The 71,543-nt window shown below is 43.5% G+C and overlaps 2 protein-coding genes and 1 long non-coding RNA gene across 11 annotated transcripts; 2 read left to right on the plus strand and 1 right to left on the minus strand.

Moving 5' to 3' along the window:
* The first annotated feature begins 1,934 nt into the window (after positions 1–1,934).
* Positions 1,935–4,339, plus strand: LOC134486807 (uncharacterized). The gene is made up of 2 exons (XR_010066200.1): positions 1,935–2,171; positions 3,601–4,339. It is a non-coding gene; the product is annotated as an uncharacterized LOC134486807 (long non-coding RNA).
* Positions 4,340–14,459: 10,120 nt separating this feature from the next.
* Gcfc2 (GC-rich sequence DNA-binding factor 2) lies at positions 14,460–51,358 on the plus strand. Of its 9 annotated transcripts, none has more exons than XR_005503212.2 (18): positions 14,462–14,766; positions 16,772–16,900; positions 21,407–21,631; positions 23,346–23,443; positions 27,880–27,995; positions 31,420–31,606; positions 33,486–33,609; positions 34,755–34,836; positions 35,225–35,337; positions 37,225–37,424; positions 39,370–39,520; positions 41,268–41,386; positions 42,918–42,994; positions 45,200–45,266; positions 47,046–47,192; positions 49,763–49,887; positions 50,882–50,954; positions 51,142–51,358. XR_005503212.2 is itself a non-coding variant. In XM_006236703.5 (18 exons), the coding sequence occupies exons 1-18, from the start codon at positions 14,526–14,528 to the stop codon at positions 51,144–51,146; spliced, it is 2,316 nt and encodes a 771-aa protein (XP_006236765.1). In that variant the 5' UTR covers positions 14,462–14,525; the 3' UTR covers positions 51,147–51,358. The 9 variants fall into 9 exon arrangements, 6 of the variants coding, with proteins under 6 accessions (XP_063142122.1, XP_006236765.1, XP_006236764.1 ...); XM_006236703.5 differs by having other exon boundaries at positions 50,845–50,954; XM_006236702.5 differs by having other exon boundaries at positions 50,845–51,358.
* Positions 51,359–54,681: 3,323 nt separating this feature from the next.
* Positions 54,682–58,911, minus strand: Mrpl19 (mitochondrial ribosomal protein L19). Its single transcript, NM_001029898.1, has 5 exons — positions 58,689–58,911; positions 57,140–57,258; positions 56,830–56,964; positions 55,314–55,495; positions 54,682–55,191 (listed from the first exon to the last, which is right to left on the minus strand). The coding sequence occupies exons 1-5, from the start codon at positions 58,907–58,909 to the stop codon at positions 54,970–54,972; spliced, it is 879 nt and encodes a 292-aa protein (NP_001025069.1). The 5' UTR covers positions 58,910–58,911; the 3' UTR covers positions 54,682–54,969.
* Between the last annotated feature and the right edge of the window lie 12,632 nt (positions 58,912–71,543).

Here is a 71,543-nt window from a genome sequence, read left to right on the forward strand (position 1 = left end):
CACAGCTGTAAGGATTATAGGGTTTACCTTTCAGCTTGTAATTCCTGAAAGTAGTTTACATATAATGTTACTACTTTTCACAATTTTAACTCTGGATACTGACAGAAAAGTCAGATATTGAATGAATGAGTGAATGAGTAGGAAAGATACAATAACTATAACAATTTGGGGACAATCATATCCTAATACAGTTTAAAACCATTTGCATTTACAATTCTGAAAATTCTCCCAGTGCCAGGGATGATGGCACAAACTTTTCATTCCAGCACTTGGGAGTTAGAAGAAGGTAGATCTCTATGAATTCAAGGCTAGCCTGGTGTACATAGTAAGTCCCATGCTGTCAGGACCACACAGTCAGTCTCTCTCTCTCTCTCTCTCTCTCTCTCTCTCTCTCTCTCTCTCTCTTCTCATTTTTGCTGTTGAGTTCCTGTAAAGATGTTTTCATTTTGGTTATAATCTTCATCTAAAGGATTTTTTTATTTGGTCTGTATTTATGATTTAGAGATTAATCATTCTTTATGATCCATGCACCAGAGAAGAGAGCTGACAGCTAGCATCCTATGAAAGCTGTCTCAAAATTACCTCTGCTCCACTGAATCAATGTATAAGAGAGGAGAGAGGCAAAAGGAGATGTGGGAGTGCAGGAGCACCTTAAGCCAGCTTTTTCTCATTTCAGAATTAGACTTTTTAAAGTAGCCGCTTGTGGCTTGAAGAAAATATTGTTCTGTCCATGTAGAGGGCTCAATCCACATACACAAGACACAGCTCTTTCTGAGTACATATCTATGTAGAAGAACTCTAGGCCATATTTATAACCAGGACATAGAGCTGATGTGGATTATGGTCCTTTCTTACTCACCTGGAAGATCAACTTTGTCACTCACCTTCCCAGAATTCAACACTCATAGATGCAGGAAGAAGTAGGCATGGGAAGCAGGCTTGGCTCTCAGCTGTCACCTGGTGACTTCATGTTTGTGAGGCTGCGGACCCTTCCTGGGTCTTTCATCTGATCTGTGCGATAAGAACACTTACTTTACAGGATTGTTGAGAGGATGAAATTAGTGGCACGCTGGTGACAGAATGCACACTCAGCATGCCTAAGGCCCTGGGTTCAATCCCCAACACCACAGGAAAAGGAAGTAATAACAAAGGACCCAATGCATTGTCCCTTATCAAATATTACTTTGTTCTCCATCGGTCACTAGGTCTCTGTCAACCCTGGGTTCAATCCCCAGCATCACTGGAAAACGAAGTAATAACAAAGTACCCGATGCATTGTTCCTTATCAAATGTTACTTTGTTCTCCATCGGTCACTAAGTCTCCGTCAACAGTCTGAATGCAAAGAGAAAAGCCATGTCAGATAGGTGAACTAAGAACAAAACAATTCTAGGATTTTGCCTAGAAAGTAGGGCTCTCCCCTCCCCAGGAAATGGTTTCTTCTCCCGGGTTGTGTCTGTGATAGTGTGTTTAGCTGATCAGATGTCAGTGGTCAGATGAGCCTCAGAACAAAGAGATTCTGAGACTTTCCTCCACACCACACCATTTCTTTTGGGTCCAGAGAAAAGGGAGCAACATAGAGAAAGGAAGCTCCATAAAATATGAAAGATCTAGGGATAGGAAGAAGTGAGACCCATGGGAGAGTAAGATCATGGGATCTGGGAGCTGATTTCGTGTGGTAGAACAGTAATGTACATACTTTTATATCTACGAGGGTTTTGCTGTGCTCCCAGCACTAAAATTAAGGCCACATGAAATGACAGCTCTTTCAACAAGATGTATATGTATGCGCATGTGTATATGTAATGTATGCATATGTGTATTTGACTTCTCCTTTTAATGTTTACCTAATCACTGAATTTCATTTGTTCAGTCTTGTGAACTACACCTAGATAACATTTTTTCAACTGAACATAAGAAAGAACTTTCTGGCAGATTTATCCCAAACCCATCAATCTATATTGGATACAAAAATCCATAGGCAGCAGGGTGTTGAGATAGAGACTACACCATTAAAACTTGTGTTTTCCACAGTGTCCAGGTGCCCCATTACATAGACTGGCCAAGGCTGCATCTATAATGCCAAAACACAAAAGGCTGCTGCAGGAGGATCACTAGTTTGAAGCCAACATGTGCTACGTAACCAGACTTTTTCAGATTGACAAATCAGAAGGTAAGTGACCTTTATTATTGAATGTTATCATTAAACTGCAGTAAACCTGCTGGTTTTGGTTTTTTTTTTTTAAGATGGAGGAATATTTCGCAAGTGACTATAAACTAATACGTAATAGATGGAAAGACTGATTCAGAGCAGGAAGACAGTGCAGTGGAGGAGTGGAGGTCCCCAGGCCCATTGCCATAGCTGCCAAGGACATCACAGTGTCACCTCTAGGCTGAGAATCTTTGGTCTTTAAGTGAACTTCTTAACTAAGAAGCCTGGGGCTGGGGTTGTGGCTCAGTTGGGAGACTGCCTTTCAACTACAAGGCCTTGGGTTCAATCCTCCGTGCTTTCTAAATCTGTTTTGGTGGTGTTGGCATATAACCCATTACTTTGAAGGTGGAATCAGGGGATAAGGAGTATGGGATCATCTTGGGGTACCTAGAAAGTGTAGCTCAATATGGGTCACGTGAGCCTCTCTTTTGGTATAATATAAAAACAATAAATGTATGCAGAAAAAGACATTTTCATTCCTTAACCATACCTACATTTCCCCTATTTCTGGACTACAACCATGTCACTATTCTGAGCTGCATAGTGACTGTCCCAGATTTAAAGTGAGTTGTAGGGGTTGGGGATTTAGCTCAGTGGTAGAGCGCTTGCCTAGGAAGCGCAAGGCCCTGGGTTCGGTCCCCAGCTCCGGCAAAAAAAAGAACAAAAATAAATAAATAAATAAATAAATAAATAAATAAATAAATAAATAAAGTGAGTTGTAACCTGTACACGTAAATCACTGTGTGTGTGTGTGTGTGTGTGTGTGTGTGTGTGTGTGTGCGCGCGTGATGTATCTCTGTGTGTGTGATGTATCTGTGTGTGTGTGTGTGTGTGTGTGTGTGTGATGTATCTGTGCGTATGTTAGATCTCTGTCCTGGATGTACATATGTGTGCGTGTATAGCACACTGAGAATGTTCCCAGAGGTCAGAAGAGTACCACTAATGGAGCTTATATTCAGACAGGAAAAAAAAAAAAAGCAGGGATCTCACAACCCCCATATGCTGATTTTGTTACATAGCATGTCATTTAATAAGCTAGGACGTGGAGCAGGGGTGAAAAAAAATAAGCTAGGATGTTATTTTCTTCTACAATAAAAGTTAACATTTGTGTTGCATTCTAGAATAGTCAGTCTGCTCAGGAATCACATAAACATGGTTGAAGTGGAAACTTTAAGGGCTCTTTGGAGAGTCAGTTGTGTTGGATGGCGTTTTGCTTGGTCAAACACATGAAGGAAGTGGACACAGGTGAAAGATTAAGGCAGACTTGTGTAAGGCACTGAAGCAGACACAAAACAGAGGATGTTCTGCTAAAGCAAGCATGTGAAAGGACCCGTGATGAAGGATTCTTGGCTAACAACACACATGTATTGGTCCGCCTTACGTTTTGTAGTTGAGCTCCATTTGTTGGGACTCCACGGACTCAGGCTGATTGAATGCGTGTGCTGAGGTGAGACCTGTGCTGAGGCGAGACCTGTGCTGAGGTGAGACCTGTGCTGAGGCGAGGCCTGTGCTGAGGCGAGACCTGTGCTGAGGTGAGACCTGTACTGAGGTGAGACCTGTGCTGAGGTGAGACCTGTGCTGAGGCGAGGCCTGTGCTGAGGCAAGGCACATGGAGGACACATAATGCTTGGAGCATATAAATAGGACTCCACAGAGTGATGGAGACAGAGTCTGGCTTGCTGGTACAGCTAGCTGTGCATTCTTGTGAGTCTTGAGTCTTCCCTGATCCTCACTTTCCTGAGAGAGGCATAGCCAAGAACTTCTCCTGGTGTTCCCGCTGGTCCCTCCTGCTGACTTGAACAGAGTCTAAGGCCTGACTGTCTCTGTTAAGTTGTGTCACCACTGTTGCTAACCCGGCTCTACCAAACTGGACTCCTGGTGTATCCATGAAGTGTTTTCACGTGGATCAAGCTGCTGCTGCCTGCTGACCTGTGAACTGAACTGCCGATTTCCAGACAACACAGATGGGAGGTGCTCCAAAGAACCTTTCTAAAAAGGTCCATCTCCCCCTGTATCCTTTCTTTTCAACTACCTCTGGTGGGTGGTGGGCTACAAGGGAGGGTAAAGCTTCTAAGAACAATCATTAAAAGTAAGGTTTGAAAAAAATTAAAGTGCACATATAAATGAAAGGTCTGACTGCAAGCAGTTCCTGCGGCCGCAGCCTCTTCGTCTCTGAGGTGCCCTGCTTCCTGAGTGCTTGAGGTGCCTTCACACAGACTCAGCTTCTGTGAGATTGGTCAAGCTCAGGCTTCAAGGCTCTAAGTGGCAGTGGTGCCTTGAAGCATTGACTGTCTGATCAGGGAGCATCCTGGGGACAGTAGTTTGGTGCAACTGCAGTGTGGCACCTGCAATATTTATGTGTCAAGCTCTTCTCACCATGGCTCAGTACAATAGGGGGCTGTTTTAGGGGAGATTGTAGAAAAGCACATTCTTCTTGGGTATTTGGGTCATAGCCAATGGTGGCCCTGGTATCCATGAGCTACCTGTTTCAGGAATAGGAAAGAACCTTTCTCAGCTGGCCTCGGTTGGTCTCTCTGTCCTCTGACTTGATCTTTTCTGAGATGAATGGAGAATTTTCACAGTATCAGAAGGCTCGTGGTCATCATGGGGATAGAATATTCAAGGGTTCTGGAGGAACAAATGTCCCATGGCTTCATGATATTTTAGGGCCAAAAGGAAGCAAATTTGTTCTCCTCTGATGTTGCTGAAGCTCAGGAGGTTGAACAATTTGCCCCAAAAGACATAAGCTTGCTGCATATGCTGGCTCACACCTGTGGTCCTGGCACTTGGGAATCTGAGGTAGGGACATTACCATGACTTACAGGCAAGCCAGTGCTACATTATCAGACCCTATCTAAAAGAAAAGGCATCCCAGCTGGTGGTGATTCATCTCCTGAGGGATTGTTGCTTCTCTATCAGCTAGTGCCAAGACATGCTCAGATGCTGTCCTTACCTCGACACAGACAGGAAGAAGTTGGGTGTGATGGCATAGGACTGTAATCCAAACATTCAGGAGTTCAACGTCAGCCTTGGTCACATAGCAAGTTCAAGAACAGCCTGGGCTACTTGATACACCCTACAAACAATTGTCTAGATAGCCAATAATAACAATGAAACTTCATTCTTCATAAAGTTTGTAACAGTAACCGAAGTCTGACTCACATACTCTTGAATGCCCAAGTTTAATGTGGAAAATCCCCAAAGAGCAAAACCTCTTAAGTCTAAGATTCCCAAAGGACCAAAATCCTGACAATCTAATTTTTTTGTATAAAAATTTTAGTTTTTTAAAAGATTTTCATTTTAAAGGAGACTTGTTGAAGAGATATATACAAATATGACAGAATGTATATTTCCTAATTAAAATAGGCATGCATATTATACTTGCCATAATTGTAAGCAAATGACATAGGTTCATAAGTAGGTTAAAAATAAAAATAGAAGGGGTTGGGGATTTGTCTCAGTGGTAAAAGCACTTGCCTAGCAAGCGCAAGGCCCTGGGTTCGATCCCCAGCTCCGAAAAAAAGAATAGAAAAAAATAAATAAAAAATAAAAATAGAGGGGCTCCAGAAACCACCTGGACCTGAAGGGACGGATCAACAGTTCTCTCCACCCAAATCCCATGGGAGGGAGAGCTAAACCTTCAGAGAGGCAGACACGCCTGGGAAACCAGAAGAGACTGCACTCTGCCCACATTTCTGACTCCAGAGGAAAACACCTAACACCACCTGGGACCCTGGTATACGGGGGCTCCCGGAAAAGGCGGCGCAGGCCCTCCTGGTTGCCGCCCTCACGGAGAGCTCAAAAGCAGCACCCTCACGAGCAACTTGAGCCGCCGGACCACAGGTAAAACCAACTTTTCTGCTCCAAGCGACCTGCCTGGTGGACTCAGGACACAGGCCCACAGAAACAGCTGAAGACCGGTAGACAGGAACGACTACATGCCTGAGAGAAGAACACTCTGTTCCCATAACTGGTTGAAGGAAAACAGGAAAACAGGTCTACAGCATTCCTGACACATAGGCCTATAGGACCATCTAGCCACTGTCAGAAATAGCAGAACAAGGTAATACCAGAGACAACCCAATGGTGAGAGGCAAGCGCAGGAACCCAAGCAGCAGTAACAAAGACTACATGGCATCATTGGAGCCCATTTTTCCCACCAAAGCAAACACTGAATATCCACACACACCAGAAAAGCAAGATCTAGATTTAAAATCATATTTGATCATGATGCTGGAGGACTTCAAGAAAGACATGAAAAACTCCCTTAGAGAAACGCAGTAAAACATAAACAAACAAGTAGAAGCCCTTAGAGAGGAAACACAAAAATCCCTGAAAGAATTCCAGGAAAACACAATCAAACAGTTGAAGGAATTAAAAGTGGAAATAGAAGCAATGAAGAAAGAACACATGGAAACAACCCTGGATATAGAAAACCAAAGGAAGAGGCAAGGAGCCATAGATACAAGCATCACCAACAGAATACAAGAGATGGAAGAGAGAATCTCAGGAGTAGAGATTCCATAGAAATCATCGACACAACTGTCAAAGATAATGTTAAACAGAAAAAGCTACTGGTCCAAAACATACAGGAAATCCAGGACTCAATGAGAAGATCAAACCTAAGGATATTAGGTATAGAAGAGAGTGAAGAATCCCAGCTCAAAGGACCAGTAAATATCTTCAACAAAATCATAGAAGAAAATTTCCCTAACCTAAAGAAAGAGATGCCCATAAGCATACAAGAAGACTACAGAACTCCAAATAGATTGGACCAGAAAAGAAACTCCTCCCGTCACATAGTAGTCAAAACAGCAAATGCACAAAATAAAGAAAGAATATTAAAAGCAGTAAGGGAAAAAGGTCAAGTAACATATAAAGGCAGACCTATCAGAATCACACCAGACTTTTCACCAGAGACTATGAAAGCCAGAAGATCCTGGACAGATGTCATACAGACCCTAAGAGAATACAAATGCCAGCCCAGGTTACTGTATCCTGCAAAACTCTCAATTAACATAGATGGAGAAACCAAGATATTCCATGACAAAACCAAATTTACACAATATCTTTCTACAAATCCAGTATAAAGGATAATAAATGGTAAAGCCCAACATAAGGAGGCAAGCTACACCCTAGAAAAAGCAAGAAACTAATCGTCTTGGCAACAAAAGAAAGAGAAGAAAAGCACACAAACATAATCTCACATCCAAATATGAATATAACAGGAAGCAATAATCACTATTCTGCAATACCTCTCAACATCAATGGTCTCAACTCCCCAATAAAAAGACATAGATTAACGAGGACCCTGCATTCTGCTGCCTACAGGAAACACACCTCACAGACAAAGACAGGCATTACCTCAGAGCGAAAGGCTGGAAAACAACTTTCCAAGAAAATGGTTGGAAGAAGCAAGCAGGAGTAGCCATTCTAATATCGAATAAAATCGATTTTCAATTAAAAGTCATAAAAAAGATAAGGAAGGACACTTCATATTCATCAAAGGAAATATCCACCAAGATGAACTCTCAATCCTAAATATCTATGCTCCAAATACAAGGGCACCTACATACGTAAAAGAAACCTTACTAAAGCTCAAAGCACACTTTGCACCTCACACAATAAGAGTAGGAGATTTCAACACCCCACTCTCATCAATGGACAGATCATGGAAACAGAAATTAAACAGAGACATAGACAGACTAAGATCAGTCATGAACCAAATGGACTTAACAGATATTTATAGAACATTCTATCCTAAAACAAAAGGATATACATTCTTCTCAGCACCTCATGGTACTTTCTCCAAAATTGACCATATAATCAGTCATAGAACAGGCCTCAAAAGATACAGAAAGATAGAAATAATCCCATGCGTCCTATCAGACCACCATGGGCTAAAGCTGGTCTTCAATAACAATAAGGGAAGAATGCCCACATATACATGGAAGTTGAACAATGCTCTACTCAACGATAACCTGGTCAAGGATGAAATTAAGAAGGAAATTAAAGACTTTTTAGAATTTAATGAAAATGAAGGTACAACATACCCAAACTTATGGGACACAATGAAAGCTGTGCTAAGAGGAAAACTCATAGCTCTGAGTGCCTGCAGAAAGAAACAGGAGAGAGCATATGTCAGCAGCTTGACAGCACACCTAAAAGCTCTAGAACAAAAAGAAGCAAATATACCCAGGAGGAGTAGAAGGCAGGAAATAATCAAACTCAGAGCTGAAATCAACCAAGTAGAAACAAAAAGGACCATAGAAAGAATCAACAGAACTAAAAGTTGGTTCTTTGAGAAAATCAACAAGATAGATAAACACTTAGCCAGACTAACGAGAGGACACAGAGAGTGTGTACAAATTGACAAAATCAGAAATGAAAAGGGAGACATAACTACAGATTCAGAGGAAATTCAAAAAATCATCAGATCCTACTACAAAAGCCTATATTCAACAAAACTTGAAAATCTTCAGGAAATGGACAATTTCCTAGACAGATACCAGGTACCGAAGTTAAATCAGGAACAGATAAACCATTTAAACAACCCCATAACTCCTAAGGAAATAGAAGCAGTCATTAAAGGTCTCCCAACCAAAAAGAGCCCAGGTCCAGACAGGTTTAGTGCAGAATTCTATCAGACCTTCATAGAAGACCTCATACCAATATTATCCAAACTATTACACAAAATTGAAACAGATTGAGCACTACCGTCCTTCTATGAAGCCACAATTACTCTTATACCTAAACCACACAAAGACCCAACAAAGAAAGAGAACTTCAGACCAATTTCCTTTATGAATATCGACGCAAAAATACTCAATAAAATTCTGGCAAACCGAATCCAAGAGCACATCAAAACAATCATCCACCATGATCAAGTAGGCTTCATCCCAGGCATGCAGGGATGGTTTAATATATGGAAAACCATCAACGTGATCCATTATATAAACAAACTGAAAGAACAAAACCACATGATCTCATTAGATGCTGAGAAAGCATTTGACAAAGTTCAACACCCATTCATGATAAAAGTCCTGGAAAGAATAGAAATTCAAGGCCCATACCTAAACATAGTAAAAGCCATATACAGCAAACCAGTCGCTAACATTAAATTAAATGGGGAGAAACTTGAAACAATCCCACTAAAATCAGGGACTAGACAAGGTTGCCCACTCTCCCCCTACTTATTCAATATAGTTTTTGAAGTTCTAGCCAGAGCAAACAGACAACAAAAGGAGATCAAGGGGATACAGATCGGAAAAGAAGAAGTCAAAATATCACTATTTTCAGATGATATGATAGTATATTTAAGTGATCCCAAAAGTTCCACCAGAGAACTACAAAAGCTGATAAACAACTTCAGCAAAGTGGCTGGGTATAAAATTAACTCAAATAAATCAGTAGCCTTCCTCTACACAAAAGAGAAACAAGCTGAGAAAGAAATTAGGGAAACGACACCCTTCATAATAGTCCCAAATAATATAAAATACCTTGGAGTGACTTTAACCAAGCAAGTAAAAGATCTGTACAATAAGAACTTCAAGCCTCTAAAGAAAGGAATTGAAGAAGACCTCAGAAGATAGAAAGATCTCCCATGCTCATGGATTGGCAGGATTAATATAGTAAAAATGACCATTTTACCAAAAGCGATCTACAGATTCAAGGCAATCCCCATCAAAATACCAATCCAATTCTTCAAACAATTTGCAAATTCATCTGGAATAACAAAAAAACCCAGGATAGCTAAAACTATACTCAACAATAAAAGGACTTCAGGGGGAATCACTATCCCTGAACTCAAGCAGTATTACAGAGCAATAATGATAAAAACTGCATGGTATTGGTACAGAGACAGACAGATAGACCAGTGGAATAGAATTGAAGACCCAGAAATGAACCCACACACTTATGGTCACTTGGTTTTTGACAAAGGAGCCAAAACCATCCAATGGAAAAAAGATAGCATTTTCAGCAAATGGTGCTGGTTTAACTGGAGGTCAACATGTAGAAGAATGCAAATCGATCCATGCTTATCACCCTGTACAAAGCTTAAGTCCAAGTGGATCAAGGACCTCCACATCAAACCAGATACACTCAAACTAATAGAAGAAAAAGTGGGGAAGCATTGAAAGGTCCCATGCAGAGAGATCCTTACTCAAGTCTTGGGAAATCACGGACCCCAGACACAGAGAGACCATTTTGGATGTAATAAGCAAAGGCGAGGTTTATTACGGAGACCTATTACAGAGATCTCCAGGCCGACACATATCCCACGCAGGAGACAGAGGTGTTGACCCCGAGAGGCTGGGAGAAAGAGCATTTAAAGGCAGAGGCTGTGAGCCCAGGGGATGGGGGATGTCAAAGGGGAAGGCACCACAAGTTACAGGATTGTTTTATGGCTCCAGGAGATAAGGGGACGCCAGAAGGTTTTATGGCCCCCTGGTTCCTGGAACAGAGCTACTAAATCAGGAGAAGGGTAGGGTCTTAGGTCCTCATTATTTTTAAAAGTTTGTCAAAATTGATGAAGCATCTGTATTTGAAACACCTCTGGTTAGGCTTGGGCAGCCGGTTTCCAGGAGTGCTCTCTGTAGGATGCAATGGCTGGAAAGCACAAGTAGGGGCTTAAATAAACATCACAGGGGCAGAACAAAGAACAGTTACTCACACCGGGTGAGAAGCAAAGTAGTTCTCTTGTATTTCTTTTCTTTATCTTTATGGCCTGCTACTCCTGAGTTTGTGGCTTTTGGGGCTTACTCTTTTAATTTTATATTTTTAAACCTTAAATTCGTATAATTTTCTTTTCAGCATCTCGAACACATGGGCACTGGAGAAAATTTCCTGAACAAAACACCAATGGCTTATGCTCTAAGATCAAGAATCGACAAATGGGATCTCATAAAACTGCAAAGCTTCTGTAAGGCAAAGGACACTGTGGTTAGGACAAAACGGCAACCAACAGATTGGGAAAAGATCTTTCCCAATCCTACAACAGATAGAGGCCTTATATCCAAAATATACAAAGAACTCAAGAAGTTAGACCGCAGGGAGACAAATAACCCTATTAAAAAATGGAGTTCAGAGCTAAACAAAGAATTCACAGCTAAGGAATGCAGAATGGCTGAGAAACACCTAAAGAAATGTTCAACATCTTTAGTCATAAGGGAAATGCAAATCAAAACAACCCTGAGATTCCACCTCACACCAGTGAGAATGGCTAAGACCAAACACTCAGGTGACAGCAAATGCTGGCAAGGATGTGGAGAAAGAGGAACACTCCTCCATTGTTGGTGGGATTGCAGACTGATAAAACCATTCTGGAAATCAGTCTGGAGGTTCCTCAGAAAATTGGACATTGAACTACCTGAGGACCCAGCTATACCTCTCTTGGGCATATTCTCAAAAGATGCCCCAACATATAACAAAGACATGTACTCCACTATGTTCATAGCAGCCTTATTTATAATAGCCAGAAGCTGGAAAGAACCCAGATGCCCTTCAACAGAGGAATGGATACAGAAAATGTGGTACATCTACACAATGGAATATTACTCAGCTATCAAAAACAATGACTTTATGAAATTCATAGGCAAATGGATGGAACTGGAAAATATCATCCTGAGTGAGGTAACCCAATCACAGAAAAACACACATGGTATGCACTCATTGATAAGTGGCTATTAGCCCAAATGCTTGAATTGCCTTAGATGCACAGAACACATGAAACTCAAGAGGGATGACCAAAGTGTGAATGCTTCACTCCTTCTTTAAAAGGGAAACAAGAATACCCTTGGCAGGGAATAGGGAGGCAAAGTTTAAAACAGAGGCAGAAGGAACACCCATTCAGAGCCTGACCCACATGTGGCCCATACATATACAGCCACTCAATTAGATAAGATGGATGAAGCAAAGAAGTGCAGGCCGACAGGAACCAGATGTAGATCTCTCCTGAGAGACACAGCCAGAATACAGCAAATACAGAGGCGAATGCCAGCAGCAAACCACTGAACTGAGAACGGGACCCCCGTTGAAGGATTCAGAGAAAGGACTGGAAGAGCTTGAAGGGTCTCGAGACCCCATATGAACAACAATGCCAACCAACCAGAGCTTCCAGGGAATAAGCCACTACCCAAAGACTATACATGGACTGACCCTGGGCTCCAGCTGCATAGGTAGCAATGAATATCCTAGTAAGATCACCAGTGGAAAGGGAAGCCCTTGGTCCTGCCAATACTGAACCCCCAGTGAACGTGATTGTTGGGGGGAGGGTGGTAATGGGGGTAATGGAGAGGGGAACACCCATATAGAGAGGGAAGGGGAGGGGTTAGGGGGATGTTGGCCCCGAAACCAGGAAAGGGAATGACAATCGAAATGTAAATAAGAAATACTGAAGTTAATAAAGATAAAAAAATAGAATTAAATAATTAAATAAATAAATAAGGTTGGTAAGATAGCTTGGCTCATAGGGGTATTTGTTTGGGAGCCTGATGACCAGCTTATACAGTGAAAGGAAAGAGTTGATATCATCTTTCCTTAGCCATACCTGATCTCTCTCTCTCTCTCTCTCTCTCTCTCTCTCTCTCTCTCTCTCTCTCTCTCTCTCTCTGACACACACACAGAAATAAATGTAAAAAATGAAACTAAATAGGGTGAAAAGAAAACTATAAATACATGTCATTATTCATTATTATCTTGGTTATTTTTCTCAAGACACCTTATAAAGAACCTGGCAGAAGCATCTTAAGTGAGGAGGGTTTACTTGACTCATAGTTCTGAGGGTACCCTACCCCCATCATGACAGGATAGGCAAGGCCAATGCCTCGGTCAGCAGTGGCAGAGACATTGTCAATCAGTAACTCCACATCTTGACCAATCAGGAAGGCTGAGAGCTCTGGCCGGAGGGAGATGTATACATCACCTGCAAGGCCTGCCTCCAGAAAGCCACCTTTGCTAACTGACCCATAGTCCCAACGGTTTCACATCTGTCCCACAGTGCCACAACCTAGGGACCACGTTTTCAACGACATGAGGCCATGGAGAATGCTTCTGATTCTGGCCCCAACAACAGTGTTTGGTGTCTGAATGCACCCAACTTTACGAATGGAGTCATATGAAATATTTTGATGGCAACCGAAGTCTTCTGGAAAACCAACCAAGAAATAAGCAAACAATAAAAGAATAGTAAGCTGGAGTCGGGGGTATGCTGCAGGTGTCCTGGAGCCCACAGGTTGCAGGCATGGAATCTGCTGCTTAAGAAAGCAATGCAAACTCTTATCACAGCTCAGAGAGACCAAGGTTTAACTCTCTAGATTGCATGGGACCCATCCAGATGTCAGTGTGAAAACACAGTTCTTACCCCAAAGGGAATAAGATTTTGGAGTCAAATATGTGGCCATGGGCCAAAAACAGATTTTTGCCTTTGCGAATTCCATGGTTAACATAGGCAGTCTTATATAGTTTTTATACTAACAAAGAAGAGAAGGGGGGGAGGGGAGGGGAGGAGAAGGGGAGGGGGAGGAGGAGAAGAATGAGGAGGAGGAGAATGAGGAGGAGAAAAGGAGGAAGAAGAAAAGAAATTCATAAGCCAAAGAACTTTTAAATACATTGGTGGAAACATTAAATGGACAGAGTGCAGTGGAGAAATCTCAGCCATAGGCCTCAGTTGCTATCTGAAAGCATCCTTGACCCTTGGATTAGTGGAACTAAGCTTAGGGCCTATAGCATCCCGCCCTCTCCATCACTCTAATCAGCCTTTGCAGACAGGTCTTTCCAGGATTTCTCGTTCACACACACAATGTGAGCAGATCCTCCTTACTCAGTCAACTGGAACCCGCGCTTGTTTCTGGAAATCTCTCTGGATGTACTCAAATACAGCTCTGTCGGGCTTGTAAACTGTTCATCTAATGTGTTGAAACAACGGAAAGTCCATTTATCCTGTCCCCAGAACTCAGCTCTCAACTCTTCCCATTAGATTCTCTTTAAGTCCTGTGCCCTAAGACAATGATGCGATTTTGCTTATTCCTGCCCTTAACAATTATGCTTAATTTCATTGTTTATCCCTCCACTTCTGTCTGTTCTGGGTGAGATGTGCAGGTACTCTCCCAGACCTCGAACATAAGAAACTGCGAGTGTTTGGCCAGTAATTAAGTCCCACTAAGAAGGCAGGCAGCCCATCCAATCCTGACCCTGAGTACAGAACCCTGCAGCACCTGGCGGAAATCTCCCAGGCACGCATGCGCAGCTCGAGGCGGGCGATTGCGCACGCGCCGAACACCAAGCCTTAGGAGACACGCCAATCCTGCTTGGAACATGGCACTCAGGCCTCAGAGGACTTTCAGGCGGCGCCAGGTCGATTCCAGCGATAGCGATAGCGACGGCACGAAGGAGCAGAGTGCTGAGGAGCCAGCGGAGTCAGGCAGGCCGTCTGCAGGCGGCCGAACAGAGGGAGCGGAGCGGCCGCGCGGGGCCCGCAGCGCCCGGGGCCGAGGTCGTGTCTGGGCGAGTTCCCGGCGCAGCCCGGGAGCTGCTTCCCGAGGGGACGGAGGCGCAGGTGACCGAGGGGTGGGAAGGGCTCAGTTCCTCAGGTCTCCAGCTCTAAAGGTCTCTGTGGCCGTGCGCACCCGCATTTCGCAGTACCGGGATTGCCAGAAGCCTCCTGTAGGTCTTGGTGGCATTTCGCAGTTTGCATTCCCAGAGGAGTCTTGAACGACTCCTGATGCTGTTAAATGTGCATGAAAGTCATTTGTGCCTTTGGGAGCTTGCCTAACAGTTTTCTAAGAACACCTGACAGTTAATAAAAGAATAAGGAGTAGGGTTTAGAACATTGTCATTTTTAAAACCTGCAGCAACAACGAAAAGTAGTTTAAAAACTGTAAAACGAGATGCTGTGGCTGAGATTGGTGACACTAAGGGTTGTTCCATTCATGTGATCAAATACAAAGTCACTTGAGGGCTGGAGAGTCCGGTCAGCAGTTAAGAGCACTGGCTGCTCCTTTAGAGGACCGGAGTTTGGTGTCTAGCACCAACATGGAGGCTCACAACGGTGTGTAACTCCGGGAGATTGAAGTCTTCCTCTGTCAGGCACCAGACACACACATAGTGTACATACGTACATACTTATAGGCAGAACACTTCTAGTCCATTAGTCTTGAAATCCTGGCTTTTCTCTCTACTCTTGTTAGCCCCATTATAGAATATTAGTGATTTCTCATATATACATACTTGTAAATGAAAATCGGATATACTTAATGGTGTACAAGATGCTTTGAAATATGTGTATACTTTGGGTTGTTTACATGGATCAAATTTATTTGTTTTCATGGTGGGAATTCTTAAAATTCTCCAGCCATTCTCAAGTAGAACATAGAGCACACTGGTACTAACTATGGTCACTGGGTTGTACAATAGATACCCTGAACTTATTCTTGTAAAATTTTGTAACCTTTACCAACGTACTCCCATAGCAGCTAATATTAACCACCATTCTACTCTGTCTCTATGATTTCCTTCAAATTGTTTAGATTCTACACATTGATGAGAGCTTAACATATTTGTCTTTCTGTGCCTAGAACTTAAAATAATGTCTTCAAGATTTGAGGTCTTAGTGATTTCTTAGTCACTATCAGGGACCCTGTTCATCTTCAGTTTGAATGATCTTTTGTATTTGTAACAAAGTATACCAGTGTTCACCTTGATAAATAAGTATCTTCTCTTCCCTTCTAGAGCAGTGGATCTCAAATTTCTTTTGCCTTTGAACTCTCTTTGTAACTTAAAATTAGAGGTCCCAAATAACCCATGTTTCCATAGATTATTTCTATTTTGTTACCACTATCCTTAAGAAGATATGTACTCTGTTCAAATTTTTAAAAATTAATAATCTGTATTGCTTCATCAACAAATGTGATGAAACTGGCATTTTTCCTTTTCTTGGTGTGTGGTGAAGAACACAAAGACTGGCTACCAGCTGGTGTTGCTCCTTTGTGCTGAGGCGAGAGCTTTTACCCACCACACTTGTGCCTTATTGCAGTATTAACACAGAGAAAAGAACAAATAATGTGTGTATTACGATCAAAGTAGTTTTGGTTTGCACACACCTCCTGCCAAGACCTTGGAGTCTGCCTAGGGTAGCCAGAGACCCTGCATTGAGAATCACTGCTTTGGCTGGAGGCAGAGGTTGTCACTGACAGCAATAGTTAAGATGTGAGCTGTGGCTTTACTCTTTCCATATTGTATTATTGTGTATGTGTGTGTCCATGTGTTGAGTACAATGACCACTGAGGCCAGACGTGTCAGATCCCCTGGAACTGGAATTACAGGGAGTTGTTAATTGCCAACATAGGTGCTGGGATCCAGATTAGTGTCTTCTGCAGGGGCCCTATGTGTTCTTGACCTCTGACCCACCTCTCAGCCTCTCCTTCAAAATGTTTGTTTGCACCAATCTTTTTTTTTTTCACAAAGTCTTGAATTAAGAGGGAATCTTATGGATTATATGTGTTTATTTTGGTTATTGATTCAAATGTTTTGACTCTTCCTTGCTTCTCATGGTGTCCTCTTAGAATGCAGAACAGCCGATCTCTCAACGGATGAAGAGGAAGGAGAACTTCCCTTGCCAGAAAATAAGGATGATGAGAGTCCGTCCTCGGATAGCTCTTGCTCTCTGGAAGAAAAAGAAGTCTCACCCATAGGTTGGTAGTTGTTATAATTTTGTGAAACTAACTTAACTTAACCTTTTCTTTGAGACAGGGTCTCACTTGGTGCCCCAGGCAGCTCTGATTTCACTCTGTGGTCTAAACTGGCCTCAAACTCACCATCTGCCTCCTGAGCCTGTGTGTACCACATGAACAGCTCTAGTATTGGCACATCAGACACCTGTAATTTTTATTGTTGATAAAACAGTAAAAAGTTGGCAACAAATAGGTCATTATTTATTGCACGGTATGACGGAGATCAGACAGCTTATACATACCCCAGATGAGCCTAAAATCAGGGCGTCTACTCCACGCTGTGTTCTTGACTACCATGCTTGCTGCTCCACCTCATAACCAGAAGCCGGTCAGAGTTGATCTTGAGAATGTTGCTGATACCAGATGTAGCACGTCTCAAACCTCAAGGAGGACAGTATAACAATGTAGGAGACTCATAATGGCTTGAAGTGGCTTTTTTTAAAGAAAGATTGCTTAGTCAGTTGTTAGCTTAGCACGTAACCACCTCTGGGCCAAATCTAGCCAGTGCTCATCAAAACTCTTTAAGATAATAATTACCTAAGTCTGCTTAGGCAGACTTTTAAATGTAAATCAGGTGTTCATAACTTGTTTCCTGCTATATAGAGCCTTCTGTTTTCAGACACCTAAGACCCCTTTGAGAAAAATGGTTCATTTTCCAGCACCCACGTTGGGCTGCCTCCAACCATTTATAACTCTAGCTCCAGGGAGTCTGGTGCCTCCGGCCTCCCCAAGCACCAGGCCTCACGTGCACAAATGCACATGCCTAATTAAAAATGATAAAATAAATCTTTTCAAAAGTTGAGTTTGGTTAGCAAATACAGTTTGGTGTAGATTCTGGGTGCAGCCCTGTCCAGTAGAATCTTTTGTTATGGTAAAAAAAAATGTCTGTATCTTCACCACCAGTATAGTAGCCACTGGCCACATGTAGCTGTTGAGCTCTTAAGATGTGGATGCTTTAACTAAGAAACTGAATTTGTAATCTAATTAAGTCGATATAGTCAGACATGACTAGTGGCTACCGTACTCAGCAGTGCTTCTGTGGATGGACGGTATGAGGGACTGGTTCTGAAGGGCTGGTTGCACTGCTCTCCTGAGGAGAAGCCAGTCCGGGACAATGTGTGGCAGAATTTCTAATAATCACAGAGAGTTGAGTTGAAGTGTGCGTGGTAAATGAGCAATAAATTCACTTCAGACTGCAGGACAGTTCCACAGTAAAGAATTGTCATTCCTCCACATACACCATCTAGGCAACAGATGTGCTATTTAAAGAAGATGGCAGGGCTGGGTATGATGGCACATGCCTGTCTTCCAAGCACAAAGCCTCGTGTGTATAAAGAATATATTTGTCCTGTGTCTGGATGATAGTCTGTGAGAATTAACTGGTGATAGACTGTCTGCTTTGAGATGTTCCCTGTGGCAGATTCTTCTTACAAAAGAGATGGTGGTTGATCTCAGCTTATTAGATGATTGCCTGTCTGCTAGGTGATACATATACTAATGTCAGTTATCAAAAAAAGCATGGAGGTGTCTGTATCCACTCAGCCCATGTCTGTCTGACTCTGCTGTGTGGGAACTGTAGAGACGTGAGAGAACAGGATGGGAAGCACAGTCTTCCCTGAACTTTCACATGTAACTTGGGAGAGATCTCCCCTATAAGCTCCATGCTTGTGACTAAGAGTCTGAACCACCAAGTCGTGCAGGTGAGGTCACGTCCAATTCCTGTGCTTCTTTCTAGTGCACTCGTGTGCACTAGACTAATGCAACCTCATAACCCCACCCCATATTGCAGTCCCCGTGGAGGCTCTGCAAACAAGCCATGCTCAGCTCCAATACCAAGCTTTCCAGGTGTGTCTAGTCTGTCCTGGGCTTTCGATTTTCAAATGTTGGTTCCTGTGATGGATTTGGAGCTTTAAGCTTTAGACAGTAATAACTATACCTACTATCAGGGACATGTTGGCTTACCTTTCTTTACCTCACAACAGAACCACTACCCCGGGTTAGGGAAGGTCCAGAGCTCTGCCTGGTCCCTACTCAAACTTTGTCAGCAACATATTTCTTTTCCAGTGTTCATTTAATTAAAGAATCAAGCAAATGATTTGATTTGTACATCGTTCATTCTTTTGTATCATTGTTTCCAAGGCATAGCCAGCCTGAAAGTCATTGTCATGCCCAGACTGTCCTTAAACTCTCAGCATTCTTCTCTCTCCTCAGCTACCTAATGCTAGGATTGCAGGCATGTGGCCCATTCCACACATATTTTATGATCACATTATCTATTAAATCCTATAAGGGAACATAGGTACACCTGTCCTTTTACTCCCTGATAATATCTAACTAAATACTGGTCCAGTTGGATGTGGTGACACTTATATATAATTCCAGAAAATCACAAGCTCTAGGCCAACTTGACCTACATGAGACCCTATCTCAAAAGAAGAACAAACAATTGGGCTAGTGAGATGGCTTCTTGCGGGTAAAATGCTTGGCATTCAGCCTAGGGATCTGAGTTTGATCCCTGGGACCCACGTGATTGAAGGAAAGAACTGATTCCTAAAAAGCTATCCTGACATCTACATTTATACCACAGAGCTTGCCTTGCCCTGCCTCTAACCAAATAAACAAATTAATTAGACGGAAAGGAAGTAATTTGATAGCATGATTGAATTTTTTAAAAAGACTTCATTTTTATTTGCCTGTGTATGAGTACACATGGCAGGTGCCCACAGAGTTCAGCAGAGAGTGTCAGTACTATGGAGCTGGGGTTACAGTGGTGGTCAGCTGCCCAAGTGAGTGCTGGGAACCAAGCTGGTTCTTGGGAAAATCATCAAGCACTCATTGCCTCCTTGCTTGTTTGTTTCCCCTTCTCTCTCCCCCTCTCTGCCCCTCTCCCTCTTCTTCCCCCTCTGTCTCTCTCCGCTCTGTGTATGCATGTACATGCATGAGTGTATATGCAGAGATCAGAAGACAGCTTGTGTGAATCTTTTCTCTTTCCCCCACGAGCGTCCCAGGGGTCAAACCGAAGTCACCAAGCTTGGCAGCAAGCGCTTTTACCTACTGAGCCATTTTTTCTGGCCCCATGATTGATTGTCTTGTTGGTGGTGAATATTTTTTGGTTTCTAATAATTGCCATGTATTGTTTCATGATTGACTGCACATTTTATTTTCCTTAGGCCTGAGGTCACTGAGTCTTGTATAAAGACCAAGAATTCTAAAATCTCTCACTTTCTCTCCTGTGTTTTAAACATTAGCGCCTTTGCACATCTCATGGTTTCTATTTGTCTGATGTATACCTTGTGTTTATTTCTCAAAAACTGGGATCAGGTTGAGGTGTAGTGAGCAGGTAGACTGAACACCTAGTGTGTGAAACCCTGGATCGAGATCCTCGGCATCACAAAAGCTAGTCATGGTGGCCCCATGCATTTACAGCTGTAAAGAAAGAAGGAGGATCAGAAGTTCCAAGTCTTGCCTACATAGCTGCTACGTTGCCATCTTATTTACTGATATTTTCTTAAAATATGTTTTATAAAATATAAAGTTAATTCCTTGCATGAAGAAAGCTGTTACTAAATTGTAAGAATTTATGTCAGTGAATATATACTATACAAATAAAAACAAAAAATATATAAAGCTTTATTAAATAAAGTTGTCATTTAGGCAGGAGAGATGGCTTAGCAGCTAAGAGGGCTGGCCGTTCTTCCAGAGGACCCTCGTTTGGTTCCCAGCACTCACATAGTAGCTTACAATTGTCTATAAGGCATCTGATGCCTTCTCCTGGCCTCTGTGGCACCAGGTACACACATGTGCATAGACATACATGCAGGCAAAGCATCCATATATATAAAATAAATATATAACTATATATAAAACTAAATCTTTAAAAGCAAAATAAAAATATTTAAAAATAAAAATTATAGGTTCATTTACCTGGTGAAAAATACTTATTTTCTTTACATTCAACGTTTCATTCCTTTCAATTGAGTCACTAAAAAACTGATCTGATGTGGGTTCATGCTGTTGCCCTGGTGTGTGCGTGTGTGTGTGCTGTTGCCCTATATGGCTGCGTGCTGTCGTCATCTGCCCCTCACTTCTGTGTGTGGAGGTGCCTCATGAGGAGGTATCCTGGTGTAGCCTCTACTGCTGATTTTGTCCTTCTTGCTACAGTCTCACTGACTGCTCAGCTCTCTCATGCTCCTGTCCTGACACAACTTCCAGAAGTGAGAGAGCAAAGGCAAGACAGAATGGAGTCATCACATTTCCTGATAGTACTAGATTAGGTTCATTTCCCTAATGTGTTTTTATATCTATTATATTAATATTCTATTCTAACCAGACGTTAAGCTGTCCATCATTGTCACATAAATCTGTGTAAATTGTGACTTTAGGAGCACAGTACATTTTGTGGCCTTGAATGCGAGCAACTTGCACTCTGTAACAGTTTGGTTTTCATTGTCCTTCCATGTTTTTCAGTTAAGATCCCTGATGCAGCTTTTATTCAGGCAGCCCGCAGAAAACGTGAGCTGGCCAGGACCCCGGGGGACTATATTTCACTGGATGTAAACCATCCCTCCACCACTTCTGAGAGTAAGAGAAGCAATGGCGAGGACTCGGAGAGCGATCCTGATGACCACGAAAAAAGAATACTATTTACCCCAAAGCCTCAAACACTCCGACAGAGAATGGCTGAGGAATCATGTGTGTATTTAACATACTTACCAGTGTGTAAAGATCACCACCTTCTCATCATAGCAGTGAACTTTCCCTTCGCTCGTTACTGTGCTTTCTGTTATTTCTCAAAACTGATGTCGGAACTGCCGCTCAGTTGGCAGAGCCTTGCCTAGTGTGTATGAAGTCTGTGTTTTCAGTCCCTGTACATCAACCAACTGATGTCTCATTCCCGTAATCCTAGCACAAGGTGAGAGCCTGTCTTACCTCCCCCTGCCCTCCCAATGCGCGCGTGCACGCACGCACAGTAGCACCAAGCTGAATCCCTAACACACGTTTTTTTAGGAGTGTTGGTATTGATTATTACTAATGTGGTCCACAATATTATAGCTTTTAAATGGTAGGATTCTATCTTTTCATATTACCACACAATATATGCCGGATCCTTTCCTTGATTTTTGACAGGCAACAGAATTATACAGATTTTTTTTTTTTTGAAATGTTGGGAATTATCATTGCCACCTTTTAGAAAGATGTTTTTTTGTTAGCATGAAAGGTTCTACAGAAATTATAGGTACCATATACTAAGATCTTCCCTACTATATTGAAACTTTCATCTTGTCAGGAATGCTTAAGCTTCAAAGGACTGTTCTGATTTCTCGTGTATGTTTTACCACGGTTTTCTGCAAAACAAAACTGACCCCCCCCCCCCCAGGAATTTCTTTTTGTGTTTAAGACAGTACCTCATGTATCTAGGCTAGTCTCAGACTTAACCATGTAATGACCTTGAATTTCTGGTCCCCCACTCCCTACCTCCCATGTACTGGGATTATATAGGTGTGTACAACTACTTGAGACTCACCGAGTCCTGGGAACTGAATTTAGGGCTTCATGCATGCTAGTCAAGCACTCTGCCAACTGTGCTACGTCCTAGGCTTCCGGAAACTATTTTTAAATGTTCACTTCTCAGGTGTGAATTATCTTTTTCGTTTTAGAAAATAACATTTATTTATTTAAATTTTTATTGCCCTTTTTCTTACTTTATGTGTGTGAGCTCACACATTATCTGTAAGTGTGCGTGAGTGGGCATGGTTGGTCAGTGTGCACGTGTGGAGGGCCAGAGGATTAATTGCAGTAGGGGATTCTCTTCCATCATTGTTCTGGGTCCTAGGGATGGGCTGGGTCATTAAGCCTGGGGTCGGGTGCCTTTAACCATTGAGCCATCTTGCTAGTTCTATTTGCGTACTTTGTGTTGTGAGTGACTATGGATACACACATGCCACGGTGTAAGCGTGGTGTCAGAGGACAGCTTGTGGGAGCTGGTTTCTCCTTCTACCATGAGGTTCTTCAGAGTTGAACTGGGTGTCAGCCTTGGTGGCAAGTGTGCTTGCTGAGCCACCTCAGTGACCGAGTTAGACCTCCTTAATGCAAACCAACCTTTCGTTCCCCCCAGCCTCTTCCATATGGGAAACGGGAAGGTTGAAAGGGAGCGCTGACCCTGGGTCCAGTGTCTCCATTTGAGTTCTCATTAGGAAGCAGGGAAGCAGCGCTCTGACCTGTTACTTAGTTCTGAGTCAGTCTCCTTCTTAAAGTGAAGGTAACACTGGTTCTCCCTCCTGGATTATTATGAAGAGGAAACAGCACGTGAGGTGCTACTAAGCCTGCCTAAGATAACGCCCCGAGTCTGAGTACTGCCATCAGACTGGGAATACTGAGTTAATGTGTTTGTTCCTGGTTTTAATAGCAATCAGGAATGAAGACTCGAGTGAAGAGAGTCAGGAAGATGAAAGCCAAGACACCTGGGAGCAGCAGCAGATGAGGAAAGCCGTCAGGATCACAGAGGTAAGTTTCCAGCCGTGAGCATCCCGAGGGCACCGTGGCATTACCACAAGCCCTGTGACTTCATTTTTTCTTTAGAAATGTTGTTATTGTGGGGATGCCCATGCCACAGTGCATGTGTGGAGGTCAGAGGATAACTTTGTAGAATTGCTTCTGTCTTCTCAATGACATAAATTCTGGAGATCAGACTCTGATCTCCAAGCACACATGTGCATGTATGTGCCCATACATTAAATACACAGTAATTTTGTTTTAAGTAACCACGCTGCTTACTAATATGAAGTGTGCTTCTGTTGGTGCTGCACGACTTATCCAACACGGGCTCAGGTTGGACACTGAAGTCTAGTTTCTTTATTGATCTTTATGTAGTATCTTTCCTATAGCATCTGCCTAAAAGCCAGCTCCACAAATGTGGCTTCATCAGAGATTACAGCTGTAGAGACTGGGGAGGCAGCTCAGTGGTTTAGAGCACTTGCTGCTCTTATTGAGGAGGACCTGGGTTCAATTCCCAACATCCACATGGTGGTTTACAAACACCTGAAACTTAGTCCTAGGGGATCTGATGCCCTCTTCTGGCCTCTGCGGGCACCACATGCACTTGCTGCACAGACATGCAGGTGAAACAACTTTACACATTAAATAAAAAGTTTAAAAACAAAAGTTGCAACTGTGAATTCATTAGAGCTTGAAGTCCAGTAGATATTGGGGATGACTGTGTTTTCCTGGGCAATTCATAAGTCCCTGCTACATGCTTTTGAGTGTAATATAACATCTTCATGAACACTGAGAATGAACTCAATTCTCTTGCATGACCCATCTTCCTTTCTGTCACCGTGGCACAAATAGAGCCACTTTGGAAGAAGGAACATCAGGGAGGAACTGCTTCCATCAGATTGGACTCTAGACAAGTCCGTGGGCATTTTCTTGATTGCTGAATGATATGAGAGAGAGCCCCTCCCTCCGGGCAGTACCACCACTGGGCACTGGTCCTGGGTTGCGTAAGGAAGCAGGTTGAGTAAGCCATAGTGAGCAAGCCAGCAGGCCACACTTCTTTAGTAGTTTCTGCTTCACTTCTTGTTTAGAGGTTGGAGCCTCGAGCTTCCTTGTCTCCTTGATGACGGACTGTTGTTTGGAACTGCAAGTTGAATAAACCCTTTCCTCCCCAAGTTGCTTTTGACCAGCGTTTGACCCCAGCAACTGATGAGGAAACCCTGCTTCTACATAGTGCAAGTCAGCTCAGTGGTTGCCTAACATTCGTGAGAGTTGGCAAATCATCATTTACTTGACCATCCTTCCTTTGATGAGCATTTTAGGGACTGTTACTTACAGCAGGAATTGATTTTTCCTGCTTGCAAATAAGAATCTAAATATTTACTATTTTCCTCCTCCTTTTCTTCACATAGGACTAGTCCCTTGGAACGATTGCCAAGATAGCATCCCTAATCAAGGGAGGAAACCTTTCTTAGGTTTTTGCTGCTTGTGTTTTACTACTTTTCAGAGGAAACATCTCTCTGTTTCTGTGAACACTGTTAGGAAATGCCTCACTTCAGTCCTGCCATCTTGGGGTGCAGATTGCTTATTTCATTTTCGTCCTTACCCAGTGTATGATGACACCTGCTGGAGGTCTGTCACTGATTCCCTTGGCTGCTCTAACAGCTCCCCACTGATTTGGTGTTACTTTACACCAACAAAAGCCAGAATCAGAATATGAGCTGACCTGCACTTCTTCCAGAATCTCTAGAAGAGAATTCACTCCTTGACTCTTGTGGGTTCTGTTGGTATTCTTCAGCATGTGCCTGAATTTCTCATGGCGTCACTCTGCCTCTCTTGAGGACCCAAGTTACTGTGGGCCCTTTGTGCATAATCAGATCCAGTCCCACTCCCCAGATGTATCTGCTGCCATGTAAGGCAACACTGACGTAAATGGAAGTGTTGTGGGGTTTCCATTAGCACATACCTCAGCCAGTTACAGGGATGTGCGGTCTGCTGGAGAGACAGCTGAGGAAAATCTCTGCAGTGAGCTTCTGTGCCACAAGTCTCAGTGTAGTCCCAATGACACAGGGACATGCTAGGCAGTCAGTTTTGTAAAAAGTCCACAGGAGTGATCTTCCGGTGCATGACTTAGGGAGTTGGAACCTGAAGGGATGTCAGGACTATTTGGGATTTGCAGGCTCGATTGGACATGGAAGAGGCTTGGTGACAACTGAGATGAGCTGCGACGCCTGATGGAAAATAGAGGCAGTGGCTAAGTCTCTGGTCCATGTCTTCATGTTCCTGGTCTGAAGTCGTGGACTTTGAGAGCCTGCTTTACACTGCAAGTGTGGTGTTGGTCATCATGCTTGGTCAGGGAGACTGGTGGGAGGGGCTGTAGGATGTTCTCTTAGGAAGGCACACTCTGCAGGTTCCCAACCCTGGACTCCACAGTGTTACTCATTCACAGTTCTTCAAGAACTCCATGACTTGCCACAAATGCATCAGAATGTCAGCAAAGCCAGCCTTGAAACTTCAGGAACTAACTGTCATGGAAGTCAGAACTTTGCAATTTGGCATGTCCGTATGAATTTAATAGTCTCAGGGCTAGAACTGTAGCTCGGTGAAAGTGCACCTACCTGCCTGGCGTACATGAGGCCCCAGGTTCAGTCCTTAGTACAGCCACGCTGGGGGTGGAGTGGGTGGGGGCTGCAGTTGATTGGTTTTGTTCAATTGGTTTTGGCTTCTGTTTCTTTGGGACAGGGTCTCCGTATGCAGCCCTGGCTGCCCTGGGACTCTTGTATAGATGAGATAGGCATCAACAGCATAGAGACCTTACTGTCTCTGCTATCTGGGTGCCGGAAGATAAGGCAGTTGCCACAATGCCTTACTAGAAAAATAGGCATTGATATATTCTAAAATTGTTTGGAGATTTTTAGTTTCTCCATCTATATTAGTTGAAAGTTTTGCTGGATATAGTAGTCTGGGCTGGTTTTGTGTTCTCTTAGGGTCTGTATGACATCTGTCCAGGATCTTCTGGCTTTCATAGTCTCTGTTGAGAAGTCTGGTGTAATTCTGTTAGGTCTGCCTTTATATGTTACTTGACCTTTTTCCCTTATTGCTTTTAATATTCTTTCTTTGTTTTGGGCACTGGTGTTTTGACTATTATGTGATGGAAGGAGTTTCTTTTCTGGTCCAATCTATTTGGAGTTCTGTAGGCTTCTTGTATGTTTATGGGCATCTCTTTCTTTAGGTTAGGGAAGTTTTCTTCTATGATTTTGTTGAAGATATTTACTGGTCCTTTGAGCTGGGAGTCTTCACTCTCTTCTGTACCTATTATCCTTAGGTTTGGTCTTCTCATTGTGTCCTGGATTTTCTGGATGTTTTGGTTAGGAGCTTTTTGCATTTTACATTTTCTTTGACAGTTGTGTCAATGTTTTCTATGGTATCTTCTGCCCCTGAGATTCTCTCTTCTATCTCTTGTATTCCGTTGGTGATGTTTGTGTCTATGACTCCTGATCTCTTTTCTAGGTTTTCTATCTCCAGGGTTGTCTCCCTTTGTGATTTCTTTATTGTTTCTATTTCCATTTTTAGATTCTGGATGGTTTTGTTCAGTTCCTTCACCTGTTTGATTGTTTTCCTCTGATTCTTTAAGGGATTTTTGTGTTTCCTCTTTAAGGGCTTCTACTTGTTTACCTCTGTTATCCTGTATTTCTTTAAGGAAGTTATTTATGTCCTTCTTAAAGTCCTCTATCATCAACATGAGATGTGATTTTAAATCCAAATCTTGCTTCTCCGGTGTGTTGCTTTGGTAGGAGAACTGGGCTCTGGTATTGCCAAGTAGTCATGGATTTTGTTAGGTTCCTGTGCTTGCCTCTCACCATCTCGTTGTCTTTGGTGTTAGCTGGTCTTGTTGTCTCTGACAGTGGCTTGACTCTCCTGTAAGCCTGTGTGTCAATAATCCTGAAGACCAGCTTTCTACCAGGGGGATCTGGGTACAGAACCTGTGTCATAGGGTCAACTCCAGGTACAGGCAGAAACAAGAAGGATCCTGTCCCAGACTGCTCCTGGGTTCCTGTGTTCTGAGGGCTTTAGGCAAGTCCCTCGGAGCAGAAGTGGTGGTCTTACCTCTGCTCTCAGGTGTGTCAGCACTCTGGGTGACTACTGGCTTTCAGCTCTGGGTGTAGGCAGAGACTGGAAGGATCCTGTCCCTGACTGCTCCTAGGTTCCTGTGTCCAGAGGGCTCTAGCCGGGTTCCTCTTGGGCCAGGAATGTGAGCAGAAGTGGTGGTCTCCCCTGAGATCTTAGGATTGTCTACACTTCTGAGAGTCCAGTTCTCTCCCCCACGTGGTGTGGGACCTGGGAGACTTTTAATTTTTAATGATTTATTGTGATTGGGATATTGCAAGCATGGGAATTTTACTTAGTTTTCTTTGTATGGTAAAAAGTAATTGTTCACATTTTTTTAGGGACAAAGTATAGACCTTCTCCACAGCAGTAAGTCTCAGACACTGAAGAAGTTTGATAGTTCCATTTCATTTGCACCAGTAAACTTGGAAATTATAAAGAAACAGTTAAATAGTAGGTGAGTAATGCTTACTTTGTAATTTACATTGTCCTCAGTGATGAATACTAAAAAAGCATGATGTCCTTTCAATTATTTAACATTAATATTAAACAGATATTTAGGAAAAAATAATCTCTTATTTTACCATATAAACACAACAGATTTTCTTTTTCTTGTTGGTCTTAATGACAAATACTCCTTACATGATTAAAATTAGTAATTAGATTTTTTTTTTTTACTTAATATGACTGTAGGCATTTTTCCACCCTGCTGGGATTTGTCTTCAGAGACATTGTCTCAGTTTGTGTCCCAGCTGGCCTTGAATTCCTAGGTTACAGGAACCTCCGTGTGCTTGGACTGTGTCGTAGCATGCTTACCTTCTAGGGTGTTAGACACATCTCACGGCTGTTCTATAATCAATCACTGTAGTGATTTCTCTGTTCTGTCTCATCTATGTATTGATATAATAGTAAACATGTTGCTTTATTGTTGCGTTTTGTTTTTGAGGTAAGGTCTTTCTATAGTTCAGGCCAGCCTTAGACTTAACTATGTAGTTGTGGCTGGCTTTGAATTCATGGCCCTCCTACCTTGACCCTCCTACTATTACAGATAATGTGTGTGACTATATTGGCTTTTTGTGTGTGTGCATGTGGGTTTTGTTTGGTTTTTCGGTTTGGGGGTTTTGTTTTGTTTTGTTTTGTTTTTAAGGCAGGGTTTCTCTGTGTAGTCTTGGCTATCTTAGAACTCACTCTGTAGACCGAGATGTGCCACCACACCCAGCTTTTTGTTTGTTTGTTTGTTTGTTTGTTTGTTTTTTGTTTTAATACATTAACAGGAAAAATTCACCATGATTTTTACTTGTTTACTTGTATGATTTGGTATGGTTTCTTCTTAAAGCACAATTCCTTCTTTTTTTTTTCTTTAATATTTGGGCATTGATAATTATCCCAAGCAAACAGTAATTACCTAGTGACTGTGCACTTTCTAAAAATAATGTGTGTCCTGTCAGAAGCTGTTTTGTTTTAAGTATTTTATAAATGTACAGAGACTCTGTTGTCTGCAGTCCCTGTGTTTATGAAATAGTATGTGTGATGTCAGGGTTTGAGTAGCCTACGTGACAGTTTGTTACAAAGGGTGCATTTGGTTATGCTGCCTTTTAAAGAACATCTTCATTTTTTTTTTCAGCGTGTATGTGACACACATGCACGGCACATGTGTGAAGTCAGAGCGCTGCTTCGTGGAGTTGGTTCTCTCCTTGCATCTCTGTGGGGTCTGGGGATTAGACCCAGGGCATCAGTGCGTTATCCCTGTGCCATCTCACTAGTCAAGATACGGCTCTTGTACATCTGAGAATAGGTTCACTTTTCCCGTATCACATTATAAGTCAGCTTTAAAGTAATTCAGTTCCTTAGTCATACTACAGAATATGTCAGTGTAGTTGTTTAAATGAAGATATTTTTGTAGAAAGGTCACTTTATAATATTATGAGATAAATACTGGAAATCTTCAGGATCCCAGCGCTTGGCGTCTGTGTTCTGTGGGGCGGGCTGGCTCCAGCCCCCCTGTGTTGTGAGGGAAGCTTTATTGGAGCACAGCTCTGCCTGCCTGTTTACTGCTTTCCGTTGGTGACAGAGCACAGCGATGAGTAGCTCCGAGAGCAGTTATGAAGCTCTGAAAGCTGAGGCTGAGGCTGTCCGCCCTTCTACAAAATAAAGCTCCGAACTCCTGGGTGCGTGTTCTGAAATGGTGGTGTTGGGTGAAGTTACTTCAACAGATCCGACAGTATTCCTGAAGCACGTTCATTATCATTGACTGGGGTTTTAATTAGCTTTCCTGAAAATGAAACAATTAAAGCTATTACATCTAGAATAGTTTATAAACCAGAACCCATATGGTATTTCTTGAGGGATTGTGTTTGAGAGACTCATCTCAAAGTAAGAATGACAAGTGGGTCAGTAATGTTTCAGACACTCTGATCTAAGTAACTGCTACTTTTGTCTTTATTCTATTTTCAACTCGGTTCTTTAAGAAGAAAATATATTTTAAATGTTTTTTTCTTTCTTTTTTTAATAAATGAGTACAAAATGGTACCAAAAAAAAAAATATGTTGGTTTTCCAAAGGAAACTCTTTACTACCAGTTTTTTTTTTCTTCTAGAAATCCCCTAGCTTGTGTATCTTATAGACTTATGTAGTATTTTACATTGCCCCACTTTTTTCCAAAAGCCATTATATACCCTGTGCATGCCTGCCTTTTCACATAACATACTGCTTAGAAACACTGCTAGAGCTAGCAGTGCTCCTGCTCGGAATCCCCTTGGGCTTCTGAGAGGGTCTCTCACTGGCCTGGGACTTTCCAAGCAGTTTGCTGGGGTTACTGGTGTGCCTCCATGCCACCCTCCCTGGGTGGCTTTGGAGCTCTCACTCAGGTCCTCCTGCTTGCAAGGCGGCCCTTTCCTGACTGAGCTTTCTCCCCAGCTCAGCTTGCACCTTTATCTCCGTGAAATAAGAGAAGTTTTTAGACATGTAGTGTATCTCCACAAAATTTAGAAAAGAGATAGACTGTTTATAGGCTAAAGGATTTCTTTTAAGGATCAGGTTAGCAGGATTAGTTGAATTAATTTTTAATTAAAGACCATGTACTTTGATAATATTTCATTATTTATTGATTTGCTAATTCTAAGGCATCCATAGAGTTCAAATGCTAATAGAATATATATTTCTGATTCTTTAAAAAAAATGTTTCATGTGCTTCTGTTGGCATGTGTTTGTGATAAATAACTTAATTTTAAAAGATAAACAGTCATTGAGTTGATGATGTGTGTGATATTCTCAAGAGCTGGACCAAGTCAGCTGTCTTCACTTTAGCAGAGTAGTGTGGGGTCATGCAACAGAGGAGGTAGAATAAACCCATGAACAGCAAATTCTAGTTAACAAAATAATCACTCATTAATCAAAAAACAGATAAATTATACCAAACCATAACATGTTTAAGTGGTGTCAATGCCAGCTCATTCCGTTTTCCAGGCGAGACAACAGATTTGTGTAACAGTCAACACAGTGCTCCTTCCTTTCATATAAAACCTTTGGTTACTCTTGGAACTCACTTAATTGACAAGTTCTGGTCAATCTTAGCCTAAAACCAAGTGATCTTTTTGATACATAGTGAATTCAAGGCCAGTTTGGGTTAAAGTGACACAGTTTAAAAAAAAAATTAAATAAAATTTATAAATCCTGTGGCCACCTTGTGTTTCTAAGTCACTGGAGATGTTCTTTTTTTTAATCTTTCCCTCTTGAGAACAGTAATTATGTTCTCCCTAGCTTCACAAGTCTAATAAATCAAGGTTTATACAGTAATCATTTTCTCTGTGTTTGAAATCATCTTTATTAGAATGCTGCTTAAAAGGCAAAGAATGAAAAACAAAACTTTTATTTTTATTTTAGATTAACATTACTACAGGATTCTCATCGCTCACACCAGAGAGAATATGAAAAATATGAACAAGACATCAAGAGTTCAAAGACAGCTATTGAGAAGCTTGAGAGTGGACCAGATCAAGCCCTAAACTACAAATTCTACAAAGGCATGAAAATTTATGTGGAAAATATAATTGATTGTCTAAATGAAAAGGTATGTATAAATATGCATGAAGAGAGACTCCCCTTACCCCCATTAGTCAGTCAATAAAGAAGAGACAGGCTGGAGAGGTATTTCACTGGGTAAGGTACTGAGTAATCGTGAGGTCCTGAGTTTTGATTCCTAAAAGCAAGTAAAAGGGGCAATAGTGGTGTGGGTTTTCAACAGGTTCTTAACTGTGTAATCCAGGGAGACTCATAATTCCCCTGCCTCAGCCTCTGAGTTCTAGGACTACAGTTATATGCTACCACGCACATTTTACCATGGTATTGCGCATTCTCTTGATGATAGACATGGCCCAAAGTATTCTCCAGAATGAATGGTGGTTTATTGCTTTGCTAGATTAGTAAAAATGAGTTTTGTAAAATGTTGATCTTTGATTATAGAAAAGACCTTTGTATGATTAGCTGGATGTAATTTTGCCTGTGAACAAGGCCACAGTCTGAACCTTGGGCTGTCTTAGGGTTTGCTATGTAGCAGAGGTTAGCCTTTTACTTGTGGGTTATCATGTCTAAGCCTCCTGAGTGCTGGGATTTCAGGTGCGTGAGTCACTGTGCCTTGTGTAGAACTTTTTATTTTAAATTGTCTGAGTCCTTTGCCTTGTTCATACTGGGGATTTTTTTCTCTTGATTTTTAGTGAATTTAAACAAATTTTTATGGTTTAAGACATTTTTTATTTAATTTGTATGAGCATTTTGCCAGCATGTACATTTGTGCAGTGTGTGCATTCAGTATCTGGAGTCCAGCAGTAGAACATCAGATCCCCTGGAATTGGAGTTACAGATGGTCGTAAGCCTCCATATGGATGCTAGGAACTGAAATTGATCTGGAAGAGCAGCCAGTGCTCTTAACCACTGAGTCATTTCTTTTTCAGCCCCTACTTTAGAATGTTTAATGCTTATTCAGTATGATCTAAAATTTATACTTTTGTTTGTGATGGTTTTAATAGTTGTATGTTTAAAATTTTTACACTAGCAGATTTTTAAATCTTTCATTTCACCTTGTGTTTTGTGCACACACAGTGCTGACTTGGGATCCTCTGTGTTCTGTGCACACTCAGTGCTGATGTGGGATCCTCTGTGTTCTGTGAACACTCAGTCCTGACATGGGATCCCTTTATTACCTTTTTGCAAGGCACTTTATTTAAACCCCGGAACTTTAAGAGAAAAAGATTGCTAAAGTAGTTAAATTTGACTTCCTATATCTATTTTATCCAGAAAATATTGCTTTATCACACGGTGTCATTTGGTATTTGCTTTCTGGGTTTTTTTTGTTTTGTTTGTTTGTTTGTTTGTTTGTTTTAAGTGTAAATTTCTCTTCATTCGTCCTTGAATTCCACTTTTAAAATCATACCAGCCTACATGGGGTTGCCTGTATCCCTGGAAGCAGCAGTAAGCCTCAAGAATGACATAACTGCTCCCTAAAAAGGAGGAGTCCAGTTTCATCTAGTCACACATTCTGGAGCATAGCCCTCTTCTCTGTCCCTAGTGACTCTCTTCCATTTTATGAAGTTTATTCTGTTGCGGGACTCAAACCCAGGGCCTTCGACATGCTCAGCAGGCACTGTACACTCAGCTCTAGCCCAGCTCCGTTCTTCAGTTTTTCAGATTTTTACCAGCTTCTTCTAGTATCTCCTTGCTGTCTGTCTGCATTTCCCCCTCACCTTTCTCTGACAAAGTCCTTCCTTCTACCCATCCCTCAAGCACATGCTCCTCACCCCTTATCATTTGGTTTCATAATGTGTGATACTTGCACTGATATTGGAACTATTTATTCAAGAATTGAATGTATACATATGATTACAAATAATGCTTTTTAATCCTTTTTATAATTTATTATTGATGAACTGCAAAATTTGGCTTTTGTGTTTCAGATTAGCAGCATTGTGGAACTAGAGTCATCCATGTACACACTGCTTTTAAAACACTCAGAAGCACTTTTGAAACGCAGGCAAGATGAGCTAAAATGTGAATCCTCATATTTGCAACAGTTATCACGTTAGTGTTTTATTACATTTCATCACTTGTTGAGCTGAATTGCCATATGGAGAATAAAAATATTTTTAGAGTTCTGTGTTTTAAAAAAAGCTGTTTAGTTGGGGTGGGGGTTACTATTGCTGTGAAGAAGCACATGACCAGCAGTGAGTTAGGGAGGAAAGGGTTTATTTTGCTTACACTTCTGTGTAGCAGTTCAAGCACAGAAGGAACCTGGAGGCAGAGCTGATGCTGAGGCCATGGGGTTGCTGCTTACTACCTTGCTTTCCTACTTCCTCAGCCAAACCCAGGGATAGCCCCACCCACAATGGGCTGGGTGCTCCCCATGAATCACTAACTAAGAAAGTGCCCTACATACAGTGCTTGCATACAGACAGACCTTCTGTCTTAAGTATATTTTTCTAGTTATGTATGCATTACCATGTGTGCAGGAGTGTTCAGAGGTCAAAAGGGTGTAAGTTTCCCTGGGCCTGGCAGACTAGACACTTAAAAGCTCCTGTGGGTGCTTGGAACTGAACCCTGGTCATCTGGAAAAACAACCAGTGCTCTTAACTGCCGAACCATCTCCCCCGGCCCCTCGACACAGAGTATTTATGTGCCATTCAATAAGCAGAGTAATTGGAAATGACTCCCCAGCAATTGAGCTCTGTAGGTGAAGGGCTGCACAACTGGTGGGTCTCAGCAGAGTTGGTAAAGAGTGGCTCTCAGCTTCCTCACACCATATTGCCGCTGCACTTGTGTCTTAGCACGATGCTTAGGGAAGGAGATCCTGTGTGGTGTGGCTGACAAGAGTGAAGTGACTGTCAAGCTCCCTCCCACATTTGGTCAGTTATAAACACTGCAACGTGCTGAAATGGACAGGCCATAGTATAAGTACGATGTTGGTGGTGTAAATATCTCTAGTACACGACTATGGGGGAAACGGGGAAACTGCTCGAAAAGAGAGACACCTGCTCTGGTAAATGACATACACCAGCAAGGCCAGTGGGCTTGATGGCTGTGAATACTGATAGGTAATGGGCGTTACGTTCTGTGGCATAACAAATGTACACTATGAGACATTACGTGTTCTTGTACACACATGAAGTCACCTGTTCAGTGATTCACTGTTTTGAGACTAGTACAAAGCTAATTTTGTGAATTAACAGGCAAAGATGAGACATTGGCAAGTGGAAGCTTGGCTCTGGATGAAAAGGATCAACGGATTTTAGAAGAGATTGAAGCTCGAAGGTATGTGTTTGAAGTGCAGACTTAACACACTGAGCAAGGACTTGTCACTACTTCCGTAGAATCAGCTGTGTGGTAGTCCCAGTTTTCGAGCGTGATGTAAACCCACAGCTGAGTTAGTCCCGCTGGCCTCCCGCTCAGAAACAGACTGGGCTCAGGAGGGTCGGTGAGGTGGCCATTGCTAGGAGGGTTGCTTTGAACTGGAAACTACCTCTAGCTAGTGGACTCTCCCTAAGGAACCTTTACATTCAGAGGATGACCCAAGCGGGGCATTAGAACCAAAGCAGCTGAGGAAGCAGAGAGTGTCTGAGAGTAGTGACATACATGGTGCCATCCGGTGACGTGTCACTATAAAATAGTAACATTGTGATTACTTTATTGCACAACACAGGGTGCAGAGAAGACAGGCAAGGGTGCTGTCGGGCAACTGTGACCATCAGGAGGGGACATCCAGTGATGAAGAGCTGTCTCCTGCAGAGATGACTAACTTCCACAAGCGCCAAGGTCAATTGCCAAGATTCTAACCTATTTTGAAATGTTGAAATAACGAGGAAGGCTTTGTTGTGTCTGCTTTTAAATCTATATTACTAAAACAGGAAAATTCAAGGAAAGTGGAAACATCTTCCTGTAAGATGGCTGCCTCTGGAAAGGGGGCGGTGTGAGCTGCTCCCACGGCTCTTGGCTGCTGCTGGGTTACAGTGGGCATTGTGACTGCCCTTTCCTTATGTTGTACCATCTGCAACTAAACAGCTAAGTCACTGAGGCTGATTGTGATGAACTCGCCTTAAAGGCATCACGAAGCCGATTAAACCCTCAAACCCAGCAGTGCATCTCAGTGAATGTTGCAGCCAGCACGGTGGTTCTGAAGCCTCTTAGGTTTCTTACTTTCACCATCAGTCACCTTTTGTTTTTCAAGGTGTTTCGTTTTGTTTTTGTAAGGTTTATTAGAGGTGTAGATGCCCCTGTTGGACAGATTGGGCAGGACCCAGTGTGCCTGTCCTTCAGAGTGTTGTGGCAGTGATTGATTGGAGTTGTTGCACCTTGAATTGGTGTGGAGTACTAAGACTTGGGCTCTGTATCCTTTTAGTTCCCGTTTCGTTACCTGTCCACCACACGTGCACTCATGCACACACAAAGGAAGAAACTGATAGAACTGACACTAGAAAGGCATGTATGTAACTCTGTGTCCTCTTTCACAGCTGCGTGCCCTTTACCTGTATTATTATCCCCTAATGTTGCCCTTTCTTGCTCTCCTTTCTAAATGATACACTGTACCTGCACTCGATATCTGTGCAGTGTAGGCTAGGATCTGTACAGGAGACAGAACAGAAGGTCTCAGGTTCTTCCTGACATTGGATGACTCTTACCAGTATACATTCTAGGTTCATCCACTTGCATGCAGACTTCGTGATTCTGTCTTTCCTTAGCACTGAAGAGCACTCCATGTTGTACATACACCAGGCTCTCAGTGTCAGCTCAGATGAAGACGCGCTCCTTGGTTGGTTCCATTTCCCGGCTATAGAGCATCAGAAATCAAGGTGCCGATCTCTGTGGTAGGGTATGGAGATCTCTAGGTGTGTGCTTAGGATTAAAATTGCTGGGCCATTTCTAATTTTTTGAGGAACCTCCAAGCAGACACCACCAGTGAATAAGGCTCCTTTCCCTCATCTTCTCCAGCATTGGCTACTGGGTTTTTTGATGGCCTTTCTGACTGTGGTGAGGTAGAGTTACAAAGTAGTTTTAATTTGTGCTTCCCAGTAGTTTGGGGTGTTCTCCAGCCTTAAAACTTGTTATCGGTCTTTCATTTTCTTCTTTTGAAACTGTTCAGTTCAGTAGCTCACTTGTTGTTGGGCAGTTTCGTTTCCTTGGTTTTTAATTTCTGTGGGTCTTGGTAAGTTCTAGATCCTAAGCCTGTGTCTGAGCACAGCCGGTCAGGCTTTTCTCCTGTTCTGTGGGCTGAGTACTCTGCTGATGAGTGAAACTACTTACAATGGTCTGAGAAGGCTGGTAGTGCAGCTCTTTAAAAGATTCTGGGCTTTGCTGTTTACTAGATCCAAAGGAAAGGCGCCTTTTTCCTTGCCTGCCTCAGTTCAGTTGTTTGCCTGCCTGCTTTGTTTAAATCAATGTATCTTCTCTGCCTTAAAGGGAAGAGGGCAATGGTAATGAAACGAGACAGTGAGTGTATGGTACATTGGCATATAGACAGGTACTCAATACATGGTACGCTTTCTTAGTATCAATAATATGACTTTCAGTATTAAAGTGACTTTAAATAAAATGAATATATGAAATAGAAAATTTCCCAGCCCAGCTGGTTAAGTAGCAACTCGTGACTGTTGGTAAGAAACAGGCTTAAACTGCATAACATAAAGAGACTTACTTTGTTTGCAGGTGACATTTTACAGGATTGTAAGAAAGTTTTTGAAGATGTGCATGATGATTTTTGTAACGTCCAGAATATTTTATTGAAATTTCAGCAGTGGCGAGAAAAGTTTCCTGATTCCTACTACGAAGCCTTCGTTGGTTTCTGCTTACCAAAGCTTTTAAGTCCCCTGATACGAGTTCAGTTGCTTGATTGGAATCCTCTTAAGGTATCAGTGTTTAACATGTGACTGTCCTGGTCATGTCAGCTGCTTTTGCTCTTGCTGTCAGGTTAGGTCTAAAATATCACAACCTCAGCCTGGCAGGATGGCTCAGTATACAAAGTGCTTGCTGCCAAGGGTTATGGCCTCGGTTTGGACTCTGAAACCCATGTGATAGAAGGAGAGAATTAATTTCCACATGTTATCCTCTGGCTTCTACACATGCCATCTCCCACTTGCACAGATTAGTAAATAAACATCATTACAAAGTAAAAATGAAATCATTTGCCCTTAAAGTTGTAGATAAAATTTAGAGCCCTGGAACAACTGTCTAGAAATTTATCTGAACTGTATTGCCTGGGACCCTTACATGATGTCGGGGGTGGGGGGTGGTAAGGAAAGAGACAGACAGACAGACAGACAGACAGACAGACAGAGACAAGCTGGAGTAAAACCTAGGGCCTTCTATGTGCTAAACAATCATCAAACCGTTGAGCTACATCCCCAGCCATCTTTTGCTCTAAAGGCATAGAAGACCAAACATTAATAATTCAAACACATTTTAATACCTTTGCAATGTGTGGAAATGTCCCCAGAACTATGTAATACTGAGTTTGGTTAACATTATGTAGTACTGAGTTTGACTTGCAAACCTGTTTTGAGGATTATGAGGTTGGAGATAACTCATTTTTGAAAACAGTAGTAAGCGTGATATACAGAAGGTAATTTGGAGTTGTTTTTTGTTTATTTGTTTTGTTATGTTTTGTTTTATTTGTTGAGACAGGGCTTCTCTGTACAGCCCTGGCCGTCCTGGAACTGACTGATCAGGCTGACCTCAAACTCAGAGATCTGCCTGCTTCTGCCTCCTGAGTGCTGGGATTAAGGGTGTGCACCACTACCACCTGGTGGGAATGTGGAGTTTTAAAAATGTTTTATTACATGTATTTGTGTGTGTGGTGGGGTACACACATGCCACGGCATGCATGTGGAGGTCAGAGGTCAGCATATGGGAGTTGGTTCTCTCCATTATATGAGTCTCAAGGATCCACATTAGGTCATCAGACCTGGCAGCAAGTACCTTTACATCCAAGTCATCTCAGAGACTTGAAAGTAGTGTTTTAGGAAGCCACTAGAAGTAGTTAACCTGGAAGAAAGAGAAATAAAATATAGAAGACTATTTATATAATCAAAGTTCAGGGTGAGCCTGACAAAGGGATGCTGGGTTATAAGTGTGTCACAAAATAAGAATTAGTAAAATAAGGAGGAGCTCTAACTCTCCATGTGCAGACCCTCCAAGGCCTGGATCCTGCGCTGAAGAATGGAGCTCTGTAAGGAAAGCTCTCAGCACGAGCTTACAGAGAAGATGGTGGAGAGTGTCAGTGTCTCTTCCTTGGCCTTACGCATGTGTCTTCAGGCTTCCTGGGACCACAGCACCGTCCCAAGTTAGAGCAAGGTCATTGCTATGGAACTGTTAGGGAGTGTGTGGGCAGCACCTGGGGTTAGCCATTCTGGCATTTCATTGATCTACAAATAGTAATAGCCTTTGCTGTTTGCTGATTGGCTAACAAGCTAAACCACATGCACATTACACATTTATTCTTAAGTGAAAGGACTGAAGTCAATTTTGCTTGAGGCAGTTGAATGAATTTTACCAGTGAATTCTGTAGCAGTTCCAAATGCCTAACTCAAAGATGTTATTTCACTCCGGTCAGAGAGCCGCCATTGCTGGTCTCTGAACGTCCTGGCGCACAGTGGGCCACTGCCGCATTTTTGTTGTACAGATGAATGCATGAAACACAGTTCTTAGTTATTCTGCCTCAGTGCTGTATACATAGTATTAAAATACATGATTATTCTCTTTGAGCCTTAGGAAAAATCTAGGAATTTTGGAAAAAGTTAACTTAGAAAATACACACATTTAAGAATGTAAAACTTTTATTATCTCATCTTATAGATGGACTCCATGGGTCTAGACAGGATGCCCTGGTTCACAGCCATAACAGAGTTTATGGAGAGCGGCATGGAAGATGTAGGAAAAGAAGATGGTTCCGATAAAAAAATCTTGTCTGCTGTCATCAACAAAACAGTTGTTCCCCGCCTCACAGGTATCCCTGGTAATTTTGATTCTGTTAGAACTTTGGAGATACAGGAAATACTGTGTGTGTTAAAGAGCAATAGATTTCAGATTGACCTGGTTGGAAAATGCTTGTTTGTGCAAATGTTGGCTGTCATAGTAGTAGTGTAGTATTTGACCAGAGTATTTTTACATATTCCAGAGAAATGTGTTTTGAACTTGGCTAAACTTGGAAGGACTTATTCTAGACAATGGTTTTCTTTTTAACTCTTGTGCTTGAGCCATCCATCCTATGGCTAGGGAACATCGGTTCTGTGTGTTCTGAAGACAGCAGTCCCAGGGAGTGCTGAAGGATGCATTGTTGTACAGGGGAGCAGGAGAACATGGAGAATGTTTCTGGGGTTCTGACTCAGTTGACTTTTCCTGACTTGGGAATCTGAAGGAGGCGGCATCTGGTGGCTGTGCTGTGTTGGTGCCAGTCCCTGAGTGGGGTGTTCGATGGGTGGCTGAGTGTACCATCAGAGGGGTTCAGGCAGGAGGCAGCTGGGTGTGGGTGGCACTTCATACCTCAAAGTGATGTGCAAGAAGGAACGAGAAGGATATTACCTCAGTCCTAAGGTCCTTTTTAGCATTTAAAAGCCACAGAAGTGACAAGTATCAGCAAAGACCAGAGAGGATACCAGGAGGACTGCATCCCAAAATCAAAGAAAGTATTTCCAGGGAGAAAGGTGGGGCTAGTTGTGGTTGTTGACAGTAGTCACACAGTATTAGTCACACAGTATTAAAATCAACCTTTAAAGCTGGCTTAGGTGCACAGGCCTAGTTGAAAGGATTCCTGGAGCAAACAGGAAGAAAAATATGAGGTAGACATCCAGACAGCACTTTGAGGAATTTTGTTTTAAAAGGAAAGGGAGCAGTGGACAGTGCTGGAGTGAGGGCTAGGGGAGCAGTGGACAGTGCTGGAGTGAGGGCTAGGGGAGCAGTGGACAGTGCTGGAGTGAGGGCTAGGGGGCAGTGGACAGTGCTGGAGTGAGGGCTAGGGGGGCAGTGGACAGTGCTGGAGTGAGGGCTAGGGGGTTTGGAGCTAGAAGATAGTGCAGTGTTTAAAACTCTTGCCCTCAAGTGAGGACCAGCACCCAGATCCCCCAGAACCCACATAAAAACATGGTAAGCATGGTGGCTGGCGTGTAGTATCATGTTTGTAACATGGAGACAGAGGATCTCAGTAGCAAGGTGGTGTGCCAAACTCGCAACCATCAACCTCAAGCTTCACACGCACGCATGTGTGCTCATGTGCAAACACGCACAGTCAGGCACCCACACACATGTCAGCATGCATACATAGCATGAGGGTAGGGAGAAGAAGTAAGTAGAAAGATCCTTCAACTGAAAGTAAGAACTAGGAAAATCAACCAGGCAAGCAGCAGGCCAGGGGACTAATGGCGGCCTAATATGGAGGCTTATTGAGTTTTGGGAATTTAGTTTGGTATACCTTTCTTTAAAGCTACATTTAGCTGCACATTACAGGAAGAGTTTGGAGAAGTAAATTTAGCTAGGAGTGGGTTAACCTGCAGGTATAGCAAAACCCAAGGAGGAAAAACTGCTGAGGGTGTGTGCAAAGAGGGCATGGTAACAGTAGCGATCTGGAGTGTATACAAATGGGAAACGTCATCATTAGCTGTGGGTATGAACCTTGATGTGGCATGGACAGGGTATGCTAAAGACCGGCTGTTTGTACATGATCTAGTAGCTTGTGTAACCACTGAAATGTGTTTCAGATTTTGTAGAGATGATCTGGGATCCCCTGTCAACCTCGCAGACAAGAATTTTAACAGTGCACTGCAGAGTGGCTTTTGAACAGTTTGCTTCTGAAACTGAAGTCAGTAAAAGCAAACAGGTAATGACATCTGCGGACTTGGGGTTAGCTCAGTGACACAGTGCTTGCCTAGCATACGTGCGACCCGAGTGCAATTTCCAATAGCACAAAAGTAAATAAATAATGTAGACTTGTCAGATTCCATTGCATGGTGATATTACTCTTTCTTCTTAAGTCAGAATTCAAAGAATTTAAAAGATGGGATAAAACAAAAATTGAGTTTTGTTCTTGATGTTCTAAAAATTGATATAGGACTCTTTTTTTTCAGGCATTCTTTTTTTTTTTTTTTTTTTTTTTGTTCTTTTTTTTTTTTTTTGGAGCTGGGGACCGAACCCAGGGCCTTGCGCTTCCTAGGCAAGCGCTCTACCACTGAGCTAAATCCCCAACCGATATAGGACTCTTAAAATATATGGTACTTAAAATTAAGTGGAAAAAGCAATAAAACACTATTTTTCAGGAAAATTGCGATGGGGCTACATCTCCAGATTTGCAAACAGCTAAAAAAAAAATGAGAGGAACACAGTGTAGTAAGGATGGCAGATGTGTACACACACACACACACACACACACACACACACACACACACACACACACACACGTCTCTTGGCATCCCTTCCTCTTCCCATCTTTTTGTTTTGCTTTATTTTGTGACCATCTGATTGTAACCAGGACTGTGCACCCATGGATTTAGAATTAGAACTTTCTAGTGTAGCATTATGGACTCCAGTAATTGTCCTTTCCCTGGAACTTGTCAGTTGCCAGGAGTTCATCAGGGAGGGGCCAGGCCTTGTGGCCTCTGCAACCCATGATTGGCTCTTGACAGGCTCAGTCTTGTATAGGCAGCCTCTGCTGCTCAGATCTCATGGTTGCATTGGCTATGCCATGTCCTGAAGATGGCATTTTCATATCTCTTCTCCCTGTGTTCTGCTCTTACATTATTTCCTTTCTCTCTTCATGCCATTCCTTTACGAGGGTGGTAGAAATGTCCTATTTAGGGGTGAGCACATGGGTCTCTGCATTTACCGTTATTTACTGCAAAGACGAGCTTCTCGGGTTAAGTGTGAGTAGCATTTGTCTATGGGTATAAGCATAAATATCTAAGCTGTAGTTTGATGCCAAGTCAGTAGCTAAACCATAATGGGGAGGTTGCCCGTAGGGTCTATGATCTCCACCACTGGGTTTCTAGTGTCAGATGTGACCATCTTATTCCGTACAAAGTTGAATACAAGGTCATGAGCTGTATTACAGCAATTCCATTTCATTGTGTATACCTATAAAGTATTCTTACACACACTGAGACTTCTGCAGGGTATTTACAGCATCATTAAGCACAATGAACCCCCTAAGTGGAAACCATCAAATGTCTCCCGAGTAGTATTCATGCAGCAGAATGCAGTTTAGCAGTGAAAGTGATTTACTGCATCTCCTAAGTTTCTTACAGCATTGTAACATCTGGCTCTAACTGCAGACCAATTTGCACTGTTAAAATTACTTGATTTAGCTATTTTATTTCCAATTATGGGTTGCTGATGCTTTTCAAAATTTTTAATAGGATTTACTTAAATCTGTTGCTGCAAGAATGAAGAAGTCAATAGAAGATGATGTTTTTATTCCTCTATACCCAAAGAGGTAAGAGCTCTCCGTGGTTGTACTGTTTGAAATGACTTTTCTTTTGTGGGGAGTAGGGTGGTGTCCTTGAACTGTGTACGGAGTTGAGAATGATTTTGAACTCTTCATTCTGTGTTCCTGCCTCCACCTCCCAAGTGCCAGAACTAGAGCCATGTGCCGTCATGCCCAGCCTGGCAAGAATACAGACCTGTTTAAGGATGTAATGCTAAAGGCACTACAGTTGTTTCTAAACATAATACACACACTGAATTTAGATGCAGACTGAGATTTCAGCAAACATCTCTCTAAATTTCCTGTGTGCCATATATGATGCCTAGCACTTGGACATTGTGTGCTTGAGTGCTTCTTGTGTTTAAATTTATCCTAGCATCAGGAGGTTGTAGCTTAGAGAAAAACAGATTCGTGGCTCCAGTGTTTCTGGTTATTTGACCTGGGCCCTTGCTGTGTTGTTGGCATCAGTATGAGGAGGCAGAAATCAATACAACCCTACATGACAGCAGGATGATGAAGGCAGTGCTAGGACAGAGCTGTGACGTGTGTGCAAAGGAGCCTAGCACAGCCTAGCGCACCCCAGAAGGCCAGGAGACTGCAGCAGGGAACTCTGTTAATCTTAGGAAGCAGGAGGCTTGATTGTGGCCATATTCTTAGGAGTGATGACGTGTGATACTCCTAGGAGTGAAGTTGGGTGGGAGACAGGAAGGGACTTTCTGATTTATTTGAGTCAAAAAGAGATACCTGCAAATAAAAATATGCACCACTAAGTTTTGTTCTGCACTATTTTAAGTAACTAATATGTTCATATAGTTCAAAATCTGAGTACAGTTTACTTATATTTAAGGCAGTCATTTCTGAGCCCTTCGACTAAAGTCAAGTGTGTCTTTAAAATAAAAAAGTTGCTTATTTTTAATTTATATATTGCGAGCATTTGCCTGTGTATTTGTATGTTTCACATGAGCGAGCGCCTGGTGCCTGCAGAGGTCAGAAGAGAACATTGGCTTTCCTGAAGATGCAGTTACAGGCAGTTGTGAGCCATGATGTGGGTGCCTGGAACTAACTATGTCCTCTGTAGGAACAGCAAGTGCTTTTAACCACCAGACCGTTTCTCCAGTCCCTAAAATGAGGTTTATTTAGTCTTAGACTTCTGGGTGCAGATTTTGCCTTCCCTTATCTCTGCTGTGACCTTATTTCCCACTCTGTGTATTCCAGGTGAAGTAGATTATAAGCAGGTATAGGCAGCTTTATACTTTTTTCACTTAGTACATAGTTTAAGTCATTTCATATCCTTATATGAGAAAGTTTCTCTGCTTTTTTTAAGCTTGATAGGTGTTGTCTTAGGGTTTCTATTGCTTCGACAAAACACCGTGACTAAAAAGTAGCTTAGGCAGAAGAGGGTTTATTGGCTAAAGCTTCCATATTTCTGCTCATCATCAAAGAAGTCAGAACAGGAATTCAGACAGGCCAGGAACCTGGAGGCAGGAGTTGATGCAGAGCCCATGGAGGGGTGCAGTGTACTGGCTTGCTCAGCCTACTTATAAATAAGCCAGGACCACCAGCCCGGGGATAGCACCAATCCTCCACTGATCACTAATTGAGAAAATGCCTTACAGCTGGGTCTTGTGGAGGCATTTCCTCAACTGAGGTTCCTTCCCCTCTGTTGACTCTAGTTTGTGTTGAGTTAACACACACAAAACCAGCCAGTACCGGCATGTTGGTGTCCTGTAACTGACCAGCAATGAGATCACAAGCAAACTGCAAAGGCAGTGATAAACTTGCACAAACCCACTGTTGGCTGAGAGTGGATGCATTTGTAGTTCTTGGTCAATACATCAGAGTGCTTTGACTCATTTTTCATTTAGACTGTTTAGTTGCATAATTCAAACAAATAAATAATAGAGAATAATAGTGGTGAGATTGCTTGGTGGTTTAGAGTGTCCAGTGCTCTCCCAGAGGACTGGAGTTTGATTCTCTGCGCCTACGTTGGACAGTTCATGACCATCTTCATGACCATCTATAACTCCAACTCCAGGGTCTCCCATGGCCTCCTCCAGCCTCTGCAGCTACCACACTCATGTGTACAAACCACACACACAGACACAAATGTATACAGAATTCAAAACAAAAACGAAAGTCTTGTTTTTGAGCCTTTATTCTGAAAGAATAATGGTCCTGTGCACTTCCTCCCCTCCCTCTCCTGTCGCACATTAGCTCTGAAGAAGGAAAAATGTCACCACACTCCAAGTTCCAAGAAAGACAGTTCTGGGGAGCTCTAAAGGTAAGCAGAGTACTAGTTTTTAAATGTGTCTATATTGATCTTTGCAGCTAAATAGTATGTGTAGAACTACTCCACTCTGCTACACTACAAATCACTAACAGGCTATCAGCATGTAATCGCATGAACTATGTTTGGATAAACTTTGCTTACCAGCACTGGAATTCAGACACCACATAATTTCCACATATTGAAAATATTTTGTGCTGAGTTTGTTTTGTTGTGTTGTGTTGTTTGAGACAGTCTCACTACATAGTCCTGGCTGACCTGGTACTTGCTATGGAGACCAGGCTGATCTTACATACATACACTCCATGGTATGCCTTCCTGCCTCTGCCTCCCATGCACTGGAATTAAAGGTGTGCGTCACTGTGCCCAGCTATAGTCTGTTTTGGTCTTTAAAATTTTGAAATGTCTTTTAAAAATGTGAAAGCTGTTCTTGTCTTATGGACCCTGCAAAAGAAGCCTCCTGTTAAACTTAATTTCAGTGACCCAGTGGTCAAAAAAGCTACAGTTAAGGCAGTCCAAGTCAGTGGAGGTAGGAGGAGGTGGATTCAAGCGTTGTTTCAAATGAAGTATCGAAAGGACTCCTCAGTGACTAACTGCACGTGAGGAGCACGAGACTATCATAGCCAAGTACCAATGCCGGTTCCTGGTGCCCATGTCAGTCTTAGATGTAGGGGATGTAGGAGGAAGCAGCTCGGGGAGATTGTGAAATCTGTGTTGGCTGTCGTAAACTGCACAGAACTGTGGAGATGGAACACAAGTCAGACGGCATATGAGTTCCAATTCCCTTGACTTCAGTTATGCATAGGCTGTATTTCCGTATGAATGACACTAGGATAGAGCCTGGAAAACAGAGTGTGTGTGTGTGTGTGGGGGGGGTATGTTGGCAATTCCCTTGACTTCAGTTATGCATAGGCTGTATTTCCGTATGAATGACACTGGGATAGAGCCTGGAAAACAGTGTGTGGGGGGGGGGTATGTTGGGGGGAGGGGGGTGTCTTCAGGTGTACCCTGTAGTGAATTGTGAACCTTTGTGCCTCATTGATCCCTAGAATGAAATTGTGATTTAAATGCCATGATAAAGGATCAGAGGGCACTGAAGATGTCCATCATGTTTGAGAATACAAAGACATAAGTGTCCTTAGCAGGAGCAGTGTTAGTGCAGTGAGTGTATGTGTGCCATGGCCAAGTCAGGGAGATGCTTCCGTGGACAGGCAGGGATGCCAGTCACAGTGTAAAGTGTGGTGTGTGTCATTCTCTACTCCAGATACTAGAAGACTCAGACTTTGCATCACAACTCACAGACACCTGCATTCAGCCCTCCAAAGAAAGCCCATATTTACTCAACGATCTCACTGCAGGGCACTCATCTCCTTTATCAGCAGACTCATGTGCTGTCCTGTCTTACCTGTCAGCAGTGAGGTCTCTGGCATTGCCTGTCTCCCTACACACTGGCAGCAGCCTTGACAGCACTTTCTGATCCTGACAACCACAGACTTACACTCAGTGGCCTCAGACAACAGGGAAGATGGGTTAAGTGGGACACTGGTCTGGAGAGGCCCCAGTAGAGTCGCACGGGGCATAGTGGTGTTGGTTACTCTACGAGTGAAAATAGGATGAGCATGTGCATGGGGGTGAGAGTCGGGTGTTTAATTGGGGATTTTTTCCTATTCCAAAGCTGACATGAACAGAGCCAACTAGTGAGAGTGGGGGAGCTTGACCAGCTCTTATAGCTTCTAGGGAGGACACACATAATTACTTCGTATTTTCTTTTAGCTCTTCGGAAATATTCTTCTTTGGAATGGACTTCTCCCAGATGACATCTTGCAAAATCTGGGACTGGGGAAGCTGCTGAATCGCTACCTTATCATTGCTCTTACTAACGCCATCCCTGGACCAGATGTTGTTAAAAAGTGCAGCCAGGTAAGTTGTATAGAAACCAACTCTAATTATGACGTTTTTATACACACTGCCTGGTGCGGTGGCTTACGTCTCTAACTCCAGCACTAGAGACTCTGAAGTAGCAGAAGTGTGGGAAGCTCCAGACAACCTGGGCTATAGGAGGGTGAGACCCTCTCCAAGCAGCGACAGACTAGGCAGGGGCTGGACAGTTAAGGCTGCATCCTGCTCTCGTAGAGGACCCGAGTTAGCTCCTACTCACCTACCGGGCCGCCCACAACCCCTGTGATTTAACACTGATGGGGAATCCAGTGCCCGAAACTTAGACAGATGCACACACAGACATGAGTTTAGTTATTGAAATCTGTATTGATTACAGTCAAATAATTAAAGTTGTAGAGCTTGCACCTGAATAAACACATGAGTTTCACAGCAGAACCCAGACGCTATTTTGATATTTAAGAATCAGTACTCTGGTTTGAAAAGAAGCATTTAGTAAGTGACGCTCAGCACACACGTGGCGTCTCAGTGCATGAGAGGCTAACGCAGGAAGAGCACGTGCTCAAGACAAATCAAGAAAGGAGGCAGGGGAAGAAGGGAGGGGGAAGGGAGTATGTGGTACTTCATACATGGGCAGGCTTGCTGGTTCAGACACAGTGAGATAGCAAAGCATGGGGAAACGGGAACAGTGAGTAGCTCCCAACCCAGTTGAGGCTGGTTTTAAAACTTTGGAAACAAATATGGCTTGTCAAGCAAGCTTGTCTCCCATGCCTCTGCCTTCTGCAGTCACACGTCTGTTTTTTTTCCTCGACAATTAAAGACTAATGCAGTGAGCCTTTTTTTCCTTGCCTTCACCTGCTTTCTCTAGCATTTGTAATCAGTGCTGCTGCTGACTCAGATTCAAGGCCTCACACACTTTAACACTGTTCTACCACCTACACATTCAACACACCCAGCTCTGTACCGTTTCAGCTATCATCTGCCTGCCTGCCTACCTACCACCTACTACCATCTACCTACCTACCACCTACTTACCTACCACCTACTACGATCTACCTACCTACCTACTACCTTCTTACCTACTACCTACCTACCTACTACCTACCTACCTACCACCTACCTATCTCCCCTACCTACCACCTACCTATTACCATCTACCTACCTACTACCTACTTACCTACTACCTACCTACTACCTACCACCACCTACCTACCACCACCTACCTACCTACCACCTACCTACCTACCTTCTACCATCTACTTACCTACTACCTACCTACTAACCTTCTACATCTACCTACTACCTACCTTCTACCATCTACTTACCTACCTACCACCACCTACATACCATCTACCTACCTATCCTACCTACTACTTACCTTCTACCATCTACCTACCTACCTACTACTTACCTTCTACCATCTACCTACCTATCTACTACCTACCTTCTACCATCTGCCTACCTACCTATTACCTATCTACCTACCTTCTATCTGTGTGTGTGTGTGTGTGTGTCTGTCTGTCTGTCTGTCTGTCTGTCTATCCATCCATCCATCCATCCATCCATCCATCCATCCATCCATCCATCCATCTATCTATCTATCTATCTATCTATCTATCTATCTATCTATCTCTCTCTCTTGAGGCAGGCTATGTCTGCTGACTAGGCTGGCTAATTTAGAACTCAGAGTCCTTTCTGCCCCAGGCCTCTCAGATGCTGGACTTAGACACCTATCACCATACCCAGGTTACATCCTCTGCTGCCATTTTGTACAACTGCTTTTAAGGCTGGCACTGGACTTCTTTATTTCCAGCCCCTGTGTTCCTTTACTGTGCATGTTTGGTGTTTTGGCTTTCTCCTTTCTGGTCTCAGATCCTCATCTTGTGGCCATCCAAGTTTTCCTCTCCTCATTGAGTTCTCTCCTTTTCCTTCCTGTTGCTAAGAGGAAGTTACTTGTCTTCAACATTTTTCTGACTTTCCCCAAACTCTTCTCTAATCTTCCGTGTTATTTTTGAAGAAGGATTTTTTCGTCTTTGTCTTCTTGAAACAGTTGCATGCGTTGTATTGATCTGTTTGGCAACCATGGGCATGGATAGCACATTGGATAAAAGACTTAGAATCACCTGTCCTTTCCTCCTCTCCAATGTCTGAAGACTGTGGAATATAAACATTGCTAGAAAGTGCAGAGCAGATGCCGTCTGCATATTTATGCCTCTAGCAATGAAGAATGATTGCTAATCAGGTGGCTTTGAGCTTTTTTTTTTTTTTTTTTTTTACTCTTGTTATTCTATATGTATGGGTGTCGTGCTTCTGTGTGTGTCTGTACTGTGTGAATGTAATGCCTGAGGAGGCCAGAAGGGGACACCAGATCTCCTGGAACTGGAGTTGCATATGTCTGTGAGCTGTCATTGTGGGTTATGGGAATTGAACCTGGGTCCTCTGGAAGAGCAGCCATTGCTGGTAACCACTGAGCCATCTCTCCAGCCCCTGAAGAGTGATCTTTTTAATGCCATGTTACCTTTGACACAGGAAAAAGAAATCTCAAACTTTCTTTGCTCTTATCTTGTAATCCTGTCGTGTGTCTTGACTGACAGATAGCAGCATGTCTGCCAGACAAATGGTTTGAGAACTCTGCTATGAGGACATCACTTCCCCAGCTAGAAAACTTCGTTCAGTTTTTGTTGCAGTCTGCACGCAAATTATCCACAACTGAATTCAGGTAATGCTCAGTTTTTCACCTCCAAAGCATTGTGCGAGGATTTTTAATGTTGTTAACAATTTTGAGCAAGTTTTGCACTTATATTATAATTTTTTAAATCTGGGTCTTGGGATATAACCAGTCTGGCAGAGTATTTGCCTAGCAACAAAAGGCCCTGGGCTCAATCCAAGTACTCAGAAACAGGCACTGTGGCACGTGCGGAATCCATCCTTCTGTCGTGCTGAGGAAGTCGACTGTTCCCGTTAGCTACCAACACAGTGGCATTGACGCTGACAGCACAGTACTGTGGAGACCCTGATGACGGGCTTGCTCTGTGTTCTGCTTTGTGTTGCCATCGCATACAAATTTTCCAAAATATTGCGTATTGGACTTTGCAGTTGCAATCGTGAGGTGTATGAAACTGTGGTCATTCTGAGAACTACATCATTGGCAGTTTATGTCTGGCCAGTACTGCAGTGTGCGTATAGAAATGGGTGACGCAGGCTGCTACCGATAGACTGTAATGCACATGTATATGTAGCTAATACAAAAATACACAATGTGGTCACAGTGTCCAGTACTGTGGACAGCTCATATGCTGTGCTTTTATAGAGCTGTCAGCACATTTGTTCCGACCAGCGCATAACAGCAGGTAATGTGTTTCATGGCGGCATGCTAGGGACTAACCAACACCTTGCCTTTAACTGAAGCATCACTGCGTGTGATGAGGTACAGAAGGGATAGCGTCTCTGTATTGTATGCAGCTCTAGATACTGGCTTGGGTCCTCAGTCACCATTGTTACTCCCTTCTGAGCTGTTATAGTACTGTTATTATCGCTTTCCTTTCATTTTATTCCATCTCGTTTTGTGCTAAGGATCAGATTTAGGGCCCCCTGCCCGCTAAAGACTTTGTGTCTCTCATGTGCCTCCAGCCTGGACTGCATAAGGGGTGAGTAAATGCTTTTTGGCTGTTTTCAGGAATGAACTCAATGGAATAATTCTTATCCTGGTGAAGGTAAAGGCTCTGAGTCAAGCTGAATCCCTCACAGAGGAGCATCGCCTGGAGCCCCTCACAGCCCAGACGGCAGGTGTGTGAGCGTGCTGTACAGAGGTCCATGATGAGAGTGGACAGCGCCTTTCCTGTATATAGATGACGCCTCCTGTCCGCTGTGCCCACCGTGGCTGTGTGGAAAGCTTCCTGCTGCTGTGTGTCTGAGGGAAGTACATGCATGAGGCGGCTGGCGCTCAGTGTGCTTCTCTTTTATTCTCTCTCAGTCTGAGAAGATGATGAGGAAATCTGACACACAGAAGCATGCCCCGCGTCAAAACCACCTTCAACAGACTCCAACTGTTTACAAATCAGCTAATGAGGGAAAAACTTTCTATCTCTTGATTTCTTTTGTCTTATTCTTTTGTGGAGACTGGGTCTCATTCTGAAGTGTAAGAAATTGCTTATTAATATTAAATGGTTAATACATTTTTATACAAATTATCCTTTCAAAATCTGTACTGATTGATTGATGAACTTAGGTTAAGAGAGCGCGAGTGAGTCTCCAGATTTTAATTCATTGACAATTTATTAAGAAAAAAATTTTTGAAAAGAAGGTATATTTTTATATGTTTGCTTATGTATGTTCCTGGGTTTAGCACTGCGTCCATGTAGGGGCCAGAAGGCATTAGATCTCCTAGAACTGGATTCCAGGAGGTTGTGGGCCACCTGATGTGCTGGGAACCAAACCCAGGTCCTCAGAAGGGATCTTAACCACTGTGCTGTTCTCCAGCCCGTTGAAGAATGAAGATGTGTCGGTTTGGGTCACCTATAATTCTTTTTGAAGTGTCCATCTTTTTCTACAGGAATACTGATCTTTTGCCTATGTTCTGACAAGTAGCTTTTCAGAAAACTGACCACTTTTCTTTAAATTTTGTGTAAGATTTTTTTGGTAACAAAGTTATCAGCTGGTAGCAAGTGAGGCTTTTTTGCTGTTTTGTGTGGTTCGTGGTAGGATTAAGAAGGCCATTGCTATTTTAAATACAGAATTGTAAAGTATTTGTCCAATTAAGGTAGTCTGAGCCAAAGTTATTAAGAAATTAAGAACTTTTCTCCAAATGATTTTATTAGTATTCTTAAGTATACTTGTTAAGCAACTCAATGATGGCCCTATATTTATTTTTCCATGTTGCCATTTTAGACATTTGCTCATTACAAAAGCATGTGTATATGTGTCCAGAAAGTTTTGTATATAAATTGGCAGAGACTTTATTACATATGAATTTTCTAAACTTCTTACTGTTAAAGTGCACTTTTGGAAACTATTCTCTGGCCTCAGCTTCTTAGAGGTAGACATGTGGGTGGATATGCTCTCCTCCTAAACTCGGCTGATTCTCTGTGTCACAGGATGCTAAAGAGCAGGCTATTGCTTTTCAATTCCACTATGCCTGGAATGTGAACGCCCAAGCGTCTTTGAAACATAATGTGATGCCAATTCTACTGCCTTTTGAAAGTTCTTACTCCTGCCTCCTAGTCTTAGGAAATGGACAAATGCCACAGCAAATGCCAGTATTCATCTGGTGACTCATCTTCCAGACCCAATGAGCTGCAGGCCAGCCGGGGCTGCACGAGACCATGACACAAATCTTAATACACAGAAACAAAAACTTTCATTCTCTGTCTCTCATGGTTTCTTTTATCTTATTCCATCGTAGAGACTGGGTCTCATTCTGAAGTGTAAGTGACATTGCTCTTGGAACCCTCCTCTCTCTGCTTCCCAAGCCTTAGGATTACCACACCTGGCAAGGAAAACTTAAAAGGCCTAAATGGAGATAGACAATGTTCATGAATTAGAAAACTAATTTTAGATAAAGTCCTATTTTCCTTAAACTTGACACATGAATTTAATGTCAACACTGAAACAGGTTTAGGGAAATAAAGCATACAGGAGAACAACCTGGGGCCATGTTACTCATGGCCCAGATCAGTGTTAAAAAAACAAAAACAAAAAAACAAAACATGTCTGACTGAGCCTTAGTTCCATCTCAACTTTCTATCCACCCAGACAAGTTACAGATCTAACAGGAGACACCAAAACAGACTCACAGGAACATCAGAGGAGACCTGTGTCTCAGATTGGACTCAGTGGAGTTCGCTTCCCATCACCCATACTAGGTGGCTCACAACCACCTGTAACTCCAGCTCCAGGGGATCTGATGCAGTCACACAAGCATACACTTAAATATAAAAGTGTTACTCAGTATCTAAACTCCAAATAACAGTTCCAGGAAAACAGAAGCAGAGAGAAATCCACAGCAAGAGCCAAGTCTCCCAGAACATGAGTCAGTGCACTGAGAAGCTTACCCAAAGCCCTAAGCTATGGATTTAAATGTACCTGTACCTGCACCAAGGAACAACACTGAGGTTCTCTGCTGTGAAGACTAGAACTACACACTCTCAAGTCATACCTAAGAACTGGGCTTCTCAACTAAGCACTAAAACTCTTCTAAGTAGACTTTAACAAGGAAACTTCAGAGCAGAATGATGGTACAGGCCAGAAAGTCTGTCTCAAGAGTAAAACAGGCCACATAAGTGAAAGGACTTATGAGCCTCATCATGAGGGATCTCATGTATGTCCAGTGAGGTCCACACACATGCACGTCTCTGAAAGCTAGTTCTAACGGAGTACACAGCCAGGAAATGAAAACACAGAATGCAGAGCAGTTCAACAGAAAACAGTCCTGAGGTCCAGGCTGGCACTGTCACAGGTGAGTTACAGGTGGGTTAGCCTTTATTCTGTGACGCATCCCAGCTTCCCAACCCATGTTCAGCTGCATGGAATACCAAGTACCCTTCTGTCCCCACAGAGGGACTGTTGTAACCCCCTAAGAGCTGAAGCTTGATTCATATGGGAAGTAAAATACACTCTCTGACCACCTTCCTGCTGGACACTCGTCACCCAGTCCACACTGGCCCTGCTAGGGACCCTGAGGTGTCTTCTGTTTAGCAGACTTCACTTGTAATTTTATCCATGGAATTCCTCACAAGTGGCTTTGGTAAACTTGGGGAAAATGAAGCCAGATGACAACTGACTCTCACATTCCCTTTTCCACCTGCTAATGAGCCTGTCAAAACTAGACATTTAACACGCAGGAGAGATAGCACATGATTAAGAGCATACTGCTCCACCAATTGCCAGTTCAATTCCCAGCACCCATGTCAGGTGGGTTGTCTTAGCTATGGTTTCATTGCTGTGAAGAGACACCGAGACTAGGGCAACTCTCATAAGGGACAGCACTTAATTGGGGCTGGCTTACAGGTTAAGAGCTTCCATTTTCATGATGGGAACCATGGCAGTGTCCAGGCAGACAGCAGCTGAGAGTTCTGCGTCTTGATCAAACTACAGCTAGGAGAGCCTGACTGACCAGACTTGAACATACATGAGACCTCAAAGTCCACCCCACAGGGACACACACACTTCCTAACAGTACCAGTCCCTATGAGCCAAGCATATTCAAACCACCACATGGGTCATAAGCAGCTGTAACTCCAGTTCCTGGCAATCTGATACCTTCTAGTCTCTGGACAACCATGTAAACACATACAGACCTGGGTGCTGGGAACTAAACTAATATTCTCTGCAAAAACAGCAACTGCTCTTTACTAAGCCACCTCTACAGCCCGTTACTACATTTGAACTTGCACCCTGTTGTGTATGATTTTTTTCCTTAATCTTCTCCCCTTGCTCAGATCCCAGTATATCTTATTCTGGTGACGCTAACTTCACTGGCTACAGAAAGGGAATGAACATTAGGTGAGTTCTCTTGTTAGAGGAATAAACTGACGTACAGACTTTATGATAGGTACTGAAAAGGGGCGAATGCTCATTTTTAATCACTGTGTTCTTAGAAAGCAAACCTAATGGCTTTCAAACCAAATCCTTAGAGCCAGTACATCAAAGGCATTGCGGTCCATGTATGCAAGGGTGTGCATGTAGAGGCCAGAGGGCAACTTTAGGAGTCAGTATTCTCCTTCCACCCTCGGCTCCAGAGTCGAATTCAGGCCTCATGAGCAACAAGCATGTTCACCTCTTGGGCCATTCACCAGTCCCAGGATCAAGACTTCTTTGATGCTTCTATTTCTTCCCACAATGCAGCTTCAATTTTTGAAGTGTCATATTCTCTCATCATATCAAACTCAAGCCATGGCTTGCTCCACTTCTGGGCTTCTTTCATTTGCTCTTCAGTTAAAGCAAGATCAAATCTGATCCCTTTAATGTTGAAGTTCGGACGTTCCCAGCGTTTAGACCACGGCTTTGGCTTCATTTTAACTTTCAGCTAAGCAAAACAAAACCAGGAATTGTGGGCTGGTGAGAGGCACAAGAAAGTTCTCCCCAACCCCCAGGTTTTCTGCAGGTGCCTCTTTCTTACTTGCACCTGAGCAGACGTACACCACCTACCTTGTTCACAGGCACTTCCTGGCAGGACTCAAGTGGAACTGGCTTCATATTCACATCGAAGGTGCTGTACTCGGGGAGGGCATCCCGTAAGTACAGCAGGCTGTCATCCAGCCGCTTCTCCAACTTCACCACTTGGATCTCATGGATTCGAGGGTTATACAGTTCAAAGCAAATCTCCACACCTAAAAAGGGAACAGGCTTCTTCAAGTCATGCACTTACCACCTAAGTCCAGACTCCTGCAATACTTTACCATACAGTAAAAAAGAAGCTAGCAAGTGGGCATTGAACAAACACGTGTAATTGTTAAAGATCAAGATCATCAAAGCAAAGCAAACTAAATTCAAAAGTCAGAAATTGAATGATATGGTATAAGAAGTCTATAAGTACATCATCCCACCTCTTATACATTACCCTGGAAGGAAAACCTCAACTGAAGGACTGTAGATCAGACTGGCCTGTATGTCTGTGGAGCCAACTGATATGCAAAGGCCCAGTCCCCTGTGGGAGGTACCATCCCTGGACAGGTGGTCCTAGGATGTATGAAGAGTTGGCTGACATTGAGCCCAGGAGTGAGCCAGCAGCAGCATTGTGCCATGGTTTCTGCCTCTCTCTCAAGACTGACCTGAAGATGTAGAAGCTGAAAATCTCTCCCCCTCTAAGTTGCTTTTGGACACAGTGTTTCATCACAACAAAGATTGCACTAGTATGCCAGGGAGAGGTCCTCTTGGCACAAAGGGTAACTCGGTGAGCATGTTTGAATGTAACCCTCCTTCTCTCATGCAGTTTCTTTGAAGATAAACTTCACTGGTAAGAACCCCAAAGTGCACCCGCGAGTATAAACACTCTTACTTGCTGTTTCAATTCTTTCTAGAACTTTACCATTTGTTCTTCTGCTGTGTTAGTCATGGCATGTATGACTGCTTCTGACACCATAACCCAGTAGTAACTGTGTCACAACATAAAGCAAAGTAGGGACCTTCATTTTAGGAGCCAAACTCCTAAGGACACCGTCTGTCCTAGGGGACTTCAGGGTATTTGCTGAGAAAAGGAAGATCCTGCTAAATGTGAAGGCTCACATCTCTAATCCTCTAAGCTCAGTACTCAGGAGGCAGAGATTAGAGGGGACTTTAAGTCTGAGGTCAACCAGCAAGTTCTTGGCCATCCACGTGGGAGACCCTGTTTCAAAACCACTACTAACAAAAACACACTGTCTCCATATTTGAAGATGCCATGTTTATTTAGGCAGGGTCTCACTATGTAGTTCAACCTGGCTTTAAGCTGAAAGGTCTTTCTGCCTCAGCACATCCCTGTGCTAGGATAACAGATGTCCAGTCTAGTCCTAATGGGTGTTGCCCATATAATAAGCCCTCAAAAGAAAGCAGACCACCATCACCATCCCCCATCCCCACCAAAGCACACTAAACAGTGAGAACAAATCTGTATCCACTGCAAAGCACACCTTGTTATCTTGGGGAAAACCCAGTTTCACTCTCCGATGCTCAGGAAGAAACATACCTTGTCCTTCGATCGTGTTCCTGAGGGTGAAAGTAGCCCCAAGCCCACTTCCTGATCGCTTGATGCAAATCCCCAGGAACTGGCTGGTTTTCCCACTGGCATAGGGGTCAGCTGTGGTGACGCGCAGTATGCTTCCTACGGGGTCAGAAGAGAAGCAAGCTCTGACACCGATGCAGGAATGAGCAAAGAAGGTTTATCCCTTAGTATGGCAGCAATAAATAAGAGCACAACCCAGACATCTGAAAAATAATCCTTATGCAGTGAAAACTAGCCCCCAGCACCTGCTGACAGACGCCCTGCTCTTACTCACCGACATAGAACTCTGGAATGGGAAGCACCTTTCTCCTGTCCAGCATATCTCTTCTTTCTATCTGAAATTTCAGAGGGTTTGTTCTCCCCCTTGGAGGGATGAATTCAGGACTCAGGAACCTATAAAAAAAAAAAATTAAACATGAAAGTTAATTTGGGCCAATATAAGAAAAGGGGGGGTATCATGTAGATATATTTCATTCTTTCAATAAGGATTGAAATGTTATTTTTTAAAACATGGTTTTGCTCATGAAAACTGCCACCGCTCCCAAGTACTCACCAGGTATTTTGTTTAAATGGTGGTCAAATACCTAGGTAGCCCTTAAGGTCTTGTCCAAGAAGGCATATGTGCTAAGGGTTTATCGCCATCCTGAGCAGCTACTGGGGCTTAGGAAGCTTTAAAGAGTTTCAGCCCAGTAAAGGAAACACGTCACTGGGCATCTACCCTTGAAGGCAAGACGAAAGACCCCACCCCTTTCTGTTTGTCCTTTTGCTTTACCTAGCTGGTGACTCCTGCCATGCTGTACTGTGTCACTGCAGGGCTGAAGTAACAGGACCAGGGCCAAGCAAAATTAACTACAACTGTCTAAACCCTGAGCCAAACAAAATTGTTCCCTTTAAGCTGGCTGTCTTGGGTGTTTGTCACAGCACAGCTTGTGAGGCAAGCTGACCCATAGTAGCCTAAATTGGTCCCACTTAGATGCTTTCTTGTCATTTTCCTTAGAAAACAAAGCAAACTGGAGCTAAAGATGATGAACTACTGACACATTACTATTACTATTTGTTACAATTTTGTCACAGTTTAAACGCTGAGTTTCAGTCTGCAAAGCCTATGAGTACGGGTCTCCCACTGAGCTATAAACATGGAGAAAATATATACAAACCACCAATTGCAAACTGGCTTTAAAAGAAAACTTCCACCAAGCATAGTGGTTGATCCTAACACTTAGGAGGCAAAAGCAGGCAGATCTCTTTTGGGTTCAAGGCCAGCCTGATAATACACGGTGAGCCACACACCCACATACATATACAATTATTGTGTACTGGGGTTGGGGTGCACACCATAACATCCACGAAGGGATTTGAAGGCAAATTTTGGAGTAGGCAAATTTACTTCCTCTGTGGCTTCTAGGGATGGATTTGGGTGGACAGGTTTGCACAAGCGACACCTTTACCACCGAACCACCCCTCCTGGTCCATACTTTTAGCTTTTGAACATGTATGTGCATCAATTGCATCAATGCATGGCCTGTTTCCCTCAGAGACGAAAAAGACTGTGCTGGATCCACATGCTTGATTTGACCTGACATCCCCAAACCCTTACTCCTAGATAGAATCTGTTGGCCAACACTCACTGTGGTGGATTTTAGGACAAACAGAACTGAGAGGAAAGGGCGTCCAAGCCTACGTCCTTCGGGATCTAGAGAAGGGCAGACACGAAACCTGATTTCGTGAAGTCCAGCTACAAAGCGGGTATCAAAGTGTGCGCACGCCCATGCAGCAAGAGCTGCTGGCACCCGCGCACCCCCACGCGGCCTTGGCTGCCTCACCTTCTCTCTTCCTCTGGGGCTCGGCGCCGGTCCACAATGACAGGTTTCGGCGGCGGCTTGAACCCACCGGGCTCGGATGGCCCAGTGCTCTGAAACCGACTTGGGCCCGTGTGGGCACGGCAGGCATCAGACGCGAGAGCAGCAAGCCGTGGCCTGGCCATTCGGTAGCTCCAGGCCAGGTACATGGACACCCTACAACTTTCTGCCATGGAGGCCGCCATTTCTACACCCACAATAAATGACTACAACTCCCAGAAGTCTGTGCGATGAGGTGTGGCCAGACGGTGGCTCCTATGGGACTAAACTTGCTTCCCTGTGGATCACCGCTAGTTTGAAGAAGTTATATGTGCAAACATATATAATTTCCCTCTTCTCCATAATTTGCAAAGTTACACTACTCCACAGAACTGGCAAGTTTGTACATTGCACAAAACATTGATCTCATCTGCATTTAGCGAGTAAGTGGGGAGTGTGGTGTGTGTGTGTGTGTGTGTGTGTGTGTGTGTCTGTGTCTGTGTCTGTGTGCGTGAGTGTAAATGTGATTTCAGGTGCCCATGGGGGCCATAGGATCGATCCCCTGGAGCTAGAGTTACAGGCAGGGCAAAGTACTCTATGTGGGTATTGGGAATTGAACCTGGGTCCTCTGAAGGATTAAGTGTTCCTAACTGCAGGATCAATCTCCAGCCTCCTCAGTTCCATCTTTTATTTGCTTGTGCCTACATAAAAATCACAACTGTCGCCTCAAAGGGGAAAAGAGTTTATTCTGGAGTCAAATATGAGCGGCCATAGCTCCAAACACACATTTAGGCTACCACAAACCCATGTTCCGATAGAGTAACGATTTCATGGCATTTTCGTAGGATCAGAACAAAGAAAGCCACTCCTTAAATACTTTGGCGGGTACACCAATTTAGGTGTGCTGTGACAAAGTGAAGAAGTCTCTGCTCTAGGCTTCAGTTGCTCTGATAGCATTCTTAGCCTCCAGGTTGATGGAAGTGAGGGGGTTGCTGAATGAATTTACTTAATAATTGCAAGGTTCTTGGTTCACAAAGAGCCTGGTAATTAATTACCGTTTGAGGGACTATGGCCCAAGATAGTTTGGCTCTGGATCTGCAGTATCACAATGTCTCGAGTCACTGAAGTTTTAATTAGTCAGCCTTGTAGTAATGTTACTTCTTTTAGGAAATTTTGGTTTGCCTCATGTGTAATTATCATATTTGTGTTTAGTTCCTTTATTATGTATTTCATGGGGAACAATGAGTTTCTTCTTTTGTTTAAATTCTGTCTTACTACCCAGCACTACTGGGCTCTCAGACTCCAAACAGAATAATAAATGCTAGCTGTTTTGTCAACTTGATGCAAGTTAGAATCATCAGAGAGAAGGGTACCCCAACCGAGAAAATGTCTCCATAAAATTGACCTGTAGGCAGGCCTGTAGGACATTTTCTTAATTAGAGATTGATGGGGGAGGGCCGAGCCCATTGTGGGTCCTGGGTTCTATAAGAAAACAGATGGAGAAAGTCATGAGGAGCAAGCCAGTAAGCAGCACCCCTCCATGGCTTCTGCATCAGCTCCTGCCTCCATGTTCCTTCCTTGTTTGAGTCTGTCCTGACTTTCTTCAGTGATGTCCAGTGGTATGGAAGTGTAAACCCGATGCAGCCTTCCCTCCTCAACTTGCTTTGCTCATGAAGTTTCATTTCATCAATAGAAACCTTAACTGGAGCAAAACGTGTAGAGGAAAACCATCATTCTTAACAAAAACTCCCACAGAGTCCCTGAGCTCACGGAGAACATTCCCTTTTCCGGAGCTAAAAATGAGTTTGCCTTAGGCATTTGGGAGACATACAAGCTAAAAAGGGTCCATTTCAAATCTTCTTAAATTGGGGCCTGGGAAACAGCTCCATGGGTAAGAACACTTACAATTCTTATAGCAGTTCCCAGCACCCACACTAGGTGGCTCCCAGCTGCCTATAACTCCAGGACCAGGCGAACTAAAGTACATTAGGTGTCCTTGAGCACCAGGACACCTGTCCTGCACATAGACCACACACACACACACACACACACACACACACACACACACACACATACACACACACACACACACACACACACACACACACACACACAGAGGGAGACAGACAGACAGACACAGACACAGACAGAGAGAAACAGAAAGAGAAAAGGGAAAGAAACTGTTTGAAAAAATTAGAGCATTTGAGGGCAGATGTGGGCTGGAGGTGAGGCTTAGTGGTACAGCACATGACCAGCATGTACAAAGACTGTGGATTCTAGTATGTCATCATCAATACCATAAGGAAAAGGAAGGAAGGAAAGAAGGAATAGAGGGAGGGCAGGCAGGCTGGGTCATGCTCTCAGAGACGATGAGTTGCTTGAACTACTGAATACCTGTACAGTGTGACTGTCGGTCACCCTGACTGGATTAATGCTTCACTGCTACCTCAGACTCAACATGAGCACACAGAACTCACCCATCTTAGGCACTTCCAGCTTCTCCAGCAGGACCTGTTTCAGGGACTCCCATGGCCATTCCATAGCTCCAGCCAAATTCTCAGTGCTGTGGCCATTTCCTCCCAGCCTCTGGGTAAAGCATTCTAAACTGACCTGAGCTATCCAACAGCACAAGGATCCTGTGCTTCATCCTCTTCCTCTGTGACTCTGCTCCAGGCCCCATCCTCCTCTTTAGATCACCTCAGTTTACTACACCAGCCCGCTGTTGCTCTTGCTATATCTGGTTTCCTCCAAATCTCCTCACTGCACACAGCAGCAAGAGAGAGGGCTCAGAAATACCTCTGGAACCAGCGAGAAAGCTAAATGATTCAGAACACTGACTGTTCTTGCAGAGGCCATAGGTTCGGTTCCCAGTACCCACATGATCCACATGATGCCCTCACATCTGACATCCTCTTCTGGCTCCCTCCAGCACATACACATACAGTTTTAAAGACCTTCATTTCGTCATTTCTTTCCATATTGTCGCTAACCAAATGCCACCAGGCCACTCTGTCCTCATGTCAGTATTAAAAATAAGTTGTAGTTTTAATCATTGTACTAAACAACTTCATGGAGGAAAGTCAAAGAACAACCTTCTCACCCTGCCCCCATCCTAAACCACTCCAGGTCAGCAGCTGGGTTCCCTTCACCCAGCCTCTGCTCCCCACATCTCCTCAGCCACTGGTTCTCTCTCAGCTCCTGGCTGGCTCCACTCCTGGGTCTCTCTTGGTCCACTTGATCCCCGACTCCTCCTCATAGGGCCCGGTCCAGTCTGCTGACTTTGTTCAGCCTGGACTTTTCCAGATGTCTCTGGCTGTGCTCTCCCTCACGTCCACAGTAAACCTCAACCCCCGAGGAGCGTCATGTCCTTGTTTTCTGTTCGCTTCTCTGTTTTGCTATTGTGGCCTCCGGAGTTTTGTCTGCTTTGCCTTGTGATTAAATCTTCCACATTCACAATGCTATCAGGTGCTCAGTAAAATGTCCAGATAAAGTTGAGGTGATACATTAGTGTGTGGATCAGAGTCAATTCTTTGTTTCTAGTTTGTGGAGGCGAAATGGAAAAACACAAAGTTTATATGTTTATTTAAAGGCTTCAATGAAGATAGTTGTAGCAGAAGATACCTTTAATCCAAGTATTTATGAGCCAGAGGCAGGCATATCGCTGAGAGTTTCCAGGCCTGCTTAGTGAGGCCTGTTTCACAAAACCTAGGGGCAGAGAAGTCCAGGAGGAAAGACGCTCAGAGATTAAGACCACTTATTGCCCTTACAGGGGACTCAAGTTCAGTTCCCATAATCCCTGTTATGGGGCTTACAATTATCTGTAATTACTGCTCCAGGGGACCTAACACTTTCTTCTGGCCTCTGTGGGCATCCACACATGTGGAGATATATATATATATATATATATATCTCCACATAAATAAAAATAAAATAAATGTTTAGAAAAGAAACTATGAGCCTCTTTGTGATGATTAACTCTTGATTGTTAATTTAACTAAAACTTCAACTAAGAGACCTCTGGGTGGACCTGTAGTTGCAGGAAGAGTTAACGTCAAGGAGAAGTCTCTCCCCAAGAGTAGGCAATACTTCTGCGTGTGTGTGTGTGTGTGTGTGTGTGTGTGTGTGTGTGTGTGTGTGTGTGCATGTGTGATATGTATGTATAGATGTGTGTATATTATATATATATATACACTTATACACATTTTATCAGTTCTACTCCTCTAGAGGACCCCAACTAATACATCACCCACAGCTTAATCTATGAAGCCATGACTCTTATAATCCAAACACTGTCCCCCAAACCAAGCCCTCAGCACATGGATTTGAGAATATTTTTAAGATTTAAATAATCATAGTATCATGTTTTACCTGTACACCATGTTTATGTCCATATACCATATGCACGCCTGGTGCCCTTGGAGGTATTGGACCAACTGGAACTGGGGTTAATATGGTAATGTTCAGCTCAACTTTAAAAGTCCCCAGGGTCTTTTAAAATTTTGACACTTGGTGCTGGAGAGATGACTCAATAGTTAAGAGTACGGAAGAACCTAGGTTTGGTTCCTAACACACACACACATCAGGCAGCTTACAACTCCCTGTAACTCCATCCCCAGGGGATCCAACACTCTCTTCTAGACTCTTTTGGCAACCACCCACACATGCATACTCACAGACACACGTACATCATTAAAAATAAAATAGGACTCCGACCCCAACACTTGTGAGCTCATATAAAAGGTCCTCTGAGACTAGGGTTCTCTCTCAGCCCCCACAGATGTACAAATGCACTTGCACCCAAACACATGTTCAAAGACAAAAATTAAAAATACGTAAAACTCATCTTTTGCCAAGAGGTCATGTGTTCCATTTATTGAGTGTTTCAACAGATCAGCAGATAAACATCACGTGCCTGCTGTGGTCATCGAGGAGGACTTTTGAGAAGTGACTTACTCTGAAGAAGTCATTGTGGTACAAAAGCACTGTGGGCTGATAAGGACATGTGGGAAGGCAGTCTCTCCAAGCAGCACAACCAGGAAAGCTTCCAGAAGTAGGGAGACCTGAACTGAACCTCAAAGATCTGCTTAGCTAGGCCAGTCTGAAGAGATTAGGCTTAATCAGAAGGGATCAGACGGTGCTAATCTCCTGTCTCGGTTACTCTAGATTGTCAACTTGATAGGAGCTGAAATCACCAAAGAGACAAGCCCGTGGGCATGTCTGTGAGGGATTATCTAGATTAGATTAATTAAGGTGGTGTATTAGTCGGGGTTCAATAAAAGAATGAAAGTATCAATTATACATACATATGCATTATATATATACGTGTGTGTGTGTGTGTACACATACTAAAAGGGGATTAATTAGGCTGTGATCCATGTAATATAACAATGGCTGTCTCAAAATTGAAAGACTGATAACATGGTAGTTGTTCAGTCTATGAGACTAGATGTCTCAGTATTCTCAATTTGGTGCTGGAGTCCTAGGAGATATTTTGGAGAGCTGCTGGTCTTCAGTCTACGTTGGAATCCTGAAGAAGTTGGATGTAATTCAGGCTGCAGCACCAACATTGGTAAACACGTTAGTGAGACTGACGGTACACAGGCAAAATGGAAAGCTTCCTTTTGTCACATCCTTCTCTCCTGGCTACCACCAAATTTAAAGTGGGTCTTCGTGATTCAAACAGTTCGATTAAGAAAATCCCTCACAGGAGTTCCCAGCAGCTTGGGTTTCGGTTGATTGCATGTAGTCAAGTCCACAACAGATGGGAAGACCCATCCTGAATGTAAGCAGGACCATCTCATGGACTGGGCTCCCACACTGCGCCAAGGGACGGAGACTAAGATGATACTAGCAGTTGTTCTTGGCAGTGAACATAATGTGACTATCTGCTTCAAGCATCTGCTGTCGTGATGGACTATACTCCGGAACTGTGAGTGAAAATGAAGCCTTCCTTCTTCAAGTTGCCTTTGCCATGTATTTTGTTGGAGCAATAAGAAAAGTAATTCATTTACTCCCTTAACCTAGCCCAGGAGATCGTGCTTGGAAGCCAGACATTATACCCAACCTTTGTCAGATCTGAAGTCCTTATTAAACGAGACAACAACTTTTCTGGTTACGGCTTGAAGCAGTACGTCTATTTTAAAACAACAACAAATATTTGAAAGTGCGTTCCAGATAGACTTGACCCCCCGATTGGTCCTTCTGCTCTATCCTGGATTGTTCTTCTACGTCTCCTGGTCCTCAGTCTCTGAACTATCAAAGCCACCAAGACCACCTCCGCTCTGGTGTTTCCAGTCACTCCCTCTTTGTGTGGAAGCTGGAGTGAGTGATGGTTTCCCGGGCACTTGGAACGCTTTTTACTGTCCTCGTCTTCTTTACTGGGTCCTGAATCCTGAAACCAGGAGCTGGCTTTCTCCCTTAACAGAAAGTGAGTGGGAGGAGAGCTGGTGTTGTGGAACGCTCAGGGCGCACCGTGGCCAACACCCCTTTGAACTCTCAGTAGCTGACTGCCCACCGGAAACCTACCCGGAAACAGGCCCATTAACTTTCTGTCATGGGTGGGTGCATGGGAACCTCATGTGGCCCTGCCTCTCCCTAAGGATTTGGATAGTTAACAGTTGCTGGGAGAGAGATTTTTCTTCAGCGGCAGAGCCATAGGTAAATTGTCCATGTTTCTCTAAGGAATCTATCACCCATGTTCTTGTGAGAAACCCCAATTCAGCTCACTGGCTGGCCAGGCTACAGTTGGCTAGAAATGCAAAAAGACATTGACTTAGGTTGTACTCCGTGCCTGTCACTTGTCCACAGAGAACACTGTCTACAGAACAGTCAATCAGGGGACAGCCCAGCAGTGTGCTCAGTGTTAGAGCAAGGGATGATGGGAAAGACACATGTGGAAGAACAATCTTTAAAGCGGCAGGAAAGTAAACAGCTAAACCAGAGTCGATGAACACTTCTCCCTGGCCTTCCTCCTCCGCCAGGAGAGAAGCAGAGAGTCCCTCTGATGGTCCCAGCACCCAGCTATCAAGGGAGTATCTTCAGATGGAGGCCATGCTCCAGAGGAATCTGTAAGCACCATCCGCCGTAGTTTACAGAAAGAACATAGTTTAATAATCACTCAAGGGCATTAGCATTGCAAGCCTCGAGTGCGGAGTGGTCTAGTGATTATCAGGGGAAAGAAGAAAGCTTGCTAAAGGCAAAGTCCAGCAGGTGGAACACCAGCTGATAGCCCTGCCCATCCCAGCAGAGCAGCTCTGTGTGTGCGTGTGTGTGCGTGTGTGTGTGTGCGTGTGTGTGCGTGTGTGTGTGTGTGTGTGTGTGTGTGTGTGTATGTGTGTGTGTGTGTGTACATACAACCTTGGGGAATCAGTTTTCTTTTTTAACCATGTAGGATCTGGGAACTGAACTGGGGTCCTCAGGTATCAGCAAGGGCTTTACCCACTGAGCTATCTCACAGGGCCCTGAAAAAAATTTTCCCTGGAGAGAGAAGAAAGAAATGAAGGATAACCCTGTTATTCCGATATTTTGAGGCTGCATTAAGTATGGCCAGGTGTTAATGTTTGTCACCAACAGCTTTGTGACGTGGCTCTCAAATCTCAAGTTCTTCAGAATCAGCTCGTGTTGGCTCGAGCTGGGTAGTCCTAAGGGGTTAGACCCAACGACTCTGGAGTGAAGACGTGAATTTGAGATTTTAACCCATGCCCAGGAAAACGGGAGGCTGAGGAAGAAACCAGCACAGGCGGGCTGAAAATTAAAAGTAGCAGACAGCGGCCTAGCATATAACTCGTTCCTCACAAATGCAATCCCCATCTGTTAGAACCTGGAGGATCCCGCTGAGCCGTTTGTCTTAAACCCTGGGTCTCTTCTTTGTTTTGAGGTCTGAGAGAGTCATGCCAGCCAAGGACGGAGAAGATGAGGCCCAGGACTCCATGTCAGAAGTCATGCAGGTAGTTTTTGCCGAGGGGACTCCAGGGAAGCAGAGAGAAAGTGTCTAAGGCCAGCAGGAAGGGACCTGGGATCAGAAGCAGTGGGGAGGAGCCTGAAGAACCAGGCAGAGAATTAACCCTCGGGAGGGACAGTGAGGCTCTCCGGAGGCAGGGTTACCATGGGTAATATTGTCAACTCGGTGGGGTCTGGAATCATAAAGGAGACGGGTCTCTGAGCCCACCTGTGAGGAACTTTCTAGATTGTTTTAATTAAAAAAGAAGACCCATCTTAAATGTGGGTGGTTAGGGTCCTGGACTGAACATAGAGGAGAAAGTGAAAAAAAATCAAATGGAGACATCAAGGTGCAGTGTGGCCGGCAGCCAAACCCACCCAGAGGGGCTGTGTCCTTGGACTTTAAGCTGAAATAAGCCCTTTCCTATGTACAGTGCCGGTTGCTGGGTAGTTTTGTCACAGCAATGGAAAAGGTAACTCATAACCAGATGTAGGGTGACTTTCCTATCTCCAATCACAGCCTGCCAGCCAGCCACAGGTTCCCGTGGTCCTCTGTTCCTTTCATTTGAAGGCAATGCTCCGACTACGCTCATTCACTGACAACGCCCCTGAAAAGTGACAGAGACCCTCGGTCTAGAGGTTGAGACAAATGAGCTTCTGAACCTTGAAGTGGGAGCCTGGGGTGCAGCCATCAACAGGAAAGGGGAGCCCAGCTGGGCTTTGCGTGCCATTGGTGTAAAGTGTAGCCCACATCCATTCTAAGCCCGCAGTGGTGATAAGGAGCAGCTCCCCGAGTACTGGGCGCCTGCTGTAGAACCTGCAGCTTCACATCAGCGTAGGCCTGCAGGGAGCCTGAGAGATGCCCACAGCGTCTCAGGTCAGCCTCATACACCTCATGCAGCCTTGTGCACCATGTACCCTCAAAGTCTCTGGCAGGCTTCATAGGGGAGCTGCAGTTGGTTTACGATGACCAATGACCGATCTGGGTTTCCAGGACATCTCCCTTTTGTGCTGCTAGCCTTCATGGTCATGGAGTGCTCTCTACCTGGCTGTTCCCATCCTGGGTCCTCCATGCCTGTTCCCTGTGTTTCCTACATGACTAAAGATTCCTAGCTTGTGGCACATCTACACTGTATCCCCGCAGGGCCCTTCAGCTCTCTGTGTCCTAAACTGAGTTACTGAAGTTATCTCGTCTACACAGATCTCGTTCTGTACGTCCTTGTTTTACCATCTAGGGGTCTGGGCTGGTTCATTTTAGCTGTCATTTAAGGAATTAAAATCTCTAGGGAAACAGGAAGCAGGGAAAATTCTAGACATCACAGCACTCAACTGGTAACACTTTTTACTGAAGGTCTGTGTGTCCCTGCTAGTGTTTACACACACACACACACACACACACACACACACACACACACAGAGTTTCACACACAGTCACACACAATTGCAAATACACACACTCTCAGAAATGCATACAAACACCACACACATTCACTCATACACACACAGAGTCACACGGTCACACCGACTCATACAGAGTCGTACATACTCATACACACATACACATACAGAGTCACACACTCTCACACACATACTACATATACACTGAGACCTATACACACACTCATTCATAGTCACAACATACATACAGAGTTACCCACATACTCACTCTCATACACACTCACATATACACAGATTTACACCCACATACACACACTCACATACACCTTCACACACAGAGACACATATACTCATTCTCTCTCACACACAGTCACACACAATTTACACACACAGTCACATATACACACAGACACACACTTCAGAGACAATCAGGGAAGCCAAGAGTGGTCGACTTTGGGTAAACTTGTCCTGGTCCAGCCTTGAGCTTGCCTGATCTGTCTGCTGGCAGCCCTAGCTGGTGGGAGAAAAGCTCACAAAGGACTTTGCCTCATGTCAGCACGGTGAGGAAGAAGCCATAAGTTTGCCAACTGTTATTTATCTGTGAGCTCTCCCTGCCTGTCTGTCTGGGATCTGTCTCATTCCTAGCCCCTAGCTCAACTTCCGATAGGTAGAAAGAACCATCCACTTCCTAAACTACAACTTTGGCTTCTCCATCTTCCTCACCCTGGATGGTTCTGCTGGAAGTTGGTCCTGCTGATTATAGGTCACACTGAGAGCATTTCTTGCCCCCAGCATTTTTTAGTGAGGCTTTTTCAATTTTGGTCATTCCCCGAGGAGATTTGCAGTAACTTCCTACTGGCCTCTTTAAATCTTTAACTCTGTGTGTGTGTGTGTGTGTGTGTGTGAAGGATGCCATGGAGCTGCAGTTTACAGGTGGTTTTGAACTGACCAATATGGATGCTAGGAACCAAAATCTGGTTTTCTTTGCCTTCCTAGTGTATGTATGTGGGAGGGGGCACATGTGTCAAGTCACATGTGTGAAGCCCAGTGAGCAGCTGTGTGAAGCAAGTTCTCATACACCTTCACATAGGTTTTAGGGATTGAGTTCAGGTCCTCAGACTTGCATAGCAAGTGACTTTACCTTCTGAAACACCTATCCAGTTCTTTCCACAGTTTGTTACGACGGCTTGGGGATGGGGGATAGTTTAGTCAGTGAAATGTTTGAAATTATGAGGGCCTATAGTTCAACCCCTGGAAACCACATTCAAAACAAAACAAACAAAAAACCCAAACAAGCAAAAAGAACACTAAAGGCAAAACAAAGCCAGGCACGGTGGTGCATGCTTGTAATTCCAGGGCTTGGAGGCAGAGAGAGGAAGATTCTTGAAGCTCACTGGACAGCTAGTGTGGCCTATCTGGATACCACCCTGCCTGTGACGGACTTAAGAAAAAAAAATTTTTTTTTTTGGTTCTTTTTTTCGGAGCTGGGGACCGAACCCAGGGCCTCTAGGCAAGCGCTCTACCACTGAGCTAAATCCCCAGCCCAAGAAAAATTTTAAAAAGAAAGAGAAGGACCTCCCTGAAGGACATTCAACAATGCCTTCAGAGCACCACACATACAAGTTCACACACACACACACACACACACACACACACACACACACACGCATGCACTAAATATTATTGGCACGTTGAGAAAAATACAATTGTATATTTTCACTAAACAGTGCTGAATTCTCTTCCTGAGGCAGTAGGGAGGGTTGAGGCAGGGTGCTATAATCTCAGTCCTTAAGAGGCCAAAGCAATAGGATCATGAGTTCAAAGCCAGCTTGGGCTACATAGTAAGACCATGTCTTGACAGAACAAAAGGGAAAACAAAAAACGTGGTGGTTGAAGAAACTAATGTAAGAGTTATAAAGAAAACCCTTATTTATCTCAAAAGAATCAACCAAGAGAGAAGAGTAATCACCAACAGTATGCAGAAGTGACCAGCAGGTGGCACCACCTACCCACCGGGTTCCTACAGCTCCTGTGCGCGCCATTGTTCACCTCCTAAGTGAAGCTTTAAATTAAGCATCCTGCTTCTGCTGGAACTAAGGATTCTATTTCCATTTTCCCGATGGAGAGCTATTTCTTGTTTCCATGCCCACTACCACTAAAAATAAAATTTTGTTATAATTATATTTCACAAACTTAACAAAATGCTGTAGCTTAAGGAAGTCTGTCGACCGCGTTCTAAGCACCATACCTTACTGCCATCTGAAGCCACAGCTGCGCCCTGATCTATGCCAAGTCCAGTCAGAGGCCCTTGCTCTGCAGCTGAGCGCTTATATCAGGATCCTCATTGGTGGAGGTCTTCTCTGAGATTCGGGGAATACAGTAAATCTTCGGGATGTGGCAGTCCTGGGAATAATAATAACTTTTAAACTTGGCATGCAAAATCATGAGTTGTATTATGCTATTTTGTAATGCATTTGTAACAAATGTCGTTATACTCTATTCTTTTTCATACTCCCTCACGGGTATGTTCCCTGCTCTATCTTGCTTTCCCCTTCCTCCCTCTAACTCCCCTCTTCTGGTTTTATGCCACACATTTTCCCATTACCCTCTGTTGCCGGTTAGTTCTTCTCAACACAAATGGCATTTATGTGGGAGAAGGGAACCTCAGTTGTGGAAATGCCCACATCAGACTGCCCATGTCCGTGGGGGCATTTTCTTGTTTGTTGGTTGATGTGGAAGTGTCCAGCCATTGTGGGGGTGCCATCCCTGGGCAGGTGGTCCTGCACTGTGTGAGAAAGGCAGCTGAATGAGAGTCTGGAGCAAGCCAATGAGAATCTTCTCTGTGGTTCCTGCTTCTGCTCCTGCTTGAGTACATGCCTTGGTTTCTCTCTGGTATTGTCTTAGTGTCTTAGTCACTATTCTATTGTTCTATTTCAGCGAAGAGGCACTAAGACCATGGCAACTCTTATAAAGGAAAGCACTTCACTGGGGGCTGGTTTCAGAGGTTTAGTCCATTATCATCATGGTGGGGAACATGCAGCATGCAGGTAGACATGGTGCTGGATAAGAAGCAGAGAGTTCTACATCCTGATCTGTACATTTGGTGGGGGGGGGGGGGAAGAGAGAGAGAGAGAGAGAGAGAGAGAGAGAGAGAGAGAGCGCGCATAAGTGAGGACTCTGGGTTTAGAGTGGGCTTTTGAAACCTCAAAGCCCATGGGGTGATACACTTCCTCTAACAGGGCACCCCTCCCATTCCTTTCAGATTGTGCCACTCCCTGCTGAGGAAGCATTGGAATCTACGAGCCCTAGGGGGCCATTCTCATTCAAACCACCACAGGGAAGGACTATAAATATCTAAGCCAAGTAAACCTTTTCCTCTCCAAGTTGTGTTAAGCCATGATATTTATCACAGCAACAACGCAAAGCACACTAGGATACTTCTGTACCCAGGTGAGGTCTGTTCCTTCCCTCTCATGGATCCCCTTCTAGTTTCAGGACCCACAC

This window comes from Rattus norvegicus, chromosome 4 (assembly GCF_036323735.1).
Source record: "Rattus norvegicus strain BN/NHsdMcwi chromosome 4, GRCr8, whole genome shotgun sequence".
Taxonomy (NCBI): domain Eukaryota; kingdom Metazoa; phylum Chordata; class Mammalia; order Rodentia; family Muridae; genus Rattus; species Rattus norvegicus.

Bases quoted from the DNA above. Each gene is read 5' to 3' on its own strand.
- Mrpl19 (NM_001029898.1), bottom strand. From the start codon at position 58,909: ATGGCGGCCTCCATGGCAGAAAGTTGTAGGGTGTCCATGTACCTGGCC. The intron at 57,259-58,688 runs GTGAGGCAGCCA...TTTTTTTTATAG, and splicing joins GCCCCAGAGGAAGAGAGAAG to GTTCCTGAGTCCTGAATTCA. The intron at 56,965-57,139 runs GTGAGTAAGAGC...CTGACCCCGTAG, and splicing joins CATTCCAGAGTTCTATGTCG to GAAGCATACTGCGCGTCACC.
- Gcfc2 (XM_006236702.5), top strand. From the start codon at position 14,526: ATGGCACTCAGGCCTCAGAGGACTTTCAGGCGGCGCCAGGTCGATTCC. The intron at 39,521-41,267 runs GTATCCCTGGTA...AATGTGTTTCAG, and splicing joins AGTTGTTCCCCGCCTCACAG to ATTTTGTAGAGATGATCTGG. The intron at 41,387-42,917 runs GTAATGACATCT...AATTTTTAATAG, and splicing joins AAGTCAGTAAAAGCAAACAG to GATTTACTTAAATCTGTTGC.